The sequence below is a fragment of the Micrasema longulum genome, unplaced genomic scaffold, assembly GCF_059751315.1.
Source record: "Micrasema longulum isolate JH-2025_06_02 unplaced genomic scaffold, ASM5975131v1 h1tg000665l, whole genome shotgun sequence".
Lineage (NCBI taxonomy): Eukaryota > Metazoa > Arthropoda > Insecta > Trichoptera > Brachycentridae > Micrasema > Micrasema longulum.
The window spans coordinates 95,814-167,902 of NW_028277861.1; positions in this window are offsets into that span (position 1 = coordinate 95,814).

Here is a 72,089-nt window from a genome sequence, read left to right on the forward strand (position 1 = left end):
TTACAGTGTCTGTAGATGCTCTTTTAAAACCAATGGGTATTTTACGCGTTTTTTGAAAGGAATCGATACCAAGTGCTCTAGCATGGTAGGCAAATATGCTTACCACTACACAACGATGCCGATATATTGTATATCTTCACTTGATTTTATTTTAAGGACTTCTACCTGAGATACGGGATCGAGTCGAAAATAAGTTAGGTATAATTTTAAATGAACTATGTTCAATTTATTCCCTTTTGACAATAATAAAGAATTACATTCGTGTTTACATAATAAAACACTTCAAATTTTTAAACAAAAATAACATATATTATAAAATCAACTAGGGTTAACTTGTCAAAATAACGAAGCTGTTGAAACGTATTAAAAGCTTACTTTGCGGTTTCTTTAATTATTTTACCGTTGACCTTATTACGAATCCATAATAAAACCTTCCAACCCGATTCGCCCCCTTAAGCCACCCCCTTTCTATCTCTCCATCATCCCCTTCTACAACCGTATAATGTATGTAGAGTGTATCCTACTCCACTTTTATGATCTTTCAGCTCTCTTTCGAGAACACGGGGGAAGCTTTTCTTGTAATATTACGTTACGTACTTAATGTTCTAAAAGCACTATTAAGAAAAATTATTGCGCAGATCAGTCGTGAATGTTTTAAGATCATTTTCGTGTTTATTTATTTATTCTTTCACAATTTCCGTAATTTTCATTATTGAAAATCATATTCACGTCTATACTATCTATGCATACGTATTGCCTGATTCGTGTTCAGTATTCGGGATTCGTGTTCAGTCTATAACACTTTATTTTATTTTTACAAATATCAACAGAAATTTCGTGACAATTGTTTCATCTTGTTGGGGCATTTTCAAACAACTGTGAAAATGAGATAGATTAAATGTCCTTATCAAGGTACTTAAGTAAAAAATAAAAAAAATCTTACAAACTATAGCATGTACATTATTATAATTGTGGGAATAACCAATAGTAAAGGGCAAGGCTTTAATAGGGAATGGTAAATTAAGGTATTTATATTTGAATGTCAGAAAAAATTATAACAATGTAAGTATTTATTGACATACATGTACATGCATTGTGACTTTTCTTATTATATAGTATGTATAATGTAAAAGCCCCATGGGCGTCAACAGAAAGAAAATAAAATAAAATAAAATCAATAAAATAAAATAAATAAATAATTAATGAAGCTTTATAGTTTATATCTTTAGATAATTGTTGTGGAAAATATACCAATAATATTGTAATAGGTTGGTATTCTGTTTAATTTTAATACATGATTAAAATATTATGAAGAAATTTTAAAAACACGTAAATGTATTTTTTTAATAATATTTACCCTGAGCCCGCTAAAATTATGGCACTCAACCCATGCCCAAAGCGAATTTAATAATTCTTTAATTATCAGCCGTGTTTCGACGTGACCTTGACATTTAATTCGAAACCAAAAGAAAAGAAAGAACTAAAAGACAACATACTCACGAAGGATGGGACACCAAAAATAAAATAAAATAGTTAAACTCATTAAAATAGCATTATATCAATTCATTAGTTAACCCAAAGAAAATTTGTTGATCATTATCAACAATCCTTAAGATAAAAATAACTTTATGTAATTTACTTACATATAACTTTGAATTATCTATCCTTACCTCTGTTCTGTATAAATACATTTAACTCTTTAATAAATATACCAGTCTCGAAGATGTCGCGAAAGCGATGAAACTGGTCACTAGATATTCCGAATTTGTGGATTAAAGTATCACTCATGTTTCATTTATATAATAAATTACAATGAACTTCCATCAAGAATTTTCACTTACAAACTTTTATGTTTTAGATAACGCAAACAAATTATGTTGATTTTTCGGGTTCGAATAATGACAAATTCTTTTTCGTTGAAAAGTCATGTTTTTTAACAAGATAATGTATTATATTTTGGTTTCACTGCTTTTTAGTCAAATAAAATATATTGCCACAAAATACTTCGCAGTTACTTATTAAAGTATATATTATAGTGAAGCTGGTTGAATTGTTATTACAATTTATTACTATATATGTAAAATAATTGTTACTATTCCTTATTATATGTATAAAGTATTTAGTTTGTCTTTAATTTCTTAAGGGCAGTGTATATAATTATGTACCATTTACTTATATATTAATTGCTTCCCTAATCAAAACCCCCACCACACGAACCTGCTATCTACCTAGATAAAAGTAATGAATTTTCCATTTTAGACTCAAGAGTGACCACAAAGTAACCTTTTCACTAGGGGGAATGCATACCAAGATTCGGTATGTATGGAAGTCTACAAAGTTGCCACAGCATGTCGTGTCTTTGAAAGCGGAAATTACCGAGGAAAACTTACAAAGTAGAATTTCCCGGAGCACGAAAATCGTGAGGCTTCGTAATATTCCGAAGATTGATTGCAAAAATTGTTTTCTTTTAGACGTCGAAATGTATTTCCCATAAATACAACCTCCGCTTCTTCCAACTTACCGTCGTTATTGTAATATTTCCGAGAAACCTCAAATTAAATAGAAAACCTTCGAGCAATCCGCTTAAAAAGAATCATAAAAATATCTTCCATTATGGAACAGATCATTAATTTGTTTTCGTAATGTACAGTTTTCTCAATAATAAAGGTTCTACAAATGATTAATTACATTTTTTTGGTAGGTAGATATCTCATCAGAGATAAAGAGCGTTGTTGAGAAAGAAATATGGATTGGCACATTTATAAGGCATATTTTTTGTTTACTTACTAGCGGACCCGACAGACGTTGTCCTGCTCGAACGTTGGCTTTTGCCCGCCAGTCGAGTTTTGACGTGACCTTGACATTTAATTCGAAACCAAAAGAAAAAAAAGACCTAAGATAGACCGAATGTTGTCTTGAGGTAGTTTTTCTTTTTGTCGTAACTTCAATATTATTTATTTGTATTTTATTTCATTTGTACCTGTATTTAGTATGAGAAAATGTATTTACCGTTGTTGGGATGAACTGTATAAGTCCGTCAATAAATAAATAATAATTTTAAAAAAAATACTGTATCGTGAAAGCGTGCAAAAACTGTCCGGATAAAAGAAAAAGACTTTTCATTGACATGTAGGTACCTAGATACTTGTTTTTGGTTGAATTCTAAAACATAAAATAATTAGTTTTCAAATATACAATTTTTTCCCAAGTTTAAAACTTTGCGCTACTTACCAACAGTGGTGCATTCTGTGTAAGAATCCATTTTTCAAAAATGTATCAAATATCAGTTTAAAGTTTTTAAACATTACTTAAATCCGTTAAAAATAAATTAATATGAAGAAATTAGGAAATCGTAAGAAAATTAATCAATACCGAATCCATTAAAAATAATTGAAGTTTGTATACGTTAAAATACAAACTTTTTGAATACACAAAAAAACAACATTCTCCGAGTTTTTTGGGATATGCATTTCAGTCGAATGTTCGTATTTGTTCATATTCGCTCCTAACTTTTTTTCTGATGAAAATTTTGAAAATATTATTATTTACAAACCTAAGTTACGTAAATATCAATATTTTGAAAAAAACTGCATGTAAATCAGTCGGGTAATTATCGATTCTATAAAGGACAAACGTTCATGCATCCATTGTTATAAATATACATAGACATAGAATTAAGAATAATCCGGAAGGAGCGTAAAATCACATTTGAATACATCGGACTGTGTCCGAAAATTTACCCCCCTTTTGCCACGCGCATTCGTGAAGTCGACGCGTAATGTTGCCAGATCGCAAAAATATTACCAAAACACATATGTAAGATAGTATATTTTTTAAAAAAGGCAATTTGTCAATTTCTCTAAAATTTTCTTGTACACGTGGAAACATTGATTGACACAACAGAGTAGATAAGTAAAGAGTCATTTAATAAGTGTAATTGAATAAATAAACATTTAACTATAAATATAAAACAAATTTTGTTTTATATAAAACTGATATTTTTATGTTTTTTTTAATAACATTTGATGCTCTTGTTAGTAAAAAAGGGCGTAAAAAAATCAACTACCCCGGCAACACTAACAAAACGCTTATTTTGTTTTCTATGACAATCTGTCAGGCGAAAAAATAATAAAATGTTTAAATAATGCATTTACTGCGTACACATGCATTCACTATTTACGCATGAAATGTGATCCCATCCTGTTTCTTTTTGATCCCAGCAATATGTCTACACTTTGAAATGACACAATATGGCAAAGTTGAATTCAAATCGGGAGTTGCGTACTGAGCGATGTCTGCAAAGAAACTAATGGGTCAAAACGTAAAACTACTCGTTTAAGAGTAGTTTAGTCACCTTCTGTTTGATGCGCGTATGCGGTTTTTGAACTATTCTTAATTCTATGTATATAGATATTATAAACCTAGTTCTAATAGCTTATTTCTAAAGCAATAATATGTATTCCAATTATTGGTTCTTTTTAGTGTTAATTTGAATCTAGCAGATAATTGTTAGATTTAAAAAGTACACGTTTTGTATATCGGAATTATGTTTCCAATAATCATGTTTTCATTGTACTATACGACATTTCGTAGGCACTCAGATGTTTACTAACTAAGATGGATATGTACTCATCATCACTATGGCTGCATCATCTGCATGACATGTGATGTTAATGACCTTATTAGTATATTCACTACTTTTTTTTATTCTTAAAAGCGTTTTTTTAAATATATTTATTCTGCGTGTGTAAACAAAGATTTTTGGCGTATATATTGTTGTGCTATATTTAGTTATAAAGGTGCTAAACTTGCTTTGTTTCTTTGTTGTTCTCAATCTGTGTTATTTTTTTAATGGTAATATTATTTATGTCCCGCATCGAATTGGTGTAACTCCTGGGAATGTAATTCAACGTATTACTTGTAAAATACTTCGTGTTATATGATTTATAAATAAATAAAAATAAAAAGCAGTGTACACTTTTAAATCGAGTACGCTATAATGTCTGCACGCTGTTACGATCAGTCTTTTGTATCTGTTGAGATATCAGACTATTAACGTTTAGCGGTTGTGTAACAAAAGTCATAATGATTTTTTCCTTGTCTGAATTTGTTTATGCAAAGCGGTGTTCTCTTGTTAAAATTAAATTTGTCGTGAGGTCGACGGAGTGGCAGAAAAAATAATAATGTGAAATATAAATTGCATAATAAATGTCCCCTCTCAGACTTGGTCGCCATCTTAGTGAAATAATTTATCAAAATTGTACCGATGTCCGCCGGGTTAACGGTTGGCGACCGACTGCGAGAGAATTTATTATGAGTGGATACGCAAACGACAGACCGTTCTTTTTCTCAAATGTTTTACAAAAATAGATCAAATAAAATTTACAAAATTTCTGTGAAATATTAATACAATATCAAAATGAGGGTACTATTTGCAAGCCCGGCAAAATCCATCTTTCTTTATTTTGAGCAAATCGCAATAAACTTATACAATACTTAACTTTAACTTTTTTTTAAACTTCAATATTTTATTATAATCAGTAAATATTTTACACATAAGCAGTGATGACATAAGCATGATTATGTCAAGAAACAGTAGTGAAATAATAAATTTAAATTATATACTCCAACTTTATAATACTCAAGTAGAGGTTGCCATGTTTGCAACAAACCCGACAATTGAAAAGCCAATTTTTTACAAATAAAGCCGTATTTTTAACTGACAATGTTAAAATTATAGTAAAAAATTGTATTTTGAATAAGTTTCAATTTAATCCTCACTTTTTGTAGATTTTGGATTTTGCCGGGTTTGCAAGTTTTTAAATATGGGTTATGTTAACGAGACAGTAAAAACTGAGAAGAGAATATGCAATAAACTATTCAATGTAACCACTTTATTTAACAACGATATTTTGAGTTTATCTAAATTTTTGTAGACAAAGACTGGATTCAACTCCCTGGGGAGCTGTTAACTTTGTTGATGTTGATAAATCCACCTGGTCCATGAAGAAGTATAGAAATTGAAAAAAAATAATTTTCAGGCTTTGTCTATAGTAGTAAGGTGAAATAATTCAATTAGATGAATTTTACCCGCATAAATAAAGATTTTAGCTCTTTAACTTCACAAACATCTACAGATGAAAGAACTGGAGGAATTGGGGCAGTCAAATACGGGCAGAATGGTGAATGTTACACAGTGTATAAAGTGGCTACTTAAACCAGCCAATGACAGGTCCTAAGCCCTGTAGATGCCTAGGCTTCTATATTACCTTCTCTAAAATGTTCTTCATCTCTGTTGTAATATGTTTTTTTAATCATTTTTTTTTAATTGGGGATATCAACAGTAATACATGTAACAAAAATAAAACAAATAAAATGTACATAGAATAAAACCAATGACAGATATCCAAAGAAATACATTAAATACACGCACAATACATACTAATGTGTTTGTGTGAGTGTAAGTGAGTAAGAGGGTGGGTGAGTGGGTATTATATTGGAACGAGGGTGTACATGTGTGTAAATATTGCACAAATGTCAAGAGTCAAATATATAAATATATATAAAAAATTAAGAATTAGAGATAAAATAAAATAAGATAAAATAAGACTTTATTATTAAAACTAAGTATAAGACAAAAAAGTATGTTTAAAGACGCGCATTTTAAATGTAATTTTTTTACAATCAAATGGATCAATAAGGGAAAAGTTCAAATTATATTCACGAGCAAACCGTAAAAGTGGCGAGTTCAGGGCATAGTTCGTACGAACTGCTGGCACATGAAATAGAGAGCTCGACGTGTGACGGGTGCGGTAGCCGGGGACATTTAATGATAACTCCGACATAAGAGCCGGACTATCGTCCACTAAGTATGTCATGAAGCACCCCCATGTCTAATAGTAGACGGCGATCTTCTAAAGTAAGCAAGTGGTGCTTTTTGCAGGAAGACATATAATTGAGTTCGGTATTCTTGCATCTCCAGTTAAGATGTCTAAGAAATGTCCATTGAATAATGTCCATTAAATAACATTTCCATTTAATATGTTAACTTTATTTAATAATGTTTTCAGCATGTCCAAATGTTTGCAGACAAGACATTGGATTTCCTCCCTTGGAAGTTATTTATATCTAAATTAGTTGCAACATAGAGGGAAAACATTTTTGATTTCGTTTGTCAAAAAACGTAACATCAAATTAATAAATGTGTATCTATACTTTGCTGATAAAATTTTCAATTTTCAATTTTGTTGATTCAAGTTACTTATTTAAATAAATTTCTCTTAAGTCAAAACCGCACTAGAGCGTCGCGAAGTGTAGCGCATCTATAGTGCAGTTTGTTTCATTCAAAGGAAAAATAGTATTCTGTGTTGCTACGGCGTGCCGCGCAATGACGCTCTAGTGCTACTGGACCTTTAAAAATAATCTTTACCCTTTGAAATCAATTAAAATTACAACCTTACAACCTTGTAAAATTATCTCCTGTACTTAAAATGCCGCTGGGTTTCACCATCTCTATTTGTAGCCAGCGAGTTAAAATTTTCAACAAAAAGATTGTATTCACTATTCGTGTACGAAAAAATTATGATGTTTCCAAAATTATCATATCGAGTATTTTTTAATTCATTGTGTTTAAAATTTGATTGATGTTTATAAAGGTTAATATGTCTGGTTGGTTAAAATTTATTATTTTTTAAATGACCTTATCGTAGACAATTATTTGTCTTCTATGCAAAGTTTGATAATGTTTAATAGTGCCATCAGAATGAGAATTAATTTTTAGTCAAGATTCAATTAAGAATACATGTATTCAAAATCTATTCGATGTACACATTTTAAAGTTCATGATTTAATATGGAAAATATCCGATAAAATGATTTATTACTGTTTTTTAAAATAATTTTATCTGTACTGTGGACTTTTCTTATAATTTTAATATTAAACAAACATGAACTGTTTACATTTTTTATAATCAATTATTGTTTTGGGAGATCGGAGGGGGAAATCATATACAGAGAGAGGGTTGATTGAGGGGGGAATTCCGGAGTGAAATAAGGGGGGCTGAATGAAAAAAAATATCGGGAATAACTCAGGAGATAATTCATCAAATTAATTTTGAAACGTTCGAGAAATGCATTATTCAGTGTGTTTATTTAAAAAAATCTTTTATTTGGTATTTTCATATTCTCACGATCATAATCATTAAACCCTAATCCGCACCTAATGGTGCATAAACACTGAATTTAAATAGTCCATGTAGTGTATTTTGATCATAAATTAAATGAAGGTAAGGTGAACCTTTTGCAGAAATCCTGTCCTGGCCCTGATCAGCCTCTAAAATAATGGACAGAGGATTAAAAAGTTGAAAGCTTAAAATACTTGGGAGTTCGAATAACTGAGGATGGAAGCATACACAAAGAGCTCGCAACCCTCCTAGCCCAGACGTCAGGTCGGTAAATTGCACTGTCGGTAATATAATCTACAAAAATAAAGAGCACTAATCTAAGCTACAGGAAAACCTCGTACAAGCATTCTGCTGGGATCTTCTCTTGTAACCGCATGGCCAGAAATGTGTCAATGTCTCTTAACACTTAGTACCGGCCAAATGCACATAGAATTTACCCTGTGCCCGGCCCATTTTTGTGAAATTTCATGCTTTGTGAAGGGTTTCTTAAAAGTGTCATAATTATGAAAATACTGGGTTAAATCAATTGAAAATTCTCAGATTTATTTGAAATACCTAAATAAGTCATTTTTGTATGATAGTTTTGCCAACATCGGCGTTTATGGAGAACCACATTGCGCATTGCAATATTCGCACATATACAGGGCCTCACTCCTTTTTTGTGCTTTGTATCCCGAAGCCGTGTAAACACGTGATTATAATAACCATGCGTTGTGTCTTGGTCCCGTGCCTCCACGTGGTTTAACAGCAGCGAAAAAGTACTTATAAAAGTCACTAGATGTAGATGCTGCTGGTAAACCACGTGAAAACACGGGACGTGTTAATATAACACAATAACAACAAAAAAGAACTAAAACTAAAAGTATTTAATTTTTTTTTTAGATATGTATGGACCCCTGTTTGTCTTTTATTTATTTATTAGTTTATACATACATTGTCACAAAAATGGCACAAAAAATACTCTGGCAAATTCTGCTTGTACTAAGAGTAGGCTCAGTATATGAAGGGTCGGCAAGCCAGAAATATTGTCATGCCTAATGTTGCAATTGGTTCCTATATGGGCAAATGTCTGTTCTAAGAAACCGATTTGTTGCGGCAAATATGTTCCCTTTAAATTAAAATAATATTGAAGAAAAAGAAAAACAGTAATAGCCCAAAAGAGAAGAAATGAAAAAAAATACAGTTTAGGTTTCATGTAAAAATAAAATTTTATAAATAAATATATACATATACACGCATACATACTACATACATACATTTACACATACAAACATATATACACACATATATATACACATACATATTTATACACACATACATACATAATATATATGCACATACAAAAATACAATAAATTTATAAATGATTCAATGGGATAGCATAATATTTAGATTACTATCCTCAATAAATTCTCAGATTTCTTACTTTCAATGTCTGTCAACCAAATTGTTATTCTTTTTTTAATACTGATGGTTTATCAAATTTTGAAACACATGGTATCAGGTTGTATTATTTAGGTCCGTTATATAGAAATGATTTTTGGAATACCGCTGTACGTGCTACTGGATATAACAAAATCGTTTCTTACTGTACTCCTGGTTGAGTGCGCATGACTCTCATTTATTAGCCTTACGTGTCATGTACAAGGCTAAGGTACTCGGAAAAAACAGTTTTTGTTTGTCTTGGAAATGGGATGTTCGATCACTGATTTTGGTTTATTACCTTTACGAGTCCAATCACCAATGCTGCAAAGTTCAAGAACAATGGCGCGTGATAACTTATTTTAACTACAGTGTGGATATCTGCTAAAGATATCCCATCTTTCTTGCATTCTGTTTCAAAAGTATGGCGTTGTAAACTGAAAAATGGGCACTGAAATAACAGATGTTCGATACTCTGTGAAGAAATATCATCGCATAGACAATAGTCATCATTACTTAATTTAAACCTATATAGGTAACTTCTCATGGCTCCGTGTCCGGTAAAAATTTGGGGCGTTTCGAAAGTACTTTAGTGATGACGACAAAAGTTTGCTGCATCAGCCAACGTTGGGTAAAACATTTTAGTGATTTTACCTGTAGAAGAAGCGCGGTAATGATCCTCTCAACGCTGCTGCGTAATTTGTTTTATACAGCGTTTAGCAAAGCTAAGGGGAAATTCTGTGAAGAAAGGTGCCGTTCTTTTACAAGTTGCGGCTCTTGCTCGTTCATCCGCAGTATTTAATTAATAATGCATAGCTCATTTAATACAAGAATTTGATCATTATTATTATATAAATGGGAGGTTTACTGTGAAAGGGAGACAGAGAAAGGTAAAGGAAAGCGAGGTCCGCGGCGCAGCGCGTGCGTGGCCTAGCATGATTTGTTCATATATATCATAAATTATAAGTTTTAGCAGGAATTTGGGTAAGAATGAATCGTTGATTAAGTAGTGTTTTTTATTTTTGTTGTACTCCATATTTTTCTGACATAATACAAAAGAGATGAATAACACTTTATATATATTTTTTATTTTATTTTTTTTTCTTTTATTCAGGAAAATACAATACGGTTACAAAGTTTAATATTTTACACAATTAGAGATCTTAGATGAGAATATAGAAGTCGAGTATGTAGGTTAAATAATTAAATCATATTATGAATCTCACCCGCAGCAATAAAAGTTTCAACTCTTTAACTTAACAAACGTCAACAGATGCAAGAATTAAATGAACACAAATGTTCAAATATAGGCAGAATAGTGAATGCTACACAGTGCATAAAGCGGCTACTTAAACCAGCCAATGACAGGTCCTAAGCCCTGTGGGTGCCAGTTTTCCATATTCCCTTATGTAAGGTGTTCTTCATCTCTGTTGTATTATGTTAATATTAACAGCTCCTTACGGGGTTGAGTCCAATCCTTCTCTACAAAAATTCGGACGAACTCAAAATATAGTTGATGAATCTAGTCCAAGAAGAAGTGGATAAATTTAAAAAATATTTTTAGGCGTTGCTTAGTATGTAGGTAAAATAATTCAATTCGATTAATCTCACCCGCATAAATAGAGATTTAAGTTCTTTAACTTTACAAACATCAACAGATGAAAGAATATATATGGTTTAATATGGGCAGAATGGTAAATGTTACACAGTGTGTAAAGTGGCCACTTAAACCACCCAATGACAGGCCATGTGGATGCCTAGACTTCTATATTCCTCCTGTAAAGTGTTATTTACCTCTGTTGTATTATTTTAATATCAACAGCCCCCTATGGGGTTGAATCCAGTCTTAGTCTACAAAAATTGGATAAACTCAAAACATTGTTGATATTTGTCTGAGATAAGCCAAAGTCGAGATATACTCAAAAAATCAAAATTTTAGGCTTATATTATATTTTTTTTAATTTTTCGCCAAGAATTAAGTCGCAAACAGAATATGCTATTAGCAACTCCCCGCTATATCTAACAAACTAGTTATTAAAACTTCTTGAATTATTTCTAGGCAAAACTACCCGACGTCTGCGCTATTCTAGGAATTGCTGGAGCAACTTTTCACATGATGCGTGTTGTCTGGCAGTCTAGTCTATATTCGGTCAAAATTAAATTCCGATTATTCAACTCTCGTATAATGTAAGTACTCCTTTATGGGTGCATATTTTAGCACCTTACCAAAGCTTCTATTAAATATTTCAAAGTCCTGAACACCTGGCGCGTAAGACTGATCATCTTAACTTTATGTAACAAAAATGATCAAGATACGCTGCAATTGATGAATTAATGCAGTGGGGTATGCACAATTAGGTGCGGAAAGGTAATAATAATAACAATAATCAAAGTTTACTAACAAAAATAACAATTACTTTATCTACTACATACACACTTAGGTAATAGATTTTTCTAGATAATGTCTAGTGTGCCTAACTAGGTACAACCTGTTTTAAGGCAGACATTTTTATGCAAAAAAAATGATAATGATGACGATAAAATATACGCAAAAACTGCGAGTAACGCGAGAAGCAATGGAAAAGAGAATATTGAATATTAGTTCGCGGAATAGAAAATGGAACAAATGGATTAGAGAAAAAAACTAGGGTTACTAATGTAGCATACAAAACAGCCTAACTAAAGTGAAAATAGGCTAGTCATACAATTAGAACCACAAATGATAGATGGATTAAATGGATTCTGAAATAGTGACCGAGAACCGGCTTCGGAAATCCAGGCAGGCCGCAAGCAAGGTAGTCTGACGATGTTAAGAGAGTGGCAGGGCGTCAATGGCACGATTGGCGATGGACAGAGAACCGTGGAAGTCGGGAAGAGCGGCCTTTGTTCCGCACTGGATGATGAAGGCTGATGATGATAATGAAATACATAAAAAATAAAAGAACAAACACGCCTTAAAATTAAGAAAAGATGAATTGAATCACCGCCAAATTATTGATTGAATTAGAGACTAGAGTATTTGGCTTAAAATTTATTCTAGACAGTAAAATTATTTTCGAGAAGGGAATATGGATGTCTAGCTATTTACATGGCTTATGACCTGTCATTAGCTGATTTAAGGCACTGTATGACATTCACTATTCTGCCAATGTTTAAATATCCCATGTTAACAGATAAAAGAGTTGAGGAAATGTGTGTAATGTGTTTAAACATGGTAGATTAGCCAACAGCTCTACAAATGCATATTGTTTTTCATATTTTTTGTAATATATTTTAACACAAAATATAATTGTTAGTTTAAAAACTTTAAGGTTTTAACCTTTGGTAATAATTCGCTCCCACTTAAAAAAAAGCCCTTTAGCTTTATTGCATAGAACAAAGGCGTTCCAAATTTTTGCTTTAAGGTTTAACAACAAACGTGTAACGGATGTTTGAAACCATCCGAAACTGAAGTTTGCCTTTACAATTCTCTACCTGTGTTCAAACGGCTCGTTGTGTTACTGTAAATACTAGATAAGTTTGTAGTTGATAATCATAGAATAGTTTTTATCCGTATGGGCGACTCTATTAGCTAGTGGCTTATTATTGCTCAAAAGTTTTAACATTCTTTGAACATTTTTTTTGTGATTATATATAGCTTTAAAAATTTAAGCTGACCATTTCGACAAAGCAAAGAAGTTTTCCGTTTCGACCGAAATTTCTTTACGGATGTTTGTCGATGTGGCACTTGTAATCGAAGGCCCAATCTAAGGGTGATAAAACTAGCTTTTCCGACGTTACTCTTGGCTTAGACGTAATCCACGTCAATCATTGGATATTTTCAGCATAGCACTGAAAGCGGAAATTGTAACGACACTTCGGTAAAAAGCTCTAAAAAAGCTTTTAACTTGTCATTTAAAATCTGTAAATATCGTTCTTTGAATACCGATAGGTCGGAAATAGAATTCCAATAGGTCATTATTATGAGATAAATGCCAATTATTTTTAGCAGGAAATCTAAGGCAATATCGAAACTTAGATTTGATTGACTGTAAATTTTTAATAACCCTTATTTCAGTAAGAAAATTAATTTATTTTTAATTTGATACCTTTAAAGGTGTGTAATATGTTTTTCATTTCAAACCTTTGGTCGCACCTATATTGGTGGCTTCCGTGGTGATGAGGTTCAGACGTTTGACTAACGCACGGAAGATTCTGACTTAGCTTCTCGGTAAGAGCTCAAAAAAATACATGTTATTTTTCTTAAGCCTGGGTGTTCTGCGCTTCACAGTTCACCACTGTAATTGGGCCTCCTTGTCTGTAGAGGTACATTTTTTTAATGAAAAGTAAAAAAAAAAGTAAAAACATAGTGTAATGGCTAAGCGGTTGCCTAAAACGCAGGCGTCCGAGTACAATTCCCGGTAACATAAAAATAATGAACTTAGTTTATCGTAAATTTTTCGTGTTGTGCCAATCATTTGCCAATACTTGACCGGTGGAAGGGTGGTAACGGTTTTGGTTCTCCTGATCGGACTTGTTTCTCCCGGTTTACTAACAAGCTAATGAACTAACATACCCTATCGCTAACATTATTGGGAAAATAAGATTGAAGGTGACAGACAAATTGACTATATATACTGAGGTTGCTCTGACAACAATGGGCGCATTAAAAGCAGTAAATATAAATTCTTTATAAAACGCAAATCTTTTGTAAGCACAGAATTTTGGTAAAAAAATAAATTGTTTTTGTTATGTGCGGATCTGAAAAGAGACCATAAGACCTTTAAAGCGGATCTTGGTAAGTCGGTAGGGCTTTCAATGTTGTGTTCAAGCAACAGTGAATACAGTTTTTGCTAGTCTTTAAAACGGTTTCAGATATGTGGAGAAATGTACTTTTACTGCTGTGCCTAAGCGGATGAAAAATACATTTTTTAGTGCGAAATCGAACCATATACCTGGACGAGTATTTCCGACTCGACGGCTGCTCTCAGGTAAAAATATTGAATAAGGAAATTGGGTGGAGATAAGTCTACCTTATTGTGTAGTGGTTGAAGTGCTCAGGTACCCTTCTTGAGGTCCTGCTTTCGATTTCTGGCAGGGTGCACGAGAAATACTGCCTTTTTTCAAACTGTAGTATTTCGTTCTTCCTGGAATGCACATACAGCGTAAGATTAATCACCTCACCTTTATCTTACAGATGATTGAATTACTCTGAATTTGTTTTAGCAGTTGAGTGCTCTATGCACCACTGGGAAAGTAAAAGAGAATGCTGATGATATTTTGCAATCCCTTGTCAGGCACCGGATTCGTAAGATATTATATCTATGTAACAAAAATTATCAGGAAATACTTTGGTTGGTGTAACTACTAATGCAGTACCCTATGCATCGATTGAGACGGAAATAGAATGATAAAAATGATTATATTCTTAACAATACAACACTAATTTTAGTAAAAAACATTTTTCGAGAATTTTTTGTAACAAATCATCATCATCATTCCCTTTCCGCACCTAATGGTGCATAGGCCACTTTTTTATATATATTTTTTTTATATGGGAGTTGCTTTAATACATACAAGGTTCATATATAAAAAGGTGGATTCTTCTGCAATTAAATTTCTTTAAATTTATCCTTATGTGGACCAATCGGGAACTTCTCAGCATTGCATAGGCCACTGCATTGGTACACCAATCGCAGTGTATCTTGATCATTCACAGAAATACAATATGCAGTGGTTTGTTATTCTCCAAATCATGACCGTGTTTTTTTAATTGGATTTTTTCGAAGATGTGTCATAAACAAAATAACACCAAAGAAAAAATAATTATGGATCATCAAAAAGAAAATTAGAATAATGTATCATCTATATGCGATGTAAATTATAGAAAATATCGTTTTGCGATGAAAGTAATAGACAATATATAAGTCATGGTCAAAATAGCTTGATCTTCAAAGGTGTAAAAAATTATAATAATCCCAATGAACTAAAAACTATTTAAAAAAATATATTAATAAATAAATTTAAAGTAAATCTAAAGAAATTTTGTGAACACGTGTAAAAAAAATTACATTAAATTTTAATTGGTATGAATTTATTATTGTTTTATGTTTTTTCTTTATATAGCCAATTTATTTTTCTCGTGTACTCGTATTTAAAATTATATAAACTCCTATAAATAAACAACTACAACAGTGTAAGTCACTCTCCAAACACAAGAGTTAGTCTCTTTTTTTGGTGAGTTACAGTGATAACATTTACTAAATGTGTAAAAGTAGATATGTGTATAATTTTAAAAAAATGTACCTTTTATGAAATTTCTTAGTAAAAAAATATTTTTTTTATGTAAAAAATTAACTGCCTAGTAAAAAAAATAAGATTTAAGAAAACTAACTAAAAATAGTATACGTCATCCCTTGCATTAACTTCAAAAACAGGAAGGTGACGCATACAAAGCTATTTAACGAATGCAATAAAATGAAGAATGAAAAATACTTTTTAAAAAATTAAGAAACGTAATGCCTCTGAATTTGAACATGTAATTTAGTAACTAAAATTATTTTTGTTCATATTGATTAAAACGTAAGTAAACTAGCTGTTTAAGTTGTTTTATACAACTTTCTAAATAAATACATTACAATTTTATTACATAAAGGTAAGATGATCAGTCTTACGCTTTAGGTACCAGTCTTGGGACTATGCAGAAAGCAGCCAGTTCACAATTTTGAAAAAATGAAATATTATTGTTATCGGGTGCAGTAAGGTCAATTATATGTCCTGCTAAAAACAGCAAGACCGCTTTCATACAAAAAATTATTTCAATAACCCTTTGAAAATGGTGTCCATCATACAAACGGCATTTCTCAATTAGCAGAAAACACCCACAGCACTGTAAAAATCTTAATGAATTAAAAAAATAATTAAAACTGGTCAAATACATAATAAAATTCTCGTTTGTGATATAAAAAAAACTAATAAATTAATTGTTTATTATTTGTTAAAGTCAAAAACATTCCAACTGTTGTGTAGATTTGCTTATTCACTATTTTCACAAAGGTGATATCTCAGTTTCACTTTTCTATGGCTGGCTGCTTTCTGCATAACTACGTTTAATTATTCTAGTGTGGAAACACCCTTTTAAATAAATATTTCTTATAAACCATGTCGTATGTAACATTAATAAGTCGTACCCTCATAACAATAATAAATCAAACAATAAAAACACCATTCAAACAATTTTATCGCTATAATAAAATCCTCAATCTGTTTTATTTCTAAAAGCTGTTTGTCGAATAAACAGATTTCATAAATAAAAAGAAAATAGTCAACTCAGCTTCTAAATACCAAGTTATTTGGAATAAAAGATTTTATCTAAAGAAATATGTTTATTGGATAAACAGTAACGTTCAAAACGTATGTTTAGCCTTCGGCTTTCTTGGAAAAAATATTATTTAGGTTTGTCGTTGGGAAAACAAGCACACCTTTTACCTTTGTCTTGTTTACAGTAGAATAGGGGGGCTTTAGGGGAGGAGACTTCGGGGTTGTACACACGAAACCGTTCGACAAGCTATAATTATCTCGCATTCTAAAATATAGAAATACACGGATAATGTTAGTATTTCACCACATACCGACTTTTTCATGTCTACCGGTTTCGAGACGTACCCGTCTCTTCGTCAGGACACTCACTATACCATTATGCAAATACTAAAATACGCTTTCTACTAAAATACACGAGTGTCTTGACGAACGACTAAATTATTTTTCTGTCTTTTTGCCCCTGACACTCTGATCTATGTGGCTGAAAACAATGTTGATGATGCTTACTAGATGCAAATAGTTTTTTATCAAATATTTTGTAGGTTGGATATAAACAAATTAAAATTAAATGTTTCAAAAAGGAAATATACAACCGTAAACAATGAAAAAAATCAAGAATTCAATAAACTAAATATTGAAGGGAAAAATATAGATGAAGTAGAAAAAATAAAATATTTGGGGGTATTAGAGCCGGTTTTATAAACATCTATCAAACTTCCGTAAGTGTAACGAACCTTTGGCTGTTCGTTACAATAACCGATGGTTTTGTGTTCTATAAATCATTTTTGTTACCGGACGGTTGTCGGTAAGCATTTTCAAAGAAATTCAAATTTTTGTCGCAGTCTCCATATTTTTTTGTCAATTGTCTATGAAAAGACTCTTTTTCTAAGCTCTTTTTTCAAACGCGAACGGTGCGCATTGGTATTCACTGAAATAAAAAATACATCAAACACAAATACTTGACAGTTTTGAAAGAAGTTTGTACACAAAAAAAACTATGAATTAAAATTGAAATGATTAAAAACGAGCAGGGAAACAGCAGATAACGATTAATATTGTTTAATATTCTCTGTTATTTTTATAAACATTTATATCAATGAACCATAGAATTAAGGATAGTCCAGAAACCACATACGCACATCAAACTGAAGGTGACTCAACTACTCATAAATGAGTAGGTTTAGTTGAGTTTTTGTAGACGTCGCTCAGTACGCAACTCCTGATTTGAACTCAACTACCGCCGTGTTGTGTTCTTTTAAAGTTTAGAAATACTGCTAGGATCTTAAAAAAACAGGGTGGTATCACATTTCATGTGTAATTAGCAAATTAATATGTATACAACAATTGCATTACTTAAAAATTGAATTATTTTTCCATCTGTCAGATTGTCGAAGAAACAAAATGGAAATTTCGTTAGTGTTGCCAGGGTAGTAAATTTTTTAACCCTACTTTGCTCATCTAATGAGAGAATTAATGAATATTGGCTCTCGGATTTATTAACTCTGTGGTAGACATTTGACCGACAGTATCTTCAAAATATAAAATATTATTTAACATGATATAAAAATATCCGTTTTATGTAAAATATTTTTTTTTTTACATTTTAAGTTATAAGTTCATTAATTCAATTACTCTTTTTAAATGACCCTTTACTTATCTACTCTGTTGTGCCAATCAATATTTCCGCGAGCACAATAAAATTTTAGAGAAATTAACAGATTGCTTTTTTTAACCTTACATTTGTGTTATAATTATATTTTTTTCCACCGTGCAACATTACGCAGATATCACGAATGCGCGCGGCAAAAGTGAGGTATAGTGGGGGAATTATTGGACACAGCCCGATGTATTCGAATATGATTCTACGCTCCTTCGGGACTATTCTTAATTCCATGCAATAAACCATGTTTTTTTTAACTCCTGAATATATTTATTCATCAGACTATAGTTGATTTTATACCACCACGCCGAGTTAAAAGCATATAAAACTGGTAATTCAACTAAATCCCAAAATAATGACTATCTGCATGTTAATTGGGCGGAGATTTGATCAAATAACAATGTGATAAAACAACTGTCATGTCAAATACGGCAACGGAGCCGAAGTTAACGGATCCATAGATTTAACGACTCGTAACGCTACGAACGTTTATAAAACGCAATTATCAGCTGGTATACCAAATATTAGTTGAAAATGGTATCGAGTTAACGAATGGATGTTTATAAAACCAGCCCTTAATAGATAATAAGGTTAAATTTCATAAGAAAAAAATTCAGTTCAAATACGGGTAATTCAATTTTTAAGGCAATTGTTTCGTCGCATTTCAATTACAGTTCCAGTATTCTTTTTCTGAGCACTAAAAATCAATATAATGTCATAGAAGCTCAGAATAAGGGAATGAAGATAGTATTGAGATGTGACAGATATTCAAAGATTCAACATATATTGACGCCACTGAACATGCTTTAGGTAAAGCAAAAAGTAATTTTACCCACTTTGGAGTTAATATTTCAATTCAAAAATTATTTTTAGTTCGCGTGTATGTCACTGAACTCTTCCTAAACGGCTGGACCAATTTTGATGATTTTTTTTTTGTGATTATGTGGGTCCCTGCATGGTTTAGATTCATCAATTGGACCTGGTAGGGGGCGCTGCGATCAAAATGTCAAATGTCACTTAGGGCCTTACATATTAGATTTCCTTATACCAGGTTCATATTAAGAAATAACTATACCCGGTTCATCTATTTATAAATGATATAAAAAAAGCTTCTTTATAAAAATATTTACTACCTAGAATAACAATTCACAGGTTATTTCATGCTTATTTTTTTAAAACAGTCAACACTGATATGTGTGCGTGCGCAGTTACTTTTATAACAACACAAACAAACGTCAAAGTCAAATCGAGACTACTGTCAGTGTAATCGAGAACATGGAGAAAACCGTTAGAAAAGAAATTAAAATTAGAAAGAAGGAGAGAAGTTAAAAACGAAATCTATTGTTTATTCGTGTTTCTTTTTTTATCTCAATTAATTAAAACGTACAAACATATAACATTTATTATTTAAACAAATAATTAAACATCGCTAGAATCGCATTGAGAAGGTCGCAAGACTTTGAAATTGTTTAAAATTGAAAAAAAAACTGATAAACTATTCATTTTGATTACTATAAAATATGACTTTTGACAGATCGCGTGCTTATTCCAACGCTATACCACATAATATGCAGGTATAAGTTTATGCGAGGTTATTAAGAAACACTTTTTGCCATACCATCATTATTCTCCCACTATTCTCAATTTATACCCGATTCATAAGTAAGGCCCTTAGTATATGGTTACTAATAGATTTTGCGTTTGCTGAACCAGCTAACAGCAGGCAAGCTAACGTTCGGGCAGGACAACGTCTGTCGGGTCCACTAGTTACTTATATATTATTTATAATTTTAGTATCGATGTATTTATGTGCAAGTATAAAATAATGGTCATTTTTGTAGATTACCTAAAAAAAAAAACCGCTCGCCACTGGCTGTATCTGGTGTTTCAATGTGAGGTCCTACTCACCATCGGGTGAAGATATAGGTATAATTACGATGATTATAGATGGGTATAGATACGATGGGTATAGATCTTCCGGCTTTTCGTAGATCTCTTCGTGACTAAACAGTGTGGGATGAAGTTAGATTGGCGTGGTTTAGCTCGAAGTCTTAGGTCTTTCGTTTTTATAAATATATTGTATACAATTATTGTTTTGCCCTTGTTTGTCTTTGCTTAATAGTTTTATGTTCTTTTTGTTCAGTTTCTTGCATTTATGTTTCTTAATGTAACTATTGTAATTGGCTTAGGCCGTATATATAATAAATTAATAAATATGATTGTTTTTTGTAGTGCGTTTATTGTTTATTGTCGAACGCGAAGTATTAGAGCGATTCAAGAAAACGGTGCATAACTTTGAGCATGTTTCACATTTTGATAATAAATACGTGAATTATGTATTCAAAATACGGCATCTTCGCGTAATGCTTAACACGGCGTATCCGTTAAACCAAGTATACGGCCTTCAATAGGGAAAAATATTATCAGAACATCATAACAAACTATCCGATATTTTTTCTTTTTTAGTTCCACAGCAGGCCTGGAAGCCCAATTATAGTGGTGAATTATATCACAGAGTGCACGGGCTTGAGAAAAATCACATTTAATTTTTATGTTCTCACCGGGAATTGAACCTGGAACCTTCCGTGTGTGAGTCTAACGTCTTGGCCTTTAAACCACGGAGGCTGCCATAATGTAATATAATCATTAACCGTTTTCGTATTATTAAACCACCTCGTGGTCAAATAGTTGGCGCGTTTTTACAACATGGTTGTCATTAAATATTTATTGAAGGTGTTTTTCACTAGAATTTTACATAGTCCCAGGACTGGCGCTTAAGCGTAGGACTGCTCATTTTATCTTCATATGCCAATAAGATGCGTTTGATGTGCCAATACAGTGCCTTATGGACCATTCAGGGCGGTAAGGGAATAAAAAATAAAGTAGTTTTTTTTTTTTACAATTTTATCACAGAACAATTATATTTTTTTATGTCCCGACTTATTAGAAAATTCCGTGTTAAGTCGGGACTCTTCAATATTTACATCATAAATCATCACATGTTTCATTTATAAACATGAAACAATATACAAAATAATGATAAAAAATAAGCAAAGTAAAAATTATACATGTCAAGAAATGGAATGCAGAAAAATGATGTAATAATACATGGCAATATTTAATTTATAATTAATAGTAATTTTATAATTCAATTCGGCAATTAATTGTAGTAAATTATTGATGGTAAAAAAAAAAACAAAATAATTCAATAAAATAATATTAGTAACACATCTGTATGGTAGAATATGTCATTTAATAAACAGAACTATAATAATTATATGCTTCGACTAGCAATAATTAAAATATATATTCACAAATTATTAAGCATCACTATTAAGTTTATTCAAAAATGAATTGTTAAAATATGTCTGTAAATGTATAATTTTGGAGTAGTAGTTATGCCATGCACACGTTCCAAATTTAATGTCAGATAAGATTTTTCCATCTAAATTCAATTTAAAGGGGTTTTTTATGTACGGTAACAACATTATTGGTCCCAAAACGCTTCATTGTGGTACACCATTTATTATATTTTGGGTTGTAGAGAGTTTACTATCAATATATCGAGATTAGAAACAGATTGAGTTCTTCCGTCAAGGTAGCTTTTGAACCAAAGTAGTGATGTTATAGGTTCAATATTTTTGTCTTTTACACAATTGATTTTGGGATACAGTGTCAAAAACTATTGCAAGGTCCATAAAAATTTCCATTGTGTTCAATAGTGTCTACAATAACGTTCATAAATTCACTTATAGCGTGGTTTGTACCAATACCCGTCTGGAACCAAAAATGGTTTTGAGAGATTTGGAATTCCTATCGAGGTATCTTACAATAAGATTGATTTGTGACAAGATAGGGTCCATACTTCGATAAGCTAGTTTTGTCATAAGACTTAATGATGAATTTGATGATTGCGTCTTTGAAAATATCAGGAAACACTCCATTTTAAATACTAGTTTTAATCAGATTGTTAATAGGTTTTTAAATGTATTATTTGTAGGTGCGTAAGTTTTCGCAGTCACTGTTATCAATTTGCGTCTTTTTTGGGTGATTCCGTGAAAGTTGGATTCGTTCCGACGTTTCGGCTACCATTGCAGGAGCCATCTGCAGAGCTGTGTGTTTTTACATACACTTTATCACATCATTGGCAGCTCAATTTAAAGTAAATAAAACACACAGTTCACTCTGAAGATGGCTTCTGCAATGGTAGCCGGAACGTCGCAACGAATTCAACTTTCACGGGATCATTTTGGTATTCATTTGTGTTTTTTAGAATTGCTGTATAGAAACCAACAGTTTTTATAATATTATCATCTTTAAAATGTTAGACTATAACTAACTTTCTCAATAAAATACCAATACTCTCTCAACTTTTGCGAATAATCTCTTGGTAATAAATCTAAGTTAATTAGTACACACGTACAACTTATTTTTCATTATATCTCTATAAGAGTTTTTTTTTTAAATACATAAATAAAAAAACAAAAACAGCAAAGGTAAATTCTATCTATTTTGTGTAATTCTAAACTTGAAGATGTAATATTATATGCATGTGAAAGTGTATCGACCAATAACTTCAAATTGCATGTTTTCTAGTACGTATCTTTGTTGAATTACTTTATAAAATAAAATAAATAAATTATTCCATGTCCGCTCCCTAGTTGAAGCACATGGTGTCTACAAAGAGCTTTCATGCATCTCTATCGGCTGCCAGCTCTTGTGCGTCCTCCCAAGTCAGGTTCACGTCCCGCAATACTGACTTAAACTACCGACGAATAGATAACAGTGGACGTCCAGAACGTCGAAAACTAAATTCCTTGTAAAGAAGGGTTTTATAATATACCATATAAAATCATTCATTCTTAATTCGATTGTTGCGAACTCCTGGATTTAATAAACATTAGCATACCAACACGTAGAACCAGACATAATGCGCTATATAATTGTCACCTTTCTCAACTCAGCTAATGTCAGGGAACTCGTTCGTGACGTGCGGAAGGAATGTGGCCGTTTACATTCTTTTAAAAATCGATAACGATACAAACGGACATACGAGTCCCATACTCCTATGTACCTACATAAACGAAAATTATGAAAATGGGAATATAAATAAGTAGGTAATAGATTTATTTTTAAGGAATAACCCACCTTGCCAATTTTTAGAGGCTTGTCGGCAGGTGGGAAGAGGGAAGAATATAATATGAAATAAAATTATGACAATCCACTCAGATCAATTGAGAAAAAAATCTTCCTTGAATTTTTTATTACAACTGGCGGGAAACGAATTTGGCCTTCTAGCTGTCTTCTAACATGGCGCCTTTCTATGTATATGTCACCACCAAATAGTTAAATCTGCCACTCAACTGGGCGGCTAGGCTGTTCATTAAACGTTGGCGTGACGTACATTTAGTGAAAATGTTGAAAATAAACGTTTAAAGACAGGACTAAACGTCACAAAACTTCTTTAATTCTAATACAACACTAGTAACTGAGTTTATTTTTTCATCGAGTAAGTTAGTTAGCTAGGTTAGGTTAGGATAGGTTGGGTTATGGAATAACTAAATTTATATTTTAATTAGTTAAACAACAAGCATTTGTTATTATTATTAATCTCAATTCAACCTATCCTAAACTATCCTAACCCTGCGGCTTTTAGTTCGGCCGTTTCTAAAGGGCTAGCTTTCAAGCAGCCGCCAACACGTTTAACGTTCTAAATAATTTACCCACTAATGTCAGACCCCTTCTTTATTTACATTCAAATCACGTTTGAAATGTCACTTCCTGAATATTTTAGTTTTTCCTTTGTCCTCCCTCTTTCCTTTCCTCTTTACCCCCTCCTCTTTTCATAGCATAAAGTGGATATTTAGTAAATTTTTATTTTCTAAAAAATAAACATGTTTATTGATATTTTGTTGTAAAATGAAAATATTATAAGAGACTAACAATATGTTCATATACCACTGATTCTAAATGTAAAATGTAGTAATGTATAAAGTATCAATGATGTGTATAAACTTAATATGTATGTATAAAATATAATATAAATGTGCAAATATATATGTATATATATGTGTGTGAATGTATGGTTATGAATGCATTACAAGTGCCCCGACTCAACACGGATTTTCTAGCGAGTCGGAGCAAGTTCACAGACATGGGTCGTTCCTGATTGTGTCGCTATAAACTGTGTCTCTGTCCTTAACAAATGTATGTATAATGTAATTAATAAATAAAAAAAAAAATAAAAAAAAATCTTTTTTTTTCTTAAATTGAACGGTCTGGTTAGGTAGGGAGAAATTTCTTTGAGGCAATATGCCTGCCCTTATGCATATATGTATGTAAACTGTATCTTAACATATTACAACAGACATTAGAAAATTTTACAGAAGGGAATAAAAAAGTCCAGGCATCCACAGGGCAAATGACCTCTCATTGGCTGGTTTAAGTATCCACTTTACACACTGTGTAACATTCACTTAAACCAGCCAATGACTTTTATATTCCCTTTTGTAAAATGTTCTTCATGTCTGTTGTAATATGTTAATATTAACAGCTCCCTAGGGGGTTGAATCTAGTCGTTGTCTTGAAATTCTTTGGGATAGATCTTCCAGCTTTTTGTAGATCTATTCACTACTAAAACAGTGTGGGATAAAGAAAGATTGGCATGGTTTAGCCCCAAGTCTTATATGTTAATCGTGTTTATGAATATATTGTATTTTATTATTTTATTGCCCTTGTTTGTCTTTGCTAAATAGTGTAATGTTATTTTTGACCAGTTCCTTTAAATAGGTTTCTTCATATAACTGTTGTAATTTGTTTACCCAAAATCTACAAAAGCTACCCTTCAGATATTTTTATCTGTTTTGTTATCCCTAGTGTTGAAACGGTGCTTTACCTGTTTAGTTTTTTTATTGTTTACTTTTTAGCATGAACACTTTACAAATTCACTACTATGCTCAATGTTTATTTCTGTAAATATATTGATAATTTTCAGTTGTTAGAATTCCACTAGTCTATGCACTTTGTAGCTGCAAGACGATTAGGAAAATATTATCAACTATCAAATATCTAACTTTAGTAAATGGGGTCTAGAATTCCAACCGTCCATGCGGTCAGTAGCTACAAGACTTGTTGAAATCTAACTTCCCTTTTTATAAATTTATTTTTTATTTCGTTTTTTAAAATATCAGTAAACCTCTAAACTTCACTGTCAAATAAAAAACGTGAAAAGGGGCTGGATTTATTTCTATCTATACGCTATGTAGCTGCAAGACGTGCTGTTATCTAGGTCCTATATCATAATTGGAGACGAGTAACTAGAATCCCAACCGTCCATGCGCTCTGTAGCTGCAAGACGATTGTACAGCGCCCTTGAGATGATTTTCACAAAAATGGCGCTATATAAATTATCCAACTATATCCAAATACATGCCTTATATATAAAATTAAATATCCCAACTAGAAACCTCAGACAAAACTTACTCTTTCATACCGATAACCATAGAACTAACTATAGTTTTCATTCCCCTATGCCCAGAATTCTTGGGTCTGCCAACAAACATACCAGTCTTGATTTTTTTAATAACGATTTGTCTTCTTTCAAACGATCACTGAATCAAATTCAATTATGAATACCTCTCTCCCGCTTACACTCCCACAAAGATTACTATATATCATTGTGTTATTCTACTTTTCTTTATAATAATTTTCTATGCATAAAAATGTCTTTAAAAATGTCCATTGGGCGTATATATAAATAAATAAATAAATATTTTATAAACATATAAATAATATACAAATTTCGGCAAACTTATTTAAATTTTTTAAAGGTTTTTTTCTGGTTCTATTTTACGTACTTACTTGTGTTTTTTTTTATTTCGGCCTGACACAAACAGTATGTGCTTCATAACATTCAAAATGTTCATTGTCGATTTTTGTTAACCCGAATAAATGATATCAATCACAAAGGATTACAAATGAAAAAAAAATACAATGAATTCCAAACTGTCAATTATTTTTAAAATCCCTTATTAATCGCTGCGTAGTCATTAATGACATGAATCCGATACGAAATCCCCTTAATAACCAACATGAAGCGACACGATTTTTTACGTGCCCGACGGTTATTACATTTTACTCCCCTGGAAAGTTATGTCCATTGTTAAAGGATATGTGAAACGAAAACAAATATGTGTTACAGAGGAATTCTTTAAGCAGCCTGACTTGATATTTTACAACATTAGTTTTAAAAAAGGATAGCATTTTAACAAAAAAATCATAAATAATTCATCACAAACATATCCTATCTGCACCCAATGGCGTATAGGGCATTGCATTGGAACTCCAATCGCAGTATACCTGAGTGAATTATATTTATTTATTTACATACAGCTTTTTATTCGTTTTTTTAGACATAAGGCCTAACTCCATAGGACCAAAGTCTTTAATTGAGTTAACATAGTATAATTTAATGAAAGTTTGACGCGTTGCCTACCAAGTGTAAAATTCTGGGTTCGGTTCCTGACACGATTGACAAGAAATGTTTAATAAAAGGGGTGTTTTTAAATTAAAAAATATTTTATAGTACCAGAAGCGTTAAACTTTTATGTTACAAAAATTATCAAGATACGCCAATGTTGGTGTACCAATGCATTTCCCAATGCGCCATTAGAAGCGGAAAGGGAATTATGTTTTTTTTTTAGGCGAAAAATAAATACTGCTCTTTTTATGATTTACACAAATATTGAACTATTTAGGTCATTTTCAACGACTTAACTCGTAAATAATTCACTATTAAAAAATAGGAATCAAGTTGGGGTAGAGTGGGATTCGTACCACAGAATTTTGAGCCGTGAGTCCGAGACAATAGCCACGGGACCACAACACGATTCAAAATGATAATGATGATTGCACTGACACATATCCAGAAGTACTAACATACAAGCAAATATTATTTTACAATACGATGATTTTTGTGTTTAATATTAATAATTTTTAAAAAACAAAGAATTTAAAAAAAAAATCAAAGCCAAAATGAACGTGATCATAATACCAGATAAAAGGTAAAAATCAGACTCCTATTTAAGAAAAAGGCAAAGTCACAAAATTGGGAAAAAATGGAATGGGAAAAAACATTCGTTAAGAAAAAAAAAATCTCTAAAGCTTAAGAAATATCTGTTAAAACAATTTTTAATTAAATAAATGTACATTGTTATTATTATAGCACACATGAGAATATGTTTATGGTTTACGTGTGGCCTACTTCACGATTCAAAGTACAATAAATAAATAGTAATAGTTATACTACATGCACGTTCCCCTATTATTTTAGAACGGGCTTTTTATTTTTAACGTAATTTAATTTTGACAAAATAGTAATGAACACAGTATTCAAAATAATTACACAAGAGCCAACCAAAGAGATAATAAAATTCTTTAAAATGGCACATTCATACATATTTTCTTAAAACCATCTCTGTTGAGATATTTCGATTGCCTTGTCTGTGCACCATTTAATCTGAAACGCTATCGTTATGTCGGAGTTAATCCTCCACAGTACATTTAAATATTTATTAGTTAATTATTTAACTAATTGTTTTTTTATTTAAATAATTCATTTGATTCAAAAGGTTATCAACTTAATTCCGATAAAAAAAACTTGTTGACCTAAATAAAAATCAGCTTTTACTAAACTTCCTAATTCGGAAATAATATGAAGCATATTAAGATACAAAAATCTTAATTATTATCGTCAAACTAGCATTAAGAGATAGTTAGTAACCAGTTTCATTTTTATTACATTAATTTAAATACAAGTTGTTGCAATGGTTTAGCGTTGTGTTTTGGAGTAGGGTTTGCAATTTTCTATTTGAGAATGCTATTAATCAATACTGAAATTACCGAGACGTCCATTTTTAAGAGGATTAAGCTTGCGCTTCCTTGAGTATTATTGATTCAGAATTGTAATTCCTTGCACAAAAATACCGTTATTTATACACAGTTCTGCGTGTGAAATATTACCAAAACAATGTTTTGAATATGTCTGTAGACAGATATGTTTGTAGACAGGCTGAATTTCTTCCCTAGGGAATGATTTGTTTCTAAATTTATTTTCTCAAAAACGTTTTTCCTCTCGACGAGTGTTATTGACTCGATGGTTGCTCTCGGGTAAACATCCTTAAAAAGGAAGTCGAAGAAAGATAAGTCTTCCTCGTTGGCACATTAGCCTAACTTTGTTCGTCACTTCATGTGTAGGACTGATCGTCTTACCTTTATTTGTATTAAGCTAACCCATAAAACTTAATTTGATGTTAATAAGAATTTTACAAATTGATGAATTATAGATAATCAACTATAAATAGAATGTTGAAAGTTTCATCACATATAATGAAAATTTGAACCAACCAATTTTTTTTTTCTTTATGTCAACCAAATTTTAAATTATTCTTAGTATATTTTAATTATCATTTGAACTTCGCAATAAATGATGCATAAAGCACTACACTGTAAATTGATACGCCAATACAGCACCTCTTGTTAATTTATTTATGGACGGAAATGATTGTTATTACATATCGGCTCCACAGTTGGAAAATAAAGTGTCCACCAAGAGCCTTCAGGCCTGCGTCTGTTGACAAATTAATAGTCAGCGAGAACCTGATGTAAGAAAAAGTAGGCAAGTGGCTAAGGCTTTTAAAAGGCCAGTATATGGCCCAGCCAATGGTATTTATTTATTTAAACGTTCAATACAAAACAGCACAACTGCCAATGAGGAACTTCAGCCCTACGGGAAATTGGATACAAAAAATTTTTTGTACACGCGGTAAAAATTAGAGCATTGAAAAGTATACGGTATTTTCTTGAAAATCTATGAAAAAATTCTGCTTACAAAAATATTTTCATAATAAAAACAAACGTATTTGAACATCATCAGTTCATATGAATCGACCAATGATAAAAGAGTTGTGGAATCGGCAGAACTGATTGAAAAGAAGCGGAAGAGAACTTAAGACGTCGCACGAGTGATTTCAGAAAAACAAAACTGTAAAAAATCATAGCTTTGATTATACGATACACGAAAATAAAATTAAATAAAATTGGTTTATAAGTGGCGGCCTCCATGGCGTAGTGATCAAGATGCTTGACTCACTCACGGAAGGTTCCAGGTTCGGTTCCCGGTGAGATCACAAAAATTTAAAATGTGATTTGTCTCAACCCTCGGTGTTCTGTGATGTAATTCACCACTTTAATTGAACGTAATTATGCAGAAAGCAGCCAGTCCACAATTTTGAAAAAATGAGATAATATTGGTGCTATCGGGTGCAGTAAGGTCAATTCTATTTTTCCAGGACCAGGACTTCATTGTGAACGGCTAATTTTGCCTCTTGCGATAAACATTTATATGCCGAAGTTCATTTGTTCACTCTGTTCCCGGCACTCACCCTCCTTTCAATATCTTTCTCAGTCATTCCATCCCTAGTAAACATACTTCCCAGATAAACAAATTTCTTTACCTGTTTTAGCATAACCCATTTAGTTTTACTTTCATTTCTTTCAAAAACCATCACATTCAATTTATCGACATTCATCAGCAAATCGCTTCCCTTGCATACATTGTGTACTTTTGTTACCAAGAGTTGCAATTCTTTTTTGTTGTTATCAAGAAGCGCGGCATCATCAGCATACAAAAAACAATTGACATTTAGATCGCCTATTTTTGCTCCATTTCTTTCATACAGTTATCAATATTAACTCATTTTTATTATTTGTTTTTAACAATAATTTGTTGATACCTTTTTTTTATACTTATAAGTATATGTAAATGTATTTATTTTTTGTTTGAATTCTTTACAAGTTATTTACAATTTGCTTTTTAATTCAATTACTTTTCTTATATCCATTTTATTTTTTTTTCTTTTTTACTATGTAAAGATTCACTTTTTATTTTGAATGGCAGTATGCTTTTTATTGTGTCTACGTGTATACAAAAAAGCGTTGTTTATCTTTTAAATTTTTACTCACTATGTTTGCACTTACCTGTATATTTTTTGTAAATGGCCCTTGGGCGTATTGTAAAATTAAATAAATAAATAAAATAAATAAATAAATATAAACGTTGAACAGCCACGTGACATCACACTAAACTAACCCGCCTATCGTTATTATTAATTATCGCCTTCGCTTGGAAAAGTTGACTTACTGGAGAATATTTTATTGAATTTCAAATATGTCCATCAAAGAAAATGAAAAGAACTCACAAAACACCCTCACATTTTTTAATAAAAACCCAATTTAACAATATCGATACTTATTTTTATAATTCAATTCTTTTCCGTCAAAGCAGACACTAGACCTAAGTACCTTTCTTTTTGCCACCCCTAAAATACAGAAATGCAATTTGGTTCCAAAAACCAAAAATCACTTCACAATTCTTAGGGGTCGGTTTCACGAGCCCCGGGGGTAAATACAACCCCTGCCCAGAACCTCATTTCGGTCCGCGGTAGTAAAATTGTGAATGTAAAAAAAGTTATTTCCTTGCATTTTGTAAGTACCAAACCCACAAAGACGGTTTTTAAAAAAATATTACAGACAGCGCAGCATTTCTTTTTTGCCTGTAAAAAAGAAGAACAACAAGACTGACTGTGTCTCCAATAAAGTGGTTTTAAGCATCATGAATAAAGAGAGTATTACTGACCACTGTCAAAAGAAGAAAAGTCTCATACTTTGGTCACATATTTCACAATGAGAAATATGCGCACCTCCAAATCATTGTGGAAGGAAAAATGGAAGACAGAAGGGTATGAGACCTAAAAGAGCATCATAGTTCAGAAATCATAGACAGTGGAGCTGATTAGACTGGCTCGGAATCATGACGAGTTAATAGTTATGGTCGCCAACTTCTGATAGAAGCGGTAAAGGAAAAAGAAAAACACAAAAGAAAACATAATTTAATAAAACGTATTTCAGTGATTGTAAGAGATACCAACCTATAAACACATACTATTAAGTATAAAACAATGTATTGGGTGTAAACATACGTTGTGTCCATTTTTTTTATAAATGAAGAAAACAAGAGGCCACAACAAAATAAATATACAACAAATTGATACATAATGTATTCTTCATAAAATTAATAATAGTCCAGAAAGAGCGTAGAATCACATTTGAATACAGCTGACTGTGTCCAAAAATCCCCCCTCTTTGCTCCGCTTTCACGCCGCGCGCATGCGGGAATCTCTTCGTAATGTTGCCAGATTGCGAAAATTAAAATCATAACACAAAAGTAAGATATTTTTTTTAAGTTCGTTGAAATTGTATTGTAAACGCAGAAAGATTGATTGACACAACAGAGTAGATATGTAAAGGATCATTTAATAAGAGTAATTGAATAACCTTTGAACTTAAAAAATGTAACAAATTTTATTTTACAAAAAGCTGATACTTTTATGAAATGTTAAATAATATTTTATGAGCAAAGTAGTGTAAAAATATTACTACTCTGGCAACATTAACAAAATGTCCTTTTTTTTGACAATCTGACAGATGGAAAAATAATTAAATTTTTAAGTAATACATTTGCTACTTACACATGCATTTGCCACTTCCATCTATAATGTGGTCCCATCCTGTTTCTTTTTGAGCAGTATTTTTACATTTTAAAACGACTCAACACAGCATAGTTGAATTTATATCGGGAGTTGCGTACTGAGCGACGTCTACAAAAAACTAATGGGTCAAAACATAAAATTACTCCTTGAAGAGTAGTTTAGTCGCCTTCTGTTTAACGCGCATATGCGGTTTTTCGACTATTCTGATTTCCGTGACCTTCTCCTTCATTATTTTCAAACAAATAAGTCAATAATTCATAGCATCTTCACTGTACACATAGTGAATATTGTAATCAAATTTAGCAGTTATATTCTTTCGGTTGAACGCGAACAGAAGGAGGTATCGAAAATGCTTACTTTCGTATGCCTGACATTACATGTTAAAGGATTATAATTAAATTAAATAATATGTGTAACGTAAAATCAAACGAAATATCTTGTATAATTTAAAACTTACTTTCGAATGATTACTCTCGATCTTTACCATTTTTATTTACTTTTGGTGCTCATTTTTCAATTTGGAAAAAAACTGTCACAACTTAAGTCAAAATCTTATATTTTTTATGTTAGTAAAGTAAATATAAATTACAATAGAAGGATAAATCATAATATGTTAAAATTATTTAACCAATATTTTGTTATTATTATTTTTATAAATGTTTTAAAATAAAAATAAAAATTCATAAATGAATAAAGTTGCTACAAATGACTTGTAGTTTAGACATTTGAATCGAGTTACATACTTGACACGTTATTATGTCGCAATGGGTTAAGAACTAGAAGATACTTACTGTCACATGGATACGTGACTTCATTTTGGTATAAAGATACACTTACAATACCTGACAGTAAATAAAGTACATAGGGATTAAAAAAGAGACCGCCGACTTTGTAGAGCGTCGTCTCTGTCGCACGATTCCGGTACCCGTATGAATGTATGAATTACAAAGACGACGCTCTACAAAGTCGATTAAGTTGGGAGTTTCTTTCTTGAGCCAGATGTCCTTTATTTAACGCTGGCTACTGTATCCGTGTACAATCAGTAAAGTAGAATCAGAGTCCAGAGCCCCTTTTTGACTGAATGGCTGCTCTCGGGTAAAAAAAAAAATATTTCCTTTTTTAATTACTATAAAATAAAAAAAGTACCTTTTAATCTTTTGCAGAATATTTTTTTTTCTCTTATCTTACACAAAAATATTATACGTGCCTATTTATTATAGGAGCAAAAATTCATAAACATTCCTTGTATACTCACGAACAGACGATGCTTTTGTGGGATTTATGTTTACTATTTTTACTGTTAACATGTTTTTCATTGCTATGTAATTATCCTTTTTTTTTAATACGCTGTTTAACCTTTTATGGATAATGTAAAAAAATAAATATAAAAAAAATAAAAAAAATAAGCCCTGTCATACATTGATTTCCAACACATTCGTCTAAGAGATCACATTAAACCGCATTTACTCGGCTTTCATTCTTCCTTTGCCAGTTCCATGTTTCACTTCCATACATAAGTGCTGGGACTAAAACTCCGTTGTGCACTGCCAGTTGAGCTTCGAACTTTGATCGCTGTTCATTTTGCTGCCCGCATTCACTCTCCTTTCAACATCTTTTTCTACTCTTCCATCTCTTGAAAACATACTTCCCAAATACACAAATTCTTCTACTTGTTTGAGACATTCGTTGTTTACATTTATTATTTATTTATTTATTTCTACGGCTTACGCCTTTGACAAAGCATAACATAATATTAAAAGACAAATATAATAAAACAAAATTATGCAGTCAGTAACCTCACTTCCCCTTCTTTACTTGAATGAATAAATAAATAAGTAACCGGGTGCGCCTAATTTTATTGCGAAATATACTCTATTTCTAAAGCCTTTTATAGTAAAAATATTTCGAGCAATTTCGTACCCAAAGTTGTAATAATACCAGAACAATCAGTCAGGTAAGAGGATTGAATTTTAAATCGCCAATCTGTTTACATTGAGGGGAAAGTACCAAATGAAATTATTGAAGACCACGTGTCCTGAAGGGGATTACAGAACAATATTGCGATTTCCTATTTGTAGGGATGTAATAAGGGATGAAGCTAAATGCGCTGAGAAAATAATGAATTGTGTATTTTCAATGCATAGTTTGAAATAACTACATAAGGCTTTTTCACTTAAAGTAATAACCTAATAGAGTCGCCCATACGGAAAAAAAACCATTAAACCATTATTGACCAAGAAGTTAGCTACAGATTACAGTAATACAACGGGCCGTGGGTACTTGAGTTGAGAATTTCTAGCGCAAACCGAAACCGTCCATTACACATTAGTTGTTAAACTAAAACCAAACCAAAAATTTGGAACACTTTTATTCTATGCAATAGAGGTTAAGAGCTTCTCTAGAGAAGTATTACTCTGAGTTTATTCATAATTAATTAATTAGGTCCCAAAATGTTTAAAATATTTTTTTTCTTCGAATTTTACAACAAAAAACGTGAACACTTTAACGTTTTCTAACCTCAGAATATCATTAGAACTCATGATGAAAAACAGTTATTCTATTGTTGCGGCCTCCGTGGTGTAGTGGTTAAGACACTTGACTCACGCATGGAAGGTTCCGGGTTCGATTCCCTGCTAGAACATTAAAATTTAATGTGATTTTTCTCAAGCCTGGGTGTTCTGAATTCACTATGCATTTTTTATTGTATAAAAAAAAATTAGGTGAGATTTTATAAGATAAAAATATTAAAGGATTTTACTATAAAATTGCAGATTTGTTCACAACACAAAAAGGACTCGAACACAAAATGGCTAAATGACCCAGTAAATTATTTTTCTATATAGATAAAAATTAATCGCCGTGTTCTGTCTCGCGAAAACTCGAAAATGGCTTGACAGATTTACGTGCGGTTTTTTGCAAAAAAAAATAATTTACGTACTCAAGGTTTACAAATAACTGGTGACCAGGCGGATCAAGAATTCAGGTCTGTGTTCCGCAAGGTTCCCATTTAGGTCCCATTTTATTTTCTCTCTATAGTAATGATATATATCAGTGCTTTAAACTTCCTCAATTTCTGCTTTTTGCTGATAATGCAAAGATCTTTGGCAATGTAAACGATATATTGCACTGTGTAAATATCCAATCAAATAAGAAGAGTACAGACATAATACTGTAGTATACGTATAAAATAATAAACATAAAAATAGTTTAAAGATTTTTTTTTCTTTTTTAAGTAAGAAAATAGAGTAAAATAATACAATTAAAATTAAAGAATAGTAATTTACTTAAATATATTTTAAATATAAGAAAAAAAAATAATAATAGACACATATATAAATAGTGTGTGCTCATAAATGTAATCTAAACAAGATAAAAAAATTAATTAAACAAGGTAAAGTAAATCGAGAATTTTAATTCATATCTACAGAAAAAAAAAAAAAAAAAATAGTAAGAAAATTAAAAGTACACATTAAAATTAAGATCTAAAAAATGTAAATGAAATAAGAAAGTAAGAAAGTAATAAAAGAAAAGAAAAGGTTAACCCAAGAAAATAACAAAAATGTAATTAATGAGGGATAATTTTTTTTTTCAAAAAATGTATATATGTAAAAAAATAATAATAAGTAAAAAATATTAAAAAATTTAAAAAATGTATTACATAAATATTACATAAATAATAAATCAATATAGGAACGTTTTATCTACTAACCACTTACGTAATAGAAACTTGATCGTCTAATTGATAACAATAATAATACCTTCAAATGTTATTAAATGACATTTACTAAAAATAAAAAGTTTATTACGCCCAATTATTATTATTTTTTATTTTTTTTAAGAAAAAGTAATATTTGAGTTCTTATGATTTATCAAAATATTTCATTTTGAGGGCCATTTTCAACGAGTTGTAAATAACTCACTATTAGAATATTTCAATCAAGTTGGGGTAGAGTAGGATTCGAACCACAGACCTTTGGTCCGTGAGTCCGAGACACTAGCCACAGGACCACAACCCGATTCAAAGATAAAACGGTCAAAGATAATTCCATATCACGGTGTAGCGAGATTAGAGACTTAGGAGTTATTCTTTATAGTAGATTGCTGTTTGGGTCTCACATAAATTCTATTGTTGAAAAAATTTACCAAATGCTGGGCTTCATTTTGAGAATTTCCAAACTCTTTGAAAAACTAAATACATTGAAGACAACTTTTATACAACACTTTTGTACGCAGTGACTTGGAGTTTGCATCCGTTGCGTACAACCCACAATACATAACAAACATTGAAAGAATTGAAAATGTAAAACGATTTTTTTTCAATGAAACGCTTTGCTATTACAGCCAATCGGCTAAACAAAATGAATTTTTTACCCACAAAAATAGACGTGCTATATCTGAATTATGCTATTTATATAAGTCATTAAATCATAAAATAGACTCTTTTAACCTACTCTCCAAAATTAATCTGAATTTCCCCTTTCGTTTGACAAGAAATAAGTATTTATTCTCACTGCCAGTCTGTAGCACTAACTATGCACAACACTCTTTTCTCTTTTGTTCTTGCTTAAACTAAAATGCTTTTTTTTATCTAATGATATATTTAACATGCCCCTTAATTTATTTTAAAATAAATTATGACTCATTCTTTCTGGCTGCGGTAAGCTTCCACTTGCTTTTTAATGATGCCCACGCTTACACACATGTGAACACTTACTCCCACACAAGTACACACAAACACACCTCTACACTTACTCTCATACAAATACACGCAAACACACCCTTTTGTAGTACCACAATTTAATATGTATGATTTTTATTTTGAAACTCTGCTGGTCCTGTAATCCGTATTTTTTTATGTTATTATATCATTGTTGACTGTTTCTTTCTGTAATATAAATAAATAAAATCAAACCAAAACCCTGGCCGAGTGGATTCGACTCGATTGTGAGTCTTATTAAAAAGTTTTAAAAAAAGAAATCGAGTCTGTCTCTTGGCGTAGTGTTTGACGCCTGCCATATTCGAGGTAGCGGATTTAATATCGTAAGGCTGATCATCTAACCATCCATGTAACATAAACGATCCAGATTCACTTCAATTGGAGTACCGTAGTTGTTTTTGTATATTTGGATACGTTTATTTATGTAAATTCATTGTGTAAATACATATTTTTTAAATAAAAAAACAAAGGCATTGAGGGGATCCTGAGGGGTGGGGACGATGTGTTGGCCTCTGTCCATACATCCTCCTTCCCCCTCCTTAATCTGCATAGAGTTTGTATTCCTTAGGAATATTTATGATAACTTTCCTCTATGCGCAACTGACAGAGAGTCCCCCAGGACTCTATAACAGCTGCGGGTGGATGGTGGGCTTAAGAATCTCCCCTCAATGCAATTGGAGTACCAGTGCCCTATCCACCACTGGGTGCGAATAGGAAAATGATGATTGATTACAAATTTGTCGACCCGTGGAAAATGCATCCACTTATTTAGCATGTCAAATTACAGCGTATTTATTTGTTTTTTATTATGTAAACGCCCAGCGGGCTTTTACATAATAAAAAATACATCGTTATGTTAATTATCAAGTATAAACCACATAGTGATAGCGGGTATAAAATAAATGAATAGAAGAATACAATGTCAATGGAAAGAAATTTAAATAAATAAAACCATAAAAACAAAAGGGACTCGAACACAAAATGGCTAAATGACCCAATAAATTACTTTTCTATATAGAAAAAAATTAATCGCCGTGTTGTGTCTCGCGAAAACTCGAAAATGGCTTGACAGATTTACGTGCGGTTTTTTGCAAAAAAAATCAATTCACGTACTCAAGGTTTACAAATAATAACATCTTCAATATATTGAGTAGAAAAAAAGTTAGAAGCATATATGTGTTTTCATCGATTTTCCAGGGTTGCATTCAACTGAAATGCATATTCCAAAAAATTTGGAGAATGTTGTTTTTTTGTAAATTAAAAAAAAATGTATTTTAACGTTTACAAACTTCGGATACTAAATTGATTAATTTTCTAACAATTTCTTTATTTCTACATGTTAACATATTTTAATGGATTTCTAGTAATGTTTATAAAAATTTAACCGACATTCGAGACATTTTTGAAAAACGGATTCTCACTCAGAATCCACCACTGCTGGTAAGTAGCGTAGAGTTTGACATTTGCAAAAATTATTCTTCATTGGAAAAAAAAATATTTCAGGTTTTGGAATTCAACCACAAACAAGTACCAAGGTACCTACCTTTGTAATTTAATCCAATATTTGAATATTAAAAATGTTTACTTTTGGAATTCAATCATAAACAAGTACTTCGATACCTACATATCAATGAAAAGTATTTTTCCTTTTATCCGGAAAGTTTTTGCACGTTTTCACGATACAGTCATTTTTCTTTTAATATTATTTATTTATACAGTCCATTTCATCATTCCATCCAATACAGTCACAAATGAAATAAATTACAACGAAATAAAATTAAAGCTAGGACAAAAAAAAATAAAAAAAATACTACCTCAAGACAAGATCTGGTCTATCTTAGTTCTTTCTTTTCTTTTGGTTTCGAATTAAATGTTAAGGTCACGTCAAAACACGGCTGACGATTAAAGAATTACTAAATTTGCGTTGGGCATGGGTTGAGTACCATAATTTTAGAGAGCTCAGGATAAAACGCTGTCTGACTTTTCTTCATCAACACGCATTCACGTATTTTCTCCATAGATTGTGGCACTAGAGTAGTAATTTTTGCACGATTCTGATTTAAGCGTGATGAGGTCTCTTAGCCAATCACACGTAGAGACAAACCAAAAAAAACAAAAAAACAAACCCTTATTACGAATATATAAATAGCTTTAAAAAAATCAAAATAAATAATGTGTGTAATTAATTACGAAAAAATGTTTGTTCGACCAGCTAATAGCAGGCAAGCTAATGTTCGGGCAGGACAACGTCTGTTGGGTCCGCTTGTTATTAATAAAAGTATTTATTTATATTTGTATATTGAATAGCAAAATATATCAATCGAGCCAAACTCATTGCCAACTTTATGTAGTCTCTGAATAGGCGAGTGTATATAATAATGACAACTAGAATTGTTTATATTAAAAAGCGTTTTGTTAGTCTGACGGGTCCGAGTTAAAGGTACATTAAATGTTATGAGGTTTGTTAAGTCAAGGACGTCCAAACAGCCATTAAAATTTTTATACTCTATTATATTAATTAATTATAATCAATTTGCTCCAGGGAAATCAATAGTTTAAAATTTATAAATCTGAAGAATTTACCTTGAACTTTTTCTAATTTATAATGGCGAGACATTGAACCATATGCGTGATTTGGAGAAAATAAAATAGCTCAAACAGTCACAAAATGAGGATGTAAAATAGTATTTCTGTATTGAAAGAAAAAACTGAGATCAATTTGAGAAAAAGTAATGTGCCAGAATGGGTTAAAACAAAAACTTTTTTCAGATACTCTTCAAATCTGTAATTAAATGCTTTAAAATCCCCAAACTTGTTAATACCGATTTCATGGAGATAGACGGCGAAATAAAACACCCTACTCAAGATCGGATTTAATCCGATCTAAATGCTCTTTTTATCTCATTTCGTTAGAACCGGTTATTTTGTTAATCTCAGAAACAGAGTTCGATCAATCAAATGTGTCATTTTTTAGTAAAAAATAATTTAGAAAAATTTTGCCATATCAAACTAATTGGTCCAAGATGAACTGAAAAAAAAGAAGAAAAAAATATGCTTCGCCTAGTATGTAGGTGAAATAATGGGATCACATCACATCAATAAAGGCTGTCAGCTCTGTAACTTTGAAAGAAAATTTACTGATGGAAGAATTTAAAAAATTTACAATTTCGTAAACAACTATTTCAATTGGATTTAACTCTACTGGTTTCGTTGCCCCTTTCACTGTGTTTTTTTATTATTTTTTTTATCATTTATTTTATTTAGTTCTTTTACATAGTCTAATATATATTTACAACACAATATTTACATCTATATTTATTCTTACATTTTTTATCACTATTATACACTTAATATCCCAATTTATAATATTCACTGTTTCATATGTACATTTTCATTAATTATATTCAATATTTACACTGTATATTTTATTTTATTTTATTTTATTTTTGCATTTTTTGTATCATACCTGTGTTGAAGTCTACTTCGACTGTGGTATTTTTATAAATTTAATAACATCTATTTAGAAAATCATTTACTAACCAAAAACATTGCTTTTTAGTATGAGCGAAGCTGATAGGAAGACCCAAGCTCTTGGGAATATGGAAAAAGGAATATAGAGAGAGTGCTTTCACTGATGGAAGAATTATTTTGTTAATTTTTTTGGTATTTTAGAATTAGTATATCTTTTTTTACATTAAAAATAATGTTCCCTCACTGGGGTGTTCCGTGCCGAGTGAGACGATTCGACGGATTATAAAATAACTTTTTAATAGAAAGTCTGTAACAAGCCCACGGAGCATGACAGAAAAGGTATTTTTGCCAGAGTTTACCTCAGTTACGGTATTTCTCATAAGATTCTAAAATTTCCTTTTTGATTTTAATTTCTGTACCTTAGATATTTACCAAACTCTTCTTGCAGTACCTTATCAGGTCTTCCCGACGTTGGCGATCACGATTGCGAAAGCATCTCGGTCCTACGCTCCTCCGCAGCCAAAACAACAGCTTATTGTATGTACTCGCCATAGTGATTCCTGGTAAAATATAACCAGAGTGGTTTCCCGTTGCCTTTCCTGGTAGATTTTTCTGTCCTGGTTACCTTTCCTAAGCTAGTTGGTTCTGGTTTGTAGGCGCCAGAAACTCGTCTTTCATCCTCTCGTTATCTGTTACGATCACACCGTTATGAGTGTTTAGATCTATTGCCTAGGGTTCGCGACGTAGTAGACAATAACGAATCTGAGTGTGCCGGTGGAATGCAATTGGGCGTTCGCAGCATTTTATGGAATCACATCCTTTAGCAAGATGTGACTCACTGCGACGCTGCTGATGCTGACGGTTTGCACTTTATTTCCCTAACTATAAAATTTCAATCTCCGTATACCTTAAATATTTACCTTACTATTACATTTCAATCTCTAAATACTTAACTAATTGATTTCAGAATTTGTTATATATATATATATATATATATAATTCCTCTGTACGTGTGATGTCACTAAACTCCTACAAAACGGCATAACCGATTTACGTGCGGTTTTCAGAGAAATATAGATCTTTGCGCTATGAGTGTTCATAGATTTTAAAATCTTCAAGCTAATATGGAAAAAAAAAGTAAGGAGCATAAATGTTTTATTAATTGATCTACTAGGGTTGCATTCGAGGAGAATGCATTTACCAAAAAAATGGAAAGATGTTGTTTTTTTGTTCATAAAAAAGTTTGTTTTTGAATGTTTACAAACAGCATTTGTTTTTTATAGATCTCAATCAGATTCTTTCCTTAAATTCCTTACAATTTCTACCCATTTTTTTATTTTTACTGGATTATTGGTAATACTAAAATAATATTCAATTCAATACATTTTTAAAAATCGTATTCCTACTTAAGTTCACCCCTCTGTTGATGAGAAGAACGGAGTTTGGTGTTTGCAAAAAGAATGCCATGTTTAAAAAATTATTTATTTTATGTTTTGGAATTCAACCATAAACAGGTACCTACTTAAATTAAATATTTGAATATTAACAATTTTTAGTTTTGAAATTTAATCACAAACAAGTATCTAGGTACCTACTTATCAATAAAAAGTATTTTTCTAAGCTAATATCAGGCGAGCCAACGTTTGGAGAGGACAACGTCTGACGGGTCCGCTAGTAAGTATATAATTAACAGTTCAATCATCAATAATATTGCTTCTGTTAAATTGACGCAAGACTTCTAATATCTGGTTCTTTCTTTCTAAAACATCATTTATGTCCCGAAAATTCAAAGTAATTGCTTTATCCACCAACAAGCTACAAAAAGTGGCTTGGTGGGATTTTAGTTTTAGTAAAAATGTAACAAGTGAAATTTTTTTCAATTGTAAAAATGTATAATTATGCTATTAAATCAAATAAATAAAAAAAAAATTTAAAAAAAAAAATTCTTTTTGTGCCTATTTTATTATGTTCCAGAATGAGTTACATAAATCACTTGTGGGAACATAAACTTGCGTAAATAAGACTTAGAAAAATGTATATAATGTAATAATTCTTAAGATGATTGATTGATTGGGATTTTTCGTAGCTTTAGTTTGTTGAAAACTAGTTTTGGTCTGAACTTTTAATCTGTCAAAGTTTTTTTAACTGCGGTTCTCCGAACTCACTTCAAATGTCAATAAAACAAGTAAGGATAATTTAATGATAATTAGTATTCTTGTTCAGTCGGAGAAAGGAGTATAAACTTGCTAGTATGGTTAATAATGTAACCTGCACATACGTACTTACAATTCTGGTGTCCGTTATCGAAGGGGTCATTAAATATTTATTATCAGCCAAAAGTCTTGTCTTTAACAGGAACTATTAAAACGTTTTGCAGCTGAATATAAACATTAAACGAGGAATACATAATTAATTCGCCTTTCGCATAAGTTCAAGTTTAATCAACAATATTTTGAGTTTGTCCAAATGTTTGTAAACAAAGACTGGATTTGAATTTGACATTTTAAAAATAAAACTATTCTTTGATTATTTCAGTCTAGTACTTATTTAACCTTTCGGTGGATAAAGTAAGTACCTAGTACCTACGTTGTCGCATTTCCCAATCGTTCCTAGTTAATTTGAATTTCGATTTGTTTATTATTTAATTTATTTTCTTAATAACTTACCTACTTACAATGACACCAATTATTAATAAATTTCGTATGGTGCAAATACGTTTTGAAATCATTCAAACTTATATAAATAAAGCTATTGATGGGTCTCCGGATGATTTAGACATTTTTTTGGTTTCTGTTAGTCATATCGAAAATATTGATAAATCATTTACGGATTACCATATGTCGGTTTTGAACAATAAAAAGGATGAAATATAATTATTGGAATCGGACACAAATTATAACGAATTTTTAAATAATTATTATGATATTTTGAAATCGGATAAAAAGTGGTTGGAATCGTCGCGCGTCGTGGAAAACATTGTTATATTTTATAGTTCATTTTGTGATCCAGTTCCAGAAATTGAAGAACATTCAAATAATTTTAAAAGTAGGTATCCATTCCGTGTTCCTATCCTTTCTCAAATATTTCCTAATCACAAAACTGAATGAAATTCGATTTTCATTTACAGTCCGCCTTTTCGTTTAATATTTCTCTTAACATAGCTCTAATACTTGAGAAACAATGCTGGCGTAAATCAATTAAAATAAATATTTTATCATAAAATTTTGTAGACAATGTACCTCACAGAATAATATGACGTCAAATTCCGTTCAAATGTATTGACAGTGTCAACATTAATGCCGATACATGTATGCTGTTTGCTCCCATGACTCCACATTCTTGGGAACTGTCCTTGGGCCTTACTTATACACCTAATATAAAGCTACACCTAAGCACAGTTGCAAAAAAAGGATGGAATTTCATCCTTATTCTACTATTTTAATACTGATGGTATTCCCATCCGTGTTGTATCACTTTACCTTGGCACAACTTTATACTAAGTTTATTAGTAAGGCCCCTTGTGTGATAGCAAAGATACTTGAAGTAATACGCTGGAATACTGATACGTCTGTTATTATTACTATAATTAATATAACTGGTAGTGTGGATCTAAGCTAAGGTCTGGACAAATAACAAAATCAATCACAGAGCTGACAGCCAGGACTGCGATTATCGCCAAAAGATGTTGATAAGTGTCAAGTAGCGAATCGAGTTCCAGTAAACATACAACTCCTTTGTATTTATAATAATTATTTTTGATTCGGAACACCATGCGTAAAAACAGCTTGATGATTTATAAAGAGTAATAAATATCGATGTATTATTTTATATGATTATTACATTAAATACTTTTAATACTGATATTTACTATTAACTCAGTTTAAGTCCGTCTCCAAGCACAAGAGCTTATTTATTAATTTATTTGACAGTTGTCGTTTGCATTACTTTACAGGTTGTTTTACCCATCCCGAAATGCAGACTGTAAATATAAGTTGGAAGTTAATGAACAGAAAACAAATAGCTATTCTAATGCTTAAATGTACAGAAAAATATATCCATACTATCCGCAGAAGCCGCATTGCCCTATATTGCCTTATCCCTTTTTTGAAAAGGAACAGTAATAAAATAACAAAATAGCAAACTTAGGGTCAAAGCACCAGTAAATGACCACCCCCCAGTAAATGACCATTGGTCAACAAAACACAATTTTTTTAAATTTATTTAGTAGCATAATTATACATTTTTACAATTTAAAAAAAATTTCACTTGTTTTATTTTTACTAAAACTAAAATCCCACCAAGCCACTTTTTGTAGCTTGTTGGTGAAGATTATATTTATACTGACTTAATAATTTTATTTACATTTATAAAAACAATGAATAACAGATAAAAATTAACAGCCGGAAAGATCAGAATAAACATGTTTATACAAATAATAATATATAAATTTATTTTTTAAATACAAGAAAATATATGAAAAATTAAAATACTTACACCTAAGCTACTATTCATATATAAACTCTTGATCGAGTAGCCACTATAATAAGAATTGCTATATGTGTCCAGTCAAAAAACTTTTAACAGTAGAAACTATGACAAAAGCAGTAAGCGGACAAATCTTTTGGTAAGAAACAAATCTATCGGTTTTGAACTGTGGGTTGTCAAAGGGTAATAGTGCGTCTTCCCGTTATTGTTTTGAGATTGATAGTTTTTTTTGTAAGGAAAGGTGTGGTAAGTGTTTTATTTGATGGTATTCTTAATGCAATTCTTTGAATATATCCATATTCTAATGTGTTAGGGTGTTTTATAATGTTTTGATGTAACTAAATCTGAGTATTATTTTTACTGTGGTAGTAGTGGTCATTCACCGGTGATTCTGCTATATTTTATAGTAATATTAATTATAATTTCAATAAAAAAGTAAAAGTACTTTGAAAATTTAAGTGTTTTTTATTGTTTTCTTTTATTTCGTACGCTTAAATATAATAAATGTAACTCAATAATAAATGTAAACAACGAATGTCTCGAGCAAGTAGAAGAATTTGTGTATCTGGGAAGCATGTTTTCAAGGGATAGAAGAGTAGAAAAAGATGTTGAAAGAAGAGTGAATGCGGGCAACAAAATGAACGGAGCACTAAGCACAGTAATTTCGAATAAAAATATGTCAATCGAAGCTAAACTGGCAGTGCACAACGGAGTTTTAGTCCCAACACTTATGTATGGAAGTGAAACATGGAACTGGCAGAAGAAGGATGAAAGCAGAGTGAACGCGGTTGAAATGCAATCTCTTAGACGAATGTGTGGGAAATCAGTGTATGACAGGGTTACGAATTATGAAATCAGGCGAGAGTGTATATCTGAGTCAAGTTTAATTGATAAGATTAAGAAAGGGCTCTGAGATGATTTGGTCACATAGAACGAATGGACGACGAAAGAATGGTAAAACAAGTATATATGGTGAAAATGAACGGCAACGTGAGACGAGGACGACCAAGGAAGACGTGGCATGATCAGATAAACCAAAATCTTAAGTCTGGTCATGTCAAAAGCAGATAGAACCGAAGGGCATGTATGACAAGATGTATGAATGTAGAAGAAGCTAGGAATGTATGCCAGGATAGACGTGTGTGGCGGTCCATTCTCTCTGCCTACCCCTACGGGGAAATGGCGTGATGGTAGTAGTAGTAGTAGTAGCTTAAATAATGAAATGTATACCTTTAATGTGGATTTCACTACAAGCTGAACCTTGAACGGTCATTCTTTGGTGCTTTGACCCTATCTAAAGTAATGTAATGAAAAGCGTAATAAATACATTGTAATGTTAAATGAATAAAATTAAAAAAAAACCTCTTCTGTCTCCGTCTATATTGTGACAATATTATTTTGTTCTCGATACGTCTCGATCCTCTGATCCGGAATTTAAATTTATTCAAGTTGAATTCAATTCTTGAAGCGAAGAAACTGTAGGAAACTCTCCAGAGGTTGTTCTGTCTTCCGTCTACTGAACTCCCCGTCTTACTGGGCGGGATACAGGGGATGAGAGAGCTCTTGCATTCTACCGACGAAACTGAAACCTTTCAATATCTTCTTTGACTTCAGAATCTGTTTTTGAAGGGTATCCAATTATAATGATATGGAGAAAAATGAAAAATTTAAAAGTAGGTTGAGTAAAAGAGCCTTTTTTAGAATTTTACATTGATTGATTAAGAAAATGATTGATTGGTTTTGCCTTAAAGGTAAAAAAAAAAAAAAAAACAGATAATCATCGACTATGAAGTCCACTTATATCATTATCATTAGCATTTTTTGTCTAGTTACTCGAAGACAGGCACCGTGGCGCAGTTGGTTACACGGCTAACTGTGAAACTGGCGTCGCGGGTTCGATTCCCGCCAGTTGCAAGAAAGAAATCCAAAAAAGATTTTTTTCTCAATTGGTCTGGGTGATGTGGTGTATTTTGCACAGCTTCCTTCCATATCCATACTTTCCTACCTGCTGACAAGCTTCTGAAATAGAGGCTTAGTGGGTTATTCCTTAAAAAAGAACAATACTTATTACTAAAAATAAATCTACTGTTACAAAATGTCACGATCAGCTGAGATTGTTAATATGATATAATAGACTAGCGGACCCGACAGACGTTGTCCTGCCCGAAGGTTGGCTTGCCTGCTATTATCTTGGAAAAATACTTTTCTTCTAGGTACTTGTTTGTGATTTAATTCCATAACTAAAATTGTTAATATTAAACAAATATCGAATTTAAATAGGTACTTGCTTAAAGTTGAATTCCCAAAAATAAAATAAATATTTTTTTAAAGACGGCATTCTATTTGCAAACGTCAAACTACGGTCGTCTCACCAAAAAAGGGGTCTACTTATGTAGGAATACAATTTTTTAAATGTATTGAATTTAATATTATTTTAGTGCTACCAAAAATCCAATAAAAAGAAATAAATGAGTATAAATTATAAGGAATTTACGGAAAGAATCTGATTGAGAACCACAAAAAACAAATGCTGTTTGTAAACATTCAAAAACAAACTTTTTTATACACAAAGAAAAAACATCTTTTCATTTTTTTGCAAATGCATTCTCCTCGAATGCAACTCTGGTATATTGATGAATAAAACCTTTATGCTCCTTATTTTTTTTACATTTTCGATTGAAGATTTTAATATCTACAATCACGCACAGCGTAAAGATCTATATTTATCTGAAAACCGCACGTAAATCGGTTAAGCCCTTTATGAGAAGTACGGTGACATCACACTTACAGAGGAATTATATATATAAAGATAAAAAAATCTAAGAAATTTAAAAAATCGTAAAATAAGAACCTAGGGAATTCAAGACGTCACTAATTTTATTGAGACAGGAAGTAACTGAGAAGAAAAATATTATCAATCTACCCAAGGAAAAAAATCAAAAAACGGAGCAGGAGGTAAATAATTAAAAAAAACAATATTTTATTTTGAAACGTAACCACCTGCGTAGGATTAAAAATGTTGCAATCAAAAATGAAAGTTCCAGAAAGAAACAGAGAAGACCCAGTTAACTCTCTACTATATTCAAAATAAGTGAATCAGTCGGCATTAAAATTCAACTTAACGACATCGGTTTTATTCATCGGATTAAACCAATGAACCCCTCAACTGGCCTCAAAAATACAATGGTAAAATTCTCTCAGAGAAATGTTAAGGATCAACTGCAGAGTAAAATAAAATTAAATAAAGAACTCACCACAAAGGATATCGACTTTCCCGAAGATGAAAAACGAATTTTCTTCGATGATCACCTTACACCAGTAAATAAACTAGGTACTTTGTCAAAACTGTAGGGAAACTGTGAAAAGAAGAAATTACAAATTCTCTTGGAGCCGTATTTTTTAAAGAAAAAACGAGACGTCACCGCTAATCTCCATCACTCACGACCAGGATTTGCACAAAATATTATAATTAAACATCTTTATTTATTCATTTATTGTTGTGTTATGTCTTTGCAGCACTTTGCTTCCTTTTTAATAATGAATCACTTTGATCGTCATTACAAAAATTATGCTCCAAAATACAAATTGTTACTGTCACGCTTCTTTTTTCTCGCAAACTTCAAACTGCATCAATATACTCGTACGCACTTGCCTAGAACTATATTTACGTTTACTCGTCTAGTACAGCCAGCGCAATATATTTCTACCCATATTATTACTGTGTTAACAAACCTTTTTTTGCTGTTATTTAGTATTTAATAAACGATCATTAAATTACTGTGATATAGTTAGGGTTTTTCTCAAAAAAAAATATCCTGTATTTTACTATGATTAAAATACCCATTTGAAGAAATCATCAACAATATTTTGAGTTTATCCAAATTTTTGTAGACAAGGACTGGATTCAACTCCCTGGGGGGCTGTTTATATTAACATATTACAACAGAGATGAAGAACATTAAAAAATAAAGGTTTCAGCTCTTTAATTTCACAAACATCAACAGATGAAAGAATTGAAGGAATATAGATGTTCAAATATAGGCACAATGGTGAATGTTACACAGTGTGTAAAGTGGCTACTTAAACCAGCCATTGACAGGTCATAAGCCCTGTAGATGCCTAGACTTCTATATTTCCTTTTCTTAAATGTTCTTCATCTCTGTTGTAATATGTTAATATGAAGAAATCATTTCAAAATTAATGATTTTGTATGGCGCTACAGCGGTGTTTCCCAAGGGGGGGCATAACGCCTCAGAGGTGGGGCACCACGCTTCAGAGATGGACACGTCGGCGTTCCACATAAAAAGGGGAATACTCATCGGTCATAAAAAAAAATGTCAGAGATATACAAAATTGAAATGGACTCAAAATTGTACTTACAATAGAATGAAACTCGTTGCAATTTCAATAATTTTCTAAAAACACAGAAACTGTGCGGGATGTAGGAATAATAGCATGGATTTGCAAAGAAACGAACACAAAATATCCTTATATTTCTTTGGATGCCAGAAAATTATTATTACGCTTTTTGGTGGAATGTGGTTTTAGCGCCATAAGCAATTTACTCATTAAAAACGAAATCCATTGGATATAATTAATAGAGGTTTAAAGGGGACCTAAGACTGAAATTGACTGAGTTAGATCCGGACGTCAAATTTCTTTGTAGCGAGCGTAACTGAATTTAATCATGAATTAGGCGTCATGATATGCGTGTTTGTACTCAATTTCAATTGTCACTTGTGTTTTATTATTGTTTTCATTTTTTTCTACTTAATTACATTTTCAATTTGTGTTTTGTAATCATTTCAGTTATGATATTTGTATTGGAATAGATTTTATTTAATTTCATTAGGGGTTCATATGTTTACAAACATATAACAATATGATTTGAAAATTTACTTCCTGTTCAGTTAAAAAGATGCCGGTGGGGCATCTGAATTTTGAAAAGACTACGGTGAGGTATGGCATAATGAAGGCTGGGAAACACTGCGTTACAGCCAATAATAATAATAATAATAATCATAGTTTTTTTACAAAAATAACAATTACTTTATCTACTATATACACATTTAGGTAATAGATTTCTCTGGATCATGTCTAGTCTGCCTAACTAGGTACAACCTGTTTTAAGGCAGACATTTTTATGCAAAAATAAACAATGACAATACTACTTACTATTTAATTTACTATACAGTTATACAATATTAATTTATTAGGAATGTATTTTGAGTAAATTTACCGATTTTTCTCGACCTAAACCCAATAACCAATTTTTTACAAATTTGTTAAATTAAATCCGGGTCATGGTTTTGCAATCTTTGGGTAACATATTGAATATTTTGGGGCCCAGTAACCTGAATTTTTTCGCCCGAATTCAGAGTTTGTGATAGACCCCATGACCCATCCTCTAGTTTGACATCTGGTAGTGTGGAAGTGTTACTTTTGAGATTTGATAGAATAATTTGCTTTCACAAATATTATTATTCTAAAAATATATAATTGCCTTATATCTAAAATCTCGAATTCCTCAAATAACTTGACGCTGGGGTACCTGAAGGGCTTTTTAAAAATTATTTTAATGATTGATTTTTGAGCAGATTTGAGAATACATCGTATTTTTCTACTATCCATTTTTGAATCTAACCTTTTTTAATTTTTTTAGATACTCGATGAACTGTTGAAACTTAAGATTATTGACATCCGTGGTACAGTCAGCGCACTATATTTCTATATTAAAACTTCTTATTTAAAAAAAATCAATCACTGTTTAAACTAAGGGAAATGAGAATTATGTATAGCCAACACATTGTATTTTTTGGAAATATATTTTAAACCAAATTACTTCTTTATTTATTTAACTATTCAAATCAATAACTATTTATTTATTGTACGAAAACGCATATTTACCTAAAAAATTCTACTTAAATATGCTTGTTATATTGTTAAAATTCATAATAATTATGAGATTACTTGTGTGCTATGATTTAGTAAACACATTATGAATCGGGTTGTGGTCCCGTGGCTAGTGTTGCGGACTTACGGATCATAGGTCCGAGGTTCGAACCCCACTCTACCCCAACTTGATTTCCATTTTCTAATAGTGAATTATTTACGACTCGTTGAAAATGGTCACCAAAATTCAAATGTTTGGGTAGATTATAAGAACGCTAATATATATTTTTATTGAAAATATTAAAAAAACAATATGTTAAATTACCAAATGTTTTGCAGGCAAGTATAACCTAAATTTCAGCATGCATTGCAATTTGTCAAAACAAGTCATTACTAATACTGTACTTTTCTATCTTATACTATGCAATAGAGATATAAAGCTATTGCATTTGGATTTTCCGTTGGTAACGGAGGATAGTCATCAACCCACAATTAGTATTCAACTAGAAAAAACAGCAACTCATCGGTTCATCGATCGATCGCATACAGTGTTTTTGTATCAGAAAGCGGATTACTGTGTAATAAAACTACGTCTATCTCAAATGGATTGTCTTACTTAATTATGCTCTACATTAAACGTGGATGTTGTTTTAAGTTGTTTTTTTATAAGTAATTGAAGACTTAATTCCAAAAACAATAAGTAAAACCAAAAAACACCCAACTTGGTACACCCCTTCCTTTATAAACGTAATTGAAAAAAAGAGTAAAATGCTAAAAAAATGGAAACAAACAATCTGTATAAAATAATGTTATCAAGAGCTTACACTTCATGCTAAAAACAGTTAAGGTGAGGAAAGTACATTCTATTGTCTTCACCTTCGGGTTATTCTCTGCATTTGAAATTAGAATGTACATTCCTCACCTTAAGTTTTGTCTCTGCATACGGGTATTAATGCTTTTGGGGATAGTCTAGGTGGCATTTGCATTAACAAAGACATTGTTCTAAAATGCATTCGAATGCTAGATGTAAACAAAGGCCCTGATAGTTACCGGATACCTTCAGTATTCATAATTAATTGCGCTCATAAATTATCTCTTCCACTTACTCTTATTTTTACGAAATCATTATCGGAAAGATTATTTCCAAGAAAATTTTCACTTTCTTTCGAAAATATTGTACTCATTCATAAGTGGGGGAAAAAATTGCATCGTGAATTATTGTCCTATTTCTCTGCTTTCAAGATCCAGTCAAATGTTTGAAAAAAATGTTCATGTTCAAGTCTATACTCATTTGTCACGAAGCTTTTCCGAACAGCAGCATCGCTTTCTTAGAAAACGGTCAGTAACGACAAATCTAAATGAATTCACTAAATACATTTCTTCCAAATTAAAAATAAAACTCAAGTAGATGCTATCTACACTGACCATGCGAAAGTTATTGATAGAGTAAATCATATTTTTCTCTTCTTTTCCGCATTTGCTCCTAAGTGGAAAATGTGGATATCACCAGTTGCCTCCAGAAGACCTTATCGCCAGCCAGCATTTTCGCGTCTTTCCACGTCAATCCAGCGCCCCTTAGTTCTGCCAAATATAGTCGAAAGATCATACATGACCTATTGCGATGGTTTACTTTTTATCTTAAAAATTGCTGTCAATCTGTTGTAATTGGTGGCTTCTGTTCGAACTTTGCTTTAATACCTTCAGGAGTGCCCCAAGATTTACACATCGGGCCACTCCTTTTCAGCGTCATTTTTTATGATATCCGGCAGTGTTTCAAGTTCGCACAATTCAGTCTTTTTGCCGATGATATGAAAGTATACTAACCTATTAATAATGATCAAGACAGTATAAATCTTTAAGAAAACTTGAATAGATTAACACGATAATCGAACACAGATTGTTTTAAAAACTGATGGTCTAATAACATTAAAAAGTGTCGGGAATTTATTTTTTACCGCAGTCGTTCTAAAAATATATAAATTCTTATTCAGAGGTCCGTTGCCTTGGTGTTGTACTTGATAGTTAACTTACATATTGTAACAAAAATATTGAAAATACTGTAGAAAAAGCTTACAAAATATTAGAGTTTGTCGTGTAATCAATCAAACCTTTAGCATGAAAACGCATGTACGAAGTGTACTAGAGTTTGGTTCTCCGGTTTAAAATCCTTAATTTAATATTTTTTTAAATCGCATTGAACATATTCTACAAAATTATTGATAACCTAATCGATAGCCCAGAAATTGATAGAAGCATTTCATATCGAGTCCCTTTCCGTAGAACTCGTCATTCTGTACTTTTTGAAATTCCGAGCTTACATATTATTCTTATGTAAAATAACACTCTTCGTCGAATACAGAGTATCTTTTATGACAGTTTTAGTGACATCGACATATTACACTGTGAATACCATAGTTTTATCAGATCTGTCAATGAAATTTATCTCCAATTAAACTTTTAACTTTTACTTTCAAACATATATACAGGATGTATTTTAAACTCCGTCACATTCAAAACCACGATGATCAGTATGAGCAAGAAGACATATTGGCACATTAAATATATTTTTTAGAAATAATAAAATTTAAAAAATTAAATTTCAAAAAAAGCAAATGGTTGCTTACTTCTGCAGGGAAGAAACAAGGAGAGGAAAGGGGGGAATCTGATACTGCACCGTGCTCCCCTCACTTCTCCTTTGCAGAAGTAAGCAACCATTTGTTTTTTTAAATATTTAATTTTGAAAAATTTTCTTGGATCTAAATATTTTTATAAATATGCTAATATGTCTTCTTGCCCATACTGATCATTGTGGTTTCGGATGTGACAGGGTGTAAAGAACACCCTGTATATCATATATTCTACTATATGTACCTAATGAATTATTGTTGGTAGTGAATTTTTAGTAAAAAATATCAATGTTCATGAAAGCAGAGAGAGAGAGGGGAGGAAAGAGGAGTTAGGACCATAACACTTCTTCTCCATTTAATGTACTTTTCATTTTTTTTTTTTTTTGTATTTAACTTGTTTCCCCTATCCTTCTGTATTCATAATTAATAGATGTCAAATCTGTGATGAGTCTTACTTTTTTTAATTGTTTTCTTTTAAACCTTGTATTTATTTATAATAATGTATGATTTCCTATTCCAATCAATATACTAGTAAAATTCAACATTTAATTTTAATTAAATGATATACCTAAAAGTATTTTAACTTCAGTTGTACTAATTTATAGCCTGGTAATAAATAAGATGAGTGGGTTTATCCTGTTTCCTGAAGATTAAGGGTTAGATAGTCCATGCCAAGTTTTAATATGAAATCTTCTTGGTGTGGTCCAAGAAGTGATTATTCCAAAGGTCAATTATGGATCAAATTACAATTAGCTCTAAATAGGTCATGAATACTCCGCTTAAATTTGGCAAAGTAACATAATAAATATTAAATAATAGGATTTGGAAACAAATTTTATACTTGATTCAATTTTGAGACGGCTAATATATTTATTTAAAATAATTATCCACAATTGAATATATAACAAATCAAACATATACTTGCTTTGATTAATACAAGAATAAAAAATAATTAAATTTTTATTCTACTTACTTTTTGATTTAATCTTTGTGCCGTCATTTAAAAGCCCGCTGAACTTAAAGATAAAATAAATAAATAGTTATATAAATAACTGAAAATAAATCATAAATATCATTGCAAAATTAAGAATAACAATCCAAAAGAGAAACGATATAAAATACTTTTGAAAATCATAAAAAAGAAATTATGAATAGCATTACTAATACATCTTGAATTTCAATATTTTTTATATATTTAACAGCGCGTAAAATTTTTTTGCGTTTAAACAATAAATAAAATAGAAAACTCTAATATTTTTACCAAAGGATAATTAGATTTCCGTGCTTGAAAATATATTTACTGATAATAATATATGCTATACAATCTTTAAAAATAATTTGAATAGTGCGTTTTAAAATAATTTGGTATGTCATTCAATTATAACAATTAAAACCAATAAAGTGAAACAAAAATGTGAAAAGTCAAGTACTGACGAAAATCATAAACACTAAAACAGAAATTTAAAAAAAATATGGTAAATTAAATTAACTGTTTTTAATTTTTACAAAAAAAAGTTATTTTTGTTCTGTTCGCCATTTTGTAAAAACGACCAAATTATATTGTTATGGTATTTGTTATATAGTGTAAAGTTTTCGCAAACCTAGTTTTGTAAAATTTTCATTGAAAATAAATGTCAAAATGGCATTTTTCAATAAAAAGTTCTAAAAGCGCCATCTATGAATAATTAGTTTCATATTTTCGTTTAGAATCACAATAACGAATTTTCATAAGAATTTTAGAAAATTTCCTCATCTATTAAATTTAAATTGTTGACAGCAAATGGCTTTGATGTTATCAAAAGGTTATGATGATTATTAAAAATAATGATCGTTCAATATTCAATTCGATGGAGTGTTATGGTAGTGACTGGTGTCCAATGGGGTTATATTTACCCTTCGATAGTGTTGTAATATCGTGACGTTTTCAATAGGCAACATCCGGCAAACAATGATGCCTTAACAATAGATTATTTTACTTCTAAAATATCACGGGAACCTGGTATTTGATTTCAAAGAGGTAAAATAAATTAAAGAAATGTTTATCTTGTACTTACTTGCCTTAAGATTTCGATAGAGGAAATTCAAGAATTATTATAATTATTTACAGATAAATAATAATTGTGTCTTTAATATTTCATATTCATTGTTTATTATTTTAATACAATCTACTCTTAATCTTTACTATCAGAAACTTTTTTTTCGTTTAAATGAAGATCAAAATTCGTATACTAGAATAGGGAAATATCACTTTTTTACATTTTCAAAGTAATAAAAGCTTTAAAATACTGTCGAGTAAAAAAAATTTTTTTTTGCTAATTATTAGTAGCATAAAAAATAAATTTAAATTTGTAACTTTGAATTCCCGCAAAAACTGTCATTCCATTGGCCACGGCCCTAATACGTCACAATTCATGTTCATTTTTTTCTGGCATTAAAATTTTTGTAGAACAATTTCACAAATATTGACGTCACAACAACCAAGGCCAAACACGTCGCGTTTTTCTACGAACGTATTTTTATTGAATTTCTTTTTCACATTTATGTATGAAAACATTTCTCCACAACATCCATATTGATTTTGAAAACCCAATTTATTATTCTAAATTCATTTCATATATTTTTATCGGTATTCGTAGTATGTGATATTTACCTATTTTTCATATCTACAAACCAACTTATTTATGTTACGTTGCATTTACAAAAAAGTAACTAACTCCAGCAAAGCCAAATTTATAAACTTAAAGCCTTATAAAGGAAGTTCAGCATGACTTTTTGTTTTTCATTTACAATCTACTAGATTTGATTGCACATTTACTTACTTATTGCGCAGTGTAACTCTTTATCTTGAATTATAGTGCTGTAGAACAGGATATTTATATGGATGAATTAAGTAATGGTCGACAAAATAAAAAAAATCCCTAAATTAAAAAATTACCATCATACTTCGAATTTGTTTCTACCAATTATTTTAAATTATTCAATACCCGTATTAATCTGATATAATTCATTGTTACTTTAAAAGCTATATATTATAACTACAACTATTGTTTCACTTATTAATTTAAAAAAATATATGATTACAAGAATGTTTATAAATTATTAACATTTCAATTATGTTTTATTAAATTGTTTAAATTATATACTTCTGACTTTTTAGAGTAAGTGCTTGAAGAGAATATTCTGTATATGGTGGTTTTATTTTATAACTAGTATTGAAGTCCGAGAACGGACGCAGCAGCCTTCTAGAGGGTCTTGAGGATGCGGCAAGGACCTGGCTTGGACACGTGCTGCGCATGCCTCAGGAGAGCATGAACCCAAGTTACCCTCTTCTTAAAACCTGAAAGTTACAATTTTTAATTTTTTGAAGTATAAATACGGGTATATTGTAATATATTTTACTGTTTGTGAACTGAAAATAACTAAATAACTGAATTACGACTTTTCAGGCTGAAACAAAAAAATACATAACGAAAATTCGTTTTCAGTTCAATTCTCTGATTCAAAACTAATGTAATATTTTAGAATTAAAAGACAAATGTGTATTTAATCTTTGAACAAATCAAAAGAGAAAATTTGCAATGACAGCACGAATTCATTATAAAACCAATCAAAGTTTTTTATCCGAAATGTAATTAATTCATATTATAGAAGCGATTTTGCCCCGTTGATTTTAAAAAATATTCACGAATAATTTTACATCAAATTAAAATGATCGATTGCTGAAATCAAAGTATTTTTTTATGCTTAGGTCTTAAGTATTATAATATAAGAACGTAAAAAAATACTGTAAAGTTTATATTAATATTTTTTATTTTAAATTTGATAACTATTGTCGCATCACGCTACTTGTGTATCGGGAAAGTGTCTTGCATACGTAATCAAGCAAAAAGTTTCAAATGTAAGTATGCAAATATTAAGTGGGAACGAGATATGATTAGAGTATAAAAAGCATTTTACGAATTTATTCATTATAAGCTTCCCAGTCAAAAAAAAATAAACAACATACAAAAGTATCAACAAATAACTTGACCAATTACGGGTTTCATATCGGAACAATATAAAACATGTTATTTATTTATTTATTTTGTTCATAAACGCCCAAAAGGCATTTTTTATTTTTTTATTTTGTTTATTCAGAAAAACAACAGCAATACAAAAAATATACACAACATTATAAAAAAAACATAAAATAAAGCCAAATCAGTTTTCCACATAAATACAAATATAAAAATCCAGTTCAGTTAAATATAATTCATAGAAGTGCATGAGTGCGAGTTTTTTTTTGTGTGAGAATGCGTATGTAAAAAGGTAGAGTGTGATTTTGGTAGGTATGTGAATATGTGTGTGATTGTATATGGGTGTGAGGGTAGGTTTAGGGACAGGGTAAGTGTGTGTTTGATATGAGTGAATAGAAACAACTTAAATTTATAATGTAAAAATATTTATTTTTTTATAAAGAAACATAATTTTTTTCAAATAAGAGTTTTTTAATTTTGGTTTTAAAAGTGAGTTTACTGCAGTTAAATATGTCTATGTTATAGAAAAAAAAAATATAATTACGCGTCAAGCGAATCAGAGGAGAGTTCTGTGCATAGTTGGTGCGAACTGTAGGTATATGGAAAAGAGATAGATTCGTGTGACGGGTGCGGTAGCCAGGTACATTAAGGACCAACTCAGAAACCAGAACAGGACTATCAAGACATCTATTAAGAATATCATGTAAAATCCCCATATCTAATACCAAACGACGATCCTCAAGACTAAGTATATTATGTTTATGATAAGAAGTTTTATAGTTAAGGTCCGTAAATCTGGATCTCCAATTAAGATGTCTCAAAAATGTTTTCGGAATATTTTCAAGCCTTATCTTGTGTATGAAATACTGAGGAGACCACACAGAAGAGGCATATTCAAGGAGACTGCGAACGTAAGCGAAATAAATCAATTAGATACTACCAATATCATTAAAAACTTGGCAAGTGCGGATAACAAAACCTAAGTTTCTGTGTGCCCGGTTCACTATATTTTCGATGTGGTTTTCATACAAAAAATAAAAGTGAAATACATGCTAACATACTAAATAATAAAAACAGAATATACAGAAAAAATATGAGAAATTAGTTAAAAAAGATATAATAAAAAGTTTTACAAAGTAAAAAAAAAAACAATAATAACAAAGGTAAGCAAGAAAAAACAGTAAGCATATAAACAAAAAATGCAAAGATATAAGCTTATGAAATAAATTCTGCAAACAATAAATAATGTGTTACGGTAAGCAAAAAAGACATTTTTAAGTTAAATTAATAAGCAAGCAAGCATATGTTATCACGAAAAAATAAGGAAGAAAAATATGTATCTATGAAATGCGTATTTGCCAATACTACAATGCAATTTGATATAATAGTAAAAAATAAAAAACAAGTATAAGGTAATAAAAATAAACAAGTAAGTATTTTTTTTTATTTATGGAATTGAATTGTCAATAATAGTTTGACGAGCAGCTACAAATAAACTTGATATTGTGGACTATTATTCGGTTTACAGGAAGAATAAGGAAATGGATCAAAAAATGTGACCGAGAAATAGGAAGGAAGAGGAAAAAGATGAAACTGTAACAGGAAGTAAATATATGCATATTATTTTTTTGTTAATCTGCAGTATTGTGCGAATCAATGGGATAAAATTCCTTGTAATCATAAAATACGTTTTTTATTAATATTTTGAGTAACATGTGACGTACAATCACAAAATATGTTTTATTTAATATAATGTATGTCTTTCTTTTGCTTTTATAACAGCCTGAACACGTTTTGGAATAAAATCAATTAAATTTCGACAATTTTCTGCCATCTCGAAACCTCATCTGAATAACAGCTTCTATCATCTTTATCTTGGTGGTGCAGTTCAATTTTTGTATCCAAGATTTACAAATCGCCTACAAATTTTCTGTAAGGTAAAGGTCAGGTGAAATTCCAGGCCAGTCTAAAAGAGTTATCTTTTAATCATTGGAACACTTAAGCATAAAGTTTGATACGTGACTTGTCAGCTTGGAGCTGAGTCCTGTTGAAATACAGCCCCACCATTAGGACAACATTTACTCAGTTCTGTACTCAAGTGCTGCTCCAATAGATCTTTATACTAAAGGCTATTCATCATCCCTTTTATTGGTATTAAAATCCGTTCCCCATATACGAAAAGCAGCCCCAATACATCTTCTTCTCAGGATATTTCACCATTTGGTCAAAATGAGCTTCAGTATATTTTCACCCTGGAATATCGCTCTATAAATATTTACCATCGGTGAGTCTGAATAGTTTTGCTTTATTGATGAATTGTTTATTATGGAAACTCGAACCATCCAAAATCCCGTAAAAATGCCCAGTTTATCGGCTGTCTTCGAACGTTCGGTATACAAATATAGTTACTATTTGGAAAATGTAAGACGTACTGATACAGAAATTTTTATTCTCTTATTCTGTCTAAAAAAAGAACAAAATCAGTTCAGTTTTGAGGTGCGGAAAACTGGACAACAAAACGTCGATTTTGTCTATGATAGTTAGACATAAAAGATCCCACATGCAGTTGTCTTTTTTGCACAGTATTGAGGAAGCACCTGCAAGACAGTGACAGAAAAACAATTTTCAAATTCGTAATTCTCAAAATTTCCTGTAACCGCATATCCTCACAATTTATGTAATCCGAATCACAATGTTTAAGACATTCCCTTATTTAAAGTATTCTCTATCCCTGTTGTAATTTGTTAATCTTAATGACTCCCCGGGGGTGAAATTTAGTATTTTGTCTACAAACGTTTGAACAAACTCGAATATTGTAATAAAACCAACTGGTCCAAGAAGAAGTATCAAAATTGAAAAATTGATTGCCTAGTATGTGAAATAATTCAGTCAGATAAATCTCTTCACAGCAATAAAGGTTTCAGCTCGTTAACTTCACTCAAATCAACAAATGGAAGAGTTGAAGAAATATGGATGTTCAAACAAGGGCAAAATGGTGAATGTTACACAATGTGTAAGGTGTCACTTAAACCATCCAATGACAGATCAGGTATTCTCCATCCCTGTTGTAATTTGTTAACTAAATACAATAATTGATATCAAACGTTCGATTGTGATTTTTTTTTAATATGTATACGAGTATGTAGGTACTCCAACCTAGCAAGTGCAAAGCATTGCCGGACTCGGTTCGTAATTAAATAAACATTTCTGCGCGGATGAATTGGTATCGGTTGTTATTGTCGCAAATTCACAAAAAATCATTACCCACCTACTTAATCTCCCACCCCGCATTAGTCCTTTGCCAACAGTCACTGAATCTAGAACTGAAACCGCCGCTGTACTTTTTCATCCGTTCGCGCCAGTGATATATCTTGAAACTCGCTGCCGGAGGCCTTCCGTGTTACGCATCGATAACACCTAGCCTCAGTTATCGCGCCATTATCGAGTTAAGTGTCGGGACCCAATCCATGGGAAAATACCACAGAAAGGAGATAAAAGCCAGAAACAGGTTAGTGATCCTATCCTAGTCCACATTTCTTGTGTGGTTGACGCCACGATCGCAGCTACTACATATCGCACTGTATTAATTTATTAAAATCTCGGAAAATACAGTCGTTTTAAATCTCGCTCATAGAATTATGAATATTCCAGAATCCGCATACGCACATCAAACAGAAGGCGACTACTCATAAATTAGTAGGTTTACATTTTGACCCATTGGTTTCTTTGCAAACGTCACTGAGTACGCAACTCCTGATTTGAATTCAACTATGCCGTTTTATGTCCTTTTGAAGTGTAAAAATACTGCTAGGATCTTAAAGAAACAGAGTGCACTCACAATTCTCGTGCAATTAGCAAATAAATGTGTATGTAACAAATGCATTACTTAAAAAATGAATTATTTTTCTATCTGTCAGATTGTCGAGGAAACAAAATGAACATTTCGTTAGTGTTGCCAGGGTAGTAAACTTTTTTACCCTACTTTGCTCATCTAATGAGAGAACTAATGAAAATTGGATCTCGACATTATCTTCAAAACATCAAATATTATTTAACATGATATAAAAATATTCGTTTTATGTAAAATTAATTTTGTTTTATATTTTAAGTTTAAAGTTCAATAATTCAATTACTCTTATTAAATGACCCTTTACTTATCTACTCCGTTGTGTCAATCAATATTTCCGCGTGCACAATAACATTTTAGAGAAATTAACAGATTTCTTTTTTTTAGCTTACATTTGTGTTATAATTATATTTTTCCCCGTCGTGCAACATTACGCGGCGGCATCACGAATGCGCGTGGCGAAAGTGAGGCATAGTGGGGGAATTATTGGACACAGTCCGATGTATTCAAATATGATTCTACGCTCCTTCTGGACTATTCTTAATTCTATGATCTCGCTATTATCACATAAGCCGGGAGGCTTGGCAATCTTGGCATTCGGGGATAATTCGGTTTCTAAGTCTTTCCCTGCCAAAACTAACGTATATATTTATAATATTGGGGATCGTGTAATGTCTCCATTGCAATTTTCTCGTGTTTTAAATAAGAATTTCATCGGTACGCCGGAAAATTGGTTTCTGTTGAAAATAAAGGCAAAATTAACTTTTCCCAATTTAGCCTCTTTTGTAAATCTTTAAGACAAGTAACTGTTAACTATGTAGAAAATAAAAATAGGAAAGCTAAGTATTATTAATTTATTATTAAAATTACATAATTTTGTTTCCTTTTTGTAATCGATTAAATTGTAATTGTATCGTAAAATCGATGTAATTTCCTTTTTTGTAATCGATTTAAAAAAAACAACATCGAAAGGTACAATGTTTTATTAATTTCCTGAATAATTTTTAAAATGTTATTTTACATAAAATATTGCTGGAGCGACGACGCTGACGATTTCATAAAAAAAATGTATGTAATTTTTTTTTTTAAAAATTTAAATTTTTCATTGTTACGGGTTACATACATTCAACAAAATATTTTTACTGTTAAAATTCACATTCTACTGTTAATAATAATATTTTTAACATCTTTCGTAAATGTTTTCTGAGTCTTTTGTTTAGTTTTGTCTGGTAGTTTATTGTATAATTTCAGTCCATGGTTTATTAGTCGCGATTGTCCTTTTCTCGTTTTAAAAGGTTGTATATGACATTTATCTGCTATTCTCGTATTGTGTCCATATTTACTGCAATATTTTTCTAGTTTTAGTTCTTAGTTGACAATAACATCAATGGCTAATTTATGGATAAATTGAAATGATTCTAGTTTAAAGAATTCAGTTATATTTAATTTCTTAGTTTGTTTAAAGAGTTCTCTAGTTGATATTGGTTAGGTCATATACTAACTTTAATATTTTATTTTGCTGTTCTTGTAGTCTGTTTTTGTCATTTTGATTTCCTGTTCCCCATAGTAGTTGCATACAACATATTTTAGTTTTTACATAGGCTTCATACATTTTTTTTTCCTTTTTTGGAACAAAGTTTTTGATTTTAAAAAAAGACTCGATAATGTCACCACTTTGCTAATTAAATTGTTGATATGAATTGTCCATGTCAATTGTGTGTCTATTATTAGTCCAAAGTATTTAACATAATTAATTTCAGTTAGTCGTTCATTCTTTATGTAAGCATCTACTTTATGACATTTTTTTCTAGATTCAAAATGGATATTTCTTTTTTTTCATTAAGTGTAAGTAAGTTTGTATTTTTCCATTTAGTCGACATAGTAAGATCTTCGTTTATGTCATTCTTTGTTAATACGTCTGTTTGATTTTTATAGAATAGTCCAATGTCTATAAAACTTAAATTATTATTGTGAGGAGAATACTGTACTGATACATTCTTTTTTCCTTACCGATATTTAATCATTGTAAGAATTTTAGTTTAGCTATTAACTTTTAAAAGCCTGTGATTAAAAAAACATTCGCGCGATGTGCCATCGGGTTAACTCAAGCAAAATATGTAATATTCTGGAGTTCAGACATTTGAAAAAAAACAAAGGCACGTACTGTTTAATTTACATTTTACATGTGTGCACCCACGTTCACTGCCAATAACCGACTGAATATCTTTCACACACAAACACAAGCTACAGAACTGCGTCTCTGTCTTCCTTGTTACGAGTTCTAACTTTGTGCTCTCTCTTATACAGATTATTTATTACAGCGTTGGCGTCATATTTATTCTGCTCATGGCAAGGATATTTTTTTTTCCCATTAATATCCTGGATATTCATACAAATTTTAATTTCTGAATCCGGTGTGAAAATATACATTTGAAGATTACAAAAAACACAACTTTATCTTTTAAAAAAATAAGATAGATTTATCAAGTCTTATATTGTATGTAGACTAGTGTGACATCTATTGTGACATGTTAATTGTTTATGTATAATGTAAGAGATAACAGTTCTGTGAAATCTATTTCGATACTGATAAAATAAACAATATATTTAAAAAATATTGAGTTAGATAATTGGTGCTGTCAACCAAAACGGTGTGTGGAGGAGACGGTTTAATCATGAATTAGGGCGAACCCAACATTGCAAAATTCATAAAAATAAGAAGATTACAATTTTTGGGTCACGTGCACGTAATAAATGATAACATTAACCCCAAAAAATCTTAATTCTACTCTGAAAGGCAGACGAAGCAAAGGCAGATTAAAATTAAGATGGCTGAATAATGTGCATGTGCAGTGACATAAGAGCAATTGGCCTGATGAACTGGAGAAGAGCCACGGGGCGCAGCGAGGAATGGAGACAGTTTCTGGATGAGACCAGGACCGCGATTATAAATGCTATCTTCATCGGTACATACCGAGACGGTAAACTTAACTTCTGTGCTATCTTTATCTACCTTGGTATGTTCTACCGAATTGCCATCTCGACATCATGTAATTGAATCTAACCAATGAATGAACCCGAAAATTTAGTCCGCGTTCCTTACCTAATGAAAATTTTAAATAGTTCTCATTGATATTCTAAATTTACTTCTGTGATAAAAAGGGCCCACTTCAGAGCTATTATAAATACCAATAAATCCCAACCCAAGCAACAAGTGCTCGCTTGAACATGAGTTTTACATGACTTTTGACAATTACCAAGACGGTATGCTTAACTTTCATCTGTATTTATCTACTGAGCGATTACAAAGCCGGTTCTTTTAACGTCTCGCTACGTATACACAGAAAGATAGGATGGAAAAAATAATTTAATTCATTTTTTATAGTGGCATCATTTTTACGCCTCGATGGTCTTTTGTGTGTTAATAGGGCAGAATCTAGCCACATTATCTGTGCATCCAGCCCTTTGTTTTCAAAACTGACAGTTATGTCAGAATTTAATTTGACTTCAAAATTGACTTATTTCTCTTTCATGTTTGAAATAGGCTTTTAAGAACAAAACTGGCTACCTAAGAACGATTCAAAAATTAAATAAATGGTTTTTAAAGCAAAAACAGCAAGGCTGAACAAAATTTTTGTCATTTTCAATCTGTACATCAGTAGGTATGTGTACCGTGAGATGTGTGTAAGATAGCAGCGTATAATTGGAGCTACTGATGAAAATATGTAATGTTTAAACATAATGCTAAGATATTGAACATGCTTGTTAAGAAGGAAACATAATTAATTCTTACATTACAAGGTACTCAAAGCTGGACAAGAAAAAATAATCTACTGAAATTAGTTTATAATTGTTTATAGTGAACAAGTAGATAATAATGATCTACCGTCAATTGAACATAGTTATGCAGAAAGCAGCCAACCATAGAAAAGTGGAACTGAGATAAAAGCACTTTGGTGAAAAGAGTTAATAATCAAATTTACACAACAGTTGGAAAATTTTTAACTTTGACAAATGATAAATAATGCAAACATTAGTATTTGTTTAAAATAAAAAATATGTATCTGACCAGTTTTAATGATTACACAACCTAAGATGTGCATTTTTCAAAACTCTGATGTGTGTTGTGTCATTATGACATAATACATAGTATTGAATATATTTTTTCATAAATTTCATTTTTGAAGCACTAACTTTGTGGTTATTCAATATAATAAAATAAACAAAAACAATTTTTTTTTGCCAATATTTTTTTTCTACCGACTGGTTTCAAAGCTATACAAGCTTTTTTATCATACTTAACTAATGATTTCTATCGTATTTTGTTTTACCAGTATTATGCTGCGTCTGGAACTAATAGATAAAGTATTTTTGTCTTGTAAGGATGGTAATGTGAAATAGATACGCTCAAAACTAGACAGGAGCGGACTAAAGGAAAAATTGGTTATTTGGATATTAAAAAATAATTATTTACAAAATAAACTTTATTTCCTTAAGTCCACTCCTGTTTAATTTTAAGCGTATCCATCTCACATTACCATTCTAACAAGACAAAAAGCCTTTATTATAAGTTCCATACATAGCAAAATACTAATAAAATAAAATAGGATATAACAGCGCACTAAATTCGGCGAACGCGCATTTGCGGTCGCAGGCCCTACGGCATGGAATGCTCTCCCCAGCAGAGGTCCGAAACTGTGAGAGTGAAGTGATGTTTCAGAAGAAACTTAAAACCCACTTGTTCTCTAAATTATTTTTCTTAAATTAAAAAGTTGAAATTAAATTTATATCTTTATATAATCACTTTGTAAAGCGCCCTTGAGGTATTATATTACGAAAATGGCGCTATAAAAGTTATCCATAAAAATAATAAATAATCGCTTAGTTATGTATACTTTAATAAAGAAGCTTGTATAGCTTTGAAAGTGGTCGGTAGAAAAAAAAAAGGTTGTTTTTATTTATTTTAGATAATTTTATATTTATATTAGGATACTTAGTTGTAAAGAATCACTAAATTCGTGTGTTTTAATAACTTTAAAATAATTTGATTTTATGTTAAAGAAATTTTGGTGATTTTTTAAAGTCTGACTGACCACAGAATTTAAAATATGCGTTTAGCAGAAAACAGGCAGGTTTAATATTGAATGTATAAGGTGACACTTCGTAATATTTTTTTTAAATTATTATTACATGCATTTTTCAATTAATGAATTTATAGAATCAAAATACATTCTTACATATTTGTCCACTTTAATTTATTTAAGAGAACTAAATTAATGGAGGCATTAATCTTCCAATCAGCATCTACGAGTATTATGTCAGATTTTTCTAGTGCTGTGGGTGTTTTTTGCAAATTGAAAAAAGCAGTTTTTGTAATAAACATTATTTTCAGAATTGTTTTTTACAGTTTTTTTGTAAAAAAATGGCCTGGCTATTTTAAGCAGAACTTAGAAAAGACCTTACTGCACTCAATAAAATCAATAACTCATTTTTTCAAAATTGTGGACTGGCTGCTTTCTGCATGCTACGTTCAATATCCGCTCGACAAAACATTTATAAGTTATTACAGTTTATTCAATGCTTTGTTTACCAAACGAACCTTTAATGAAAAAATATTTTCTCTCACTTACTATCTAATTAATTGTTGGTTTATGAGTTTATATATTTTTGCTTTGTGTTTCCATTTTCATTGTTCTGTGCGACGCGAACTTGTTACGTGGGTCCATACTTTATTGGATGGTTTCGAGTGGGTTACGCCGCGTCACGGCTCTAGAGATTCGTGATCAATGAAACGAAATACAGGGTGGCTCGCCTATGGCAGGTATCTGCCAGGTATAAAGGAACTCGGAGTGGGTGAGCCGGAAAAAGTATCCCACAGACATGATGGAATATTAATTTAATCTCTTTGATGAAGTACCAAAGACTAAAAACATTTATTATGGCTGGCTATGTTAATTTATTTATTTCAATTACGATACCCCGAGCCCAGCGAAAACGAGTCATCAATTTTTTTTCTACTAACGTAATTGAATATGAGACGTGCTTTGAAAATAATTTGATAATTTTTCTAAAGTTTTTTTAAATGAGAATCGAAGAGCATTTATTCCGCTTTTCTTCATTTTATTTAGAAGTTTTGTAATAAATATTGGGTATTATAACTTTTTTGTTATGTCCTACTGTTCCATTCATTTGGCAAAAAACGGACACAACTTATGTTATGTCCCTGGATTGAACGCGAACAGAAGAATGTGTCGAAAACCATCACTTTCGTCTCATTGACATTCAATTTTGAAGTTTTGAGGTTTTTTTTTAATTTGTTTATTTTCCCATACATATTTACAAATAAATATAACAAAAACACATCTTAAAATTCAGCTAAAACATACTTTGGAAAAAATGCCCACAAAGACTTCAGCGTCTGAGCGTGGGCCATTCTGTTTTTAATGATTAATAAGTTTAAAGCATATAAATATGGTATGACATGACCATGAAAAGAAAAAAAAAAGTAAACGTACGTTTATATTTGCAGTGGGCATTTTATTTTTAATTTCAATATTTTTAACCAAAAAAGGTGTGTATCTGTTCTTTCCATGCTAATCCAAGACCTTAAACCTACTTAAAACTGTACCAGCGATTTAATGTTTCAAAGAATGATCATAAATATAACTTAAAAGCAAACACAATATACTGTAGAGCCTTAAGTTTTCTTTCAAGCTAATCGAGTAATCTTTACCATTTTGTTTTATTTCTGACACGCATTTTTTAATTTATGCTTGCCATGTTCATTGCTTCATTGCATATTTTTCCCACAAATCAAAATAAAAAAGGTAATAAAAACATAATTTATCAATAAATTTATTGCGTAGACATACACATTTATTAGAAAGTTGATTTAACCGTTGTAAATTCAATTGAAATTTTTAAACGAGTAACTCGTTAATTGACAAAAATAAAATCTTTTTTTAGTATGGAGGAAACCGATTAAAATGGTATTTAAAAAAAAGTTTTCGGAAATGTGGAGGGAGTTTTTTTACTGAAGTATTTCACCGTCTTTAGACTGCGGCTGAAGCGTAAGACAGATTACCATACCTTCCTGAAACTGATGATCGAGATACGCTGAATTTGGTTTAAAAATACGGGGCCTTAAGCATCGTTGGGTGTAGATGAGTGTTTTATGTTAATGATCATAAAAAAACACACCTTATTTATTTATTAATTTATTTAAACGCCTTCTTGGCTTTATCACGTTTTACATATATTTATAAATAAAGAACAGACGTATATTTTACACAAAAGAAGCAAAAAATTGAAAATAAGAAAAAGAAAATAAAAATATATGCAAACTAATCTTACATATAGTACATTTATTCCAGCAGAGAGAAAAGAAGTTCATTTTTTCCCATAGGTTATATTAAAAGAATCTTTAAATTAGAAGAATGTAAAAAAATAATAATTAAGAATACTGATATAAGTTAATAAAGGGTATACAATATAAAACAACATAGTATTATTTAAGTATTTAAATTTTGAGATAATACATTGATACACTGCTTTTAAAATTCAAAAGTGTTGTGTTAAATATATCTACGAGTATATAATTTGCGTATTCGTTTGCAAACACGTGAATTCTCCTTATGGGCGAGTGTGCACTGTAGTTAGTTGGAGATACATTTATTAGAGAGAGAGTTTATTAAGAGTAATCCGGCCGGGCACTCGCAAGTTAATTAATTTTAACCGTTCGGAACAGTCAAATATTGAATTTAATATTTTAAATAAAAATAACAAATCATTTAATTTTCATCTAGTTTGTAATGTGTATAAATTAATATATTTATACAAGTATTGTAAAGTAATAACGATATTCTGTTTTAAAATAAACTGAAATGGTAGTGCAGTTCCATTACAACATTAATAATAACACTGCACGTCATCACCAACACTATTTTGAATTTTATTTTTTTTTGCTCAATCAAATTTAAAATACACAATTAATCATGATATTCACAACTACAATATACGGAACTTGAAAAAAATCTTATATGTAAATTTCGCTCAACCAAGTTCGGCAAAAAATCTTTTGAATATGTTGGCAGTTCTCAATTTGATAAACTGCCCGATGAACTAAAACAACGGAACGTCAATTAGTATACCAAAACGCGTAGAAATAAAAAAAAAAATACTTATATCTTTTTTACAGTGATTGATGGTTATTAGTATAATTTTTATGAATAGTGTATAATACTGGGTCTTATGTTTCTAATATTCCGTATTCATACTATTTTGGATTGTACTCGTATTACCTGATATTATTTTTTGTCACAAAAATGTTTAATTATTATGTACCGTCCCAAACGAGTTTTTTTGAGTGTATAATATTTTTTTTACCTCAGAGGCAGACGGATGCAAATCCCAACGTAAAATATTCAACAATAGACCAAAGAATCTACTTTCTCTAAGTGAGTTTGAATAATTCAGAACATTAATTTGTTTGTTCAGTATCTTAATACATTGGTTATTTCATTGTGAGACTTAAATGTCTTGAAAATCAAAAGATATGATCATTATCTGGATACGAAAATCAAAATTTTGTTTCATTAAAATCAGTATTCATATCTGTCTGCCTCTGAGGTACAGATATCTTGTTCATGTATAATATATTTTATTAAAAATAAAAAATCACAAAACGTACCTAGTATAATAGATAAAGTGCATTAATTTCATAAATGTGTTGATTAGGTACAAACTAATAAGAAAATTGATTTACATATTACCATTACCCTTCTTTTACATATTACCCTTCTTTATTTACATTTAAGTCAAGATTGAAATGTCACTATCTAAATATTTCAATTGTTTCTTTATCCTTCTTCTTTCATTCCCCTCCCCTCTCCTCTCTTCAAGGTATAGTATTTTTTTGTATATTTTTATTTTGTTAATTTTTTTTTTCAATTTTTGTATTAAATTATAAGATTCAATATGTCCATGTATTTGTAATTTTCTCCAACTGAACGGTTAAGGTAGGTAGGAAGAAATTGCCTTAAGGCAATATGCCCTCCCATTATATGTGTCGATATTGTATATGTATATAAAGTGTTAAGTAAGTAAATAAAAATAAATAAACCAGACAATGACGGGTCATAAGCCCGGTAGATTCCTAGACTTCTATATTACCTTCTTTAAAATGTTTTTCGTCTCTGTTGTAATATGTTAATATTAACAGCTCCCCGGGGAGTTGAATCCAGTCCCTGTCTACAAAAACTTGAACAAACTCAAAATTTTGTTTATCTGTTATTGGTTTTATTCTATGTTTTTTTCGTTCGTACATGTATATTTGCTGTATTACTTTTGATATCCAAAATAAATAAAACAAAATAAAAGTAAGTTTAATAAAATAATTATTAGGGAAAATAGAGGCTGTGAAAATAATTAAGAAATGAACCATTATAAATATTTAAAATATTCCATCTGTGGTCAAAAATTTAACTCAATGTTATTAAATATTTGTGTATAACCGCTTACCGACTATTTCGTTTCTGTTCATGTGCTTATTAAAATGTATGTCGCGTTGGTTTTATATTTTTGTACAACAACTATGTTGAAGGTGTACGGTGAGTTTTGTATGTTGGTTTAGTTAGAGTCCTGACGAAGAAATGGGTATGTTTTGAAACCGGTAGACATTGAAAAGTCAGTAAATGGTCATATACAAATATTTAATAACGTTTAGTAAGAAATATATCGACTAAAACACCTTTCAATATATAGAAAATGGCTATAAATATCAAATATCTATCTTACCGTACTGAACAATCTTTAATGAAATGTTTTCAAGATATTTGTTTTCTTTTGATGTACCTACTTATATTCCATATAAGTTGAGTGGGTTATATTTCCATTTAGGTTTCTTGTAACGTGCCTACGTCAGAACGTGACGCTCCTTTCGTGGGATTGATAACATAAAATTAATCACAGGGTGTGTAAAGAAATGATTATTTGTCAAATATTACTAATTATTTGTAATATGTCAAACATGAGTAATATTAGTTTGTATATCGTCACCATTCAGTGATAAATCACTAACCCTTAAAAGCCAGTTTTAAATTGAATAAATCTTAAAACGTCAAATCACGGTCTTTAAAGGGCAAAAAAAATAAAGGTTACGAAGGAGAAAAATTGTGTAAATATAAATGACTTTTATTATTAAAAAAACAGTGATATGACTTTCAATAAACTCGTCATCGCCTTTCCGCACCAAATGGTGCTTAGGGCACTGGATTGGAATACTAAACGCACCGTATCTTGATCATTTTTGTTACATGAAGGTAATATTATCAGTCTTACGTTTCAGGTACCAATCCAGAAACTAGGAAATATTCTGGTATGAAAACACCCTTTTTAATAAATATTTTTTATCCACCAGGTCGCAAATCGAGTACGAGACCTCTTGCATGGTAGGCAAACGCGCTGACCATTACACCAGAGGCCGACAACAAACAAAATAAAAAATATGAATCTTAAATGCATTATTCGGTAATATTATGTGTTCAGTGATTATTTTCGTAAGTGTAAATAATGCACTAAAGATTCTTACTTGTAATTATTTGTAATAAGTTAATAAAAGTCATGTTTTGAAACCGCTCGGCAAATAATAAAAACTTGGAAAATCAAAAAGTTTGTGTTTGAAATATCAACTTAAAATATTATTTGACTTTGAACACCAGTCTGAAGATGTAAGGCATGATGAAAAATAGTCACTGGTGAAAATTTTAAATAAAGGTTGAAAAAAAACGAAACAGAGTTATATTATACTCTCGTGAGGCTGTCTGTGGTGTAATAAAAAGGTATAAAGGTTAAGAGACTTGAAATTT